The sequence below is a fragment of the Nicotiana attenuata genome, unplaced genomic scaffold (genome assembly GCF_001879085.1).
Source record: "Nicotiana attenuata strain UT unplaced genomic scaffold, NIATTr2, whole genome shotgun sequence".
In the NCBI taxonomy this organism is placed as follows: Eukaryota; Viridiplantae; Streptophyta; class Magnoliopsida; order Solanales; family Solanaceae; genus Nicotiana; species Nicotiana attenuata.
Window position 1 is genome coordinate 235,285 of NW_017670955.1, and position 72,089 is coordinate 307,373.

Below are 72,089 nucleotides of genomic sequence, written 5' to 3' on the forward strand. Positions count from 1 at the left end.
ACCCTCGGATCAAAAACTCACTATCGAAGCGGAAACTTCAAAAATTCAAACTTCGGCATTTCAAGTCTAAATGAGCTACGGACTTCCAAAATACATTCCGAACATGCTCCCAACCCCGAAATCACCTAACGGAGCTAACGGAACCATCGGATTTCCATTCCAAGGTTGTCTTCACACTGTTTCGACTTCGGACCATTTTTCAACACTTAAGCTCTCATTTAGGGACTTAGTATCCCAAAACACTCTGAATCCTAACACCGAACATCCCGGCAAACCAAAATAGCAGAAATGAACTTAGGGGAAGCAGTTAAGGGGGGATCGGGGCGTAAATTCCAAAAACGACCGGCCGGGTCGTTACATCCTCCTACACTTAAACATTTGTTCGTCCTCGAACGAGCATAGAGAACTTACCTGAAGTAGTGAAAAGATGAGGGTACTGGCTGCGCATATCCCGCTCGGTCTCCCAAGTCGCCTCCTTGGCCGGCTGACCCCGCCACTGAACCTTCACTGAAGCAATGTTCTTTGACCTCAGCTTCCTGATCTGTCTGTCCAATATAGCCACTGGCTCCTCAACATAGGATAGATCTTTGTCCAACTTGACTGAACTGAAACCCAACACATGCGACGGATTACCGTGATACCTCCGGAGCATCGAAACATGAAATACCGGATGAACTCCGGCCAAATTGGGAGGCAAGGCAAGCTCATAGGCAACCTCCCCAAATCGCCGCAAGATCTCAAAAGGGCCAATAAACCTCGGACTCAACTTTCCTTTCTTCCCAAACCTCATGACGCCTTTCATAGGCGAGACCCGAAGCAGAACCCGCTCACCAACCATATATGAAACATCACGAACGTTCCTGTCCGCGTAACTCTTCTGTCTGGACTGGGCTGTACGGGGTCTATCCTGAATCGTCTTAACCTTCTCCAATGCATCCTGTACTAACTCTGTGCCCAATAGCCTGGCCTCACCCGGCTCAAACCAACCCACCGGAGATCTACACCTCCTACCATATAAAGCCTCATACGGCGTCATCTGAATGCTGGACTGATAACTATCGTTGTAAGCAAACTCCGCCAGTGGCAAGAAATGATCCCAAGACCCTCCAGTCCCATGATTCAATGTTTAACTCCTCATGCACCTTACCGTGCTACCACAACTCAGTTGAGCACACCAGCTCGATCAATTCTGAAGATATTCCTTTTTATTCAAGCAAATAAGCCTTAGAGCCCAATTCCAACGTCCGAAATTTTATGCCCGACCTGTTTCCAGCATATGATCACCATAACAATCACTACACGCTATACCCAAACATGGCTGCATAACTTGCTGAAGTTCACACCTCGCATCACTTTATTCACCGGACCACAGTAACATTTCCTGATCGACTTAGTCAAAAATTCCACGAGTCTGATGCTCTCATTGCACCCCATGACATGCACAGGCCTCACTCTAACTCTTGCAAGGCCGTCACAACGGAGAGATGTGCGGAAATTCATAATCGACTGCCGAGTCAACCAATCACTGAGTCTATACTCCTGACAAGAAGCATTACCTCATTCTGAACCAATTAATGGTCTTTGCCTCTTAATAGATATTTCACGTAATCAGATTCCACTGATCCTAAATCCAACAATCTCGTCTCACCCAGTAAGAATGCTCAGACAATAAGCCACCCCAACATGACCAAAAGTCTCATATGATGTCACAATGCGCCAATAGGCTACCAATTAGAATGCGATACAAAAAAAGGAAAGTGAACTCTGAAAAGAAATTTCAATTACCCCGCTCGCGAATCATACATGCGACGCGGGCGCGCAGCTAATATGAGCCTCCTCTAGAAAATAGGAAACATAACACAATAAACAGATATGGGAAACTGTACTGAACATCACACTTGTTGCGGCGTGCAACCCGATCCGAGCAATCATAACCATGGCGGCATGCCACTCGATCCAAATAACATACCCGTGGCGGCGTGCCACCCGATCCACACATGGAGCTCACATAATGAGATGTACATCGAGCTAAATTGCTCATTACAACAAGATACTAAGCATCAGTCATAACCATGCTAAGTGTATAACACCATTCCCTGGGGAGACATATAACGCTTAATCCACAAACTCGGGCACAACTGAGGTGCGATACAAGATCTGAATCTCAAGAGCCATTCTGCTCATATAACATCATCGCCACGCGGAACTTCAACACATAAAAATTTACCAAGCCGTCTCATAACTCATACGACGCAATACATCATTACCTGGAATAGCTGATGACAAAATAACACCCCGACTGTTCCTCCATAAGGAACGCTCGCTGAAACAAACACAACTGGCCTGATATAAAGCCCTGCTCACATATAAATCAATCCACTGATCTCAAGCCGATTTCTGATTGCACCAACTTGGCTAATAACCTTTCAAAGGTCCATAGTAACCCCCTTTCCTCATAACACATAAGAACAACCATCATAATCGGAGCAACCTCCTCAGTTCGCAACCCAACAAACAAAGTGCCCTCCCGGCATAAATTCTCAAATTAATGANTATATATATATATATTTTCTTTTCCTTTGTGTCTTTTTAATGACACAATCATTAACCCATTAGAACATGTCATGATGATACTAATCTTGGAAATGGCAGTAACTTAATGCCTTTGCACTCAACCAGTAAACCCAATCTTCAAGACCATGGTAGAATTTCAAAAGTTTGCCTTGATAATTCATAGTCTAATGCAACATTCCGTTCTTTTTTCCTTCACTTCAATTTTAAAAATTTGAAGCAGATCCAATCTTATTGCAGACGCCATCCACATACTGAAACTATTGCCATATCTAAATGATTCGTAGACATGACATCATAGAAGCAAATTCCCGACTTCTTCATGTTGATGACACTATCGTTAAATTCTCCGGTACTTGACAAACAACACAATCTTTACCAAGTCGTTGGGTATATTTGTGGTCCTCACCGATGAAGCATTGGAATATTAAGAATGAAATGGGAACTGCATTCACAAAATTTATCCAACTTCATGCCCATGGCTACGATCGACAAGGAAGAATTGATCATTCAATCTTTCTTGTCTCCTATTGTTAAATTTTAACAATTGAAATATAACAATTTCAACTCCGTAACCAAACCGCAGAGCACGTCGCTTCGTCATTTTCCTCCATGACAGAAGACTGTCACTTCTATTTTGTTTTTTTTTTTCCCTGCTATCAATCATTAATTCCTTAAGCTTGTTGGTTGTTAGTATTACTATGTTCCAAATCAGAAAATCAGAGAAGCAGATAAACATTAGTTTAATAAACAAAACAGAAAAAAATTATAATTCCGAGCCCACAAGTTGCTTGTGTGTCCTTAAGGAATTTAATCCCCTCTCACTGTTGCCCAAGGTTTTGGATTAATTCCTCCCAGGATAGAACGGAATAACTATTCTGCAATACTAGCAATCGAAACTACAGAATTTCAGCGAACTCAACAAACGGAGCAGATCACACTTGACACTTATATTTATTTCAAAATAATGCTAATAGAAAAGAGGGGAGAAATTTTCAGATTTTTCCATATCTTAAAAATAAGGCCAAGCCTCTAAATTTATAGAGAAAGGAAGGGTGAGATGGAGAGGTGCAATCCAAAAGGTGCCTCTTCCATTTCCCATTCACACCCTTTAAAGAAAAAACACAACAATTTTTATCTTCCTTTTCTGGGTTGTGTATAATTTCTATTGTCTTCGATTTGATGTAAATAATATAGTAACTTTTTTTATAAAAGATCAAATCTAACCTTTTTTGTCATGAATTTATGTTATTAATTTGATGCATTGTTCTTAAATGAACGCATATACGGATTAACCCCTTATCATCCTTTCCACTCCAATATAGCCTTTTGTGTTTCTAATTCATCTATCTTCCATCTTATTAAAAAAATTATAAGTAAAATATTTTGATGAAGATTTTTGTGAGAAATACATTATCTTAAAAAAATCAAGGCAATGTTATAGTCACACCGTAGAAGGTGATGGTCACAAAGGTATATAATATTTAAATACTCACTGAAATCAAATTATTTGAATTTTATTCGCTCATGTATAATTATTTATCCAAAGAGTTTCTTAAATATTATTATATTTATTTTTACAAAATCGTACAACTTGATATTCACGTGCAACGCACGTGCCGAGTAACTAGTATATATATATATATATATATATATATGACCCCTCACCCAGAAAATTGGCCCAAATCTCACTTGACATGTTTTCTCACCAATCACCTTCCAGTCGAACAAGGACAAACAAAATACCAACTAACGACATTTATTTGGCAATATCGTACTGGAAAAAGATTGCAAAAGATCAAGTTTGCCGGAACTTGGAAATGGATTGATGGAGACACGTATCTCATGAATTACGGTGTACCCTCTACTTACAAAAGAAAACAACGTGCCCATAATCACAAAGTTTGACATATTTCATTCGAATAAATACATAATCAAGATGACTGACAATTTTTTTTATTTTTTTTATTTTTTTTATTTTTTTTTATGATGATGGTGTCTGTAACTTGCGCAAAAATTGACTATTTCACTAAGTACTGGTTGTCTTCCACCAACACAAGCATCGAGTAACTCCCACCAAAGCTTAGGCAGATGGACAGAAATCACCTACTTTCTGCGTCCCAATTTATGTGACAATTTTTCCTTTTTAGTCAATCCCGAAAAGAATGACATCTTTGTATGGGTCAAAATCCGATCTCACGGTAATTAACGGAGTTAATCTCGTCTTGAGCTAATCCATAATTAATAAGTGGTATGGCCACTTATTCATAACAGGATTCGACTCTTGTCTGATTTAATCTACGAGGGCACGGCCCATTCATTCCCCCATGGGGACGGAACCTCAGCGTGGCCACGGCCATTTATTGCCAGCTCACGAAGCTCACATCTATAAATACTAAGAGTGGAAGCCCTAGAAAGGGGGCTGCTTCTTCACCACTATTGACAAGAAAGAGAGAGAAGAGAAAAACATACCCATCTTATGGGAAGCGAAAACACCATTGTAAGGCTCTNAACCTGCTCACCAAGAATAACTCACCTGTAGAAATCACTCCCCGACATCTCCCAACGCTGCTGCACGGGGCACAATCACCACGACATCAATAACTCATCTTGAGTCCGAGCTCACTCTCCAGGTGCACAATTTCATTCACCCCTCGTGGACATCAATTAAATATGCGGCAATATTCTTCCAATTCAAAGGTATATTGTATCCTTCTTCATTCAAGAAGCTCCTTCCCGTTATATCAAATCTCCCGCCGCATAATAGCTCATACTTCTAATTAAATCCGTAGGCCCCAAATCACCAATCACCAATATTCTCAGGTCACTCCAAACTCTCCTTAAGGTACGTGGTCATCCCACTACAAAGCCCATATGCAACTCCGCCACTCTCCCACTTTGGCGGAACTCATCCCCTTAATCGACTACTCGGCCCTTGGCCGCTTATACTCGGACTCCTAGAAATTTTAACCACCGCCCGACACTTCCCACGTGTCTTTCCTCATCCTTTGCTGCTCAGCCGCTACCTTAAATAGAGTGTATCTTCGTGGCACTTGAACCAACAATTGCTGCTGACTTTAAACCTTTCCGAAGGTCATCTTCCTCGAATAGCACGCGTCCTTACCATCCGTGAGAGAATAGAAGGCAGAAGTTTAAGATTGTGATGTCAAAAATCTCGCACGACAGGGAATCAAATAAAGTGAAATTTTCCTAACGGTTACATAGCCTCTCGTAGATAAGTACAGACATCTCCGTACCGATCAGCGAGACTCTAATAAATCGGCCTGTGTTCCGTGACTCCAATGAACCTAGAGCTCTAATACCAACTTCTCACGACCCCAGTTCACCCTCCATGAACATGTCGTGATGGCACCTAGTTCCTACAACTAGGTAAGCCTAACAGTGCGGAATAACAAATTAACATTTGCGGAATAATTAATTAAAACTGAACATACGGAAATAACAATTGTATATAAGGCCACTAGGCCTAAACAACTCAAAAATTTGCGGAAGTCTACAACTAAATCCAAAATCCGGAAACTCACGGGAAACACAGGCTAATAGAATGTAGTGATATGCTCTACACCAGAATGTCTAACAACATGAAAAGAAAGAAAGGAAATATCTGCTAAAGCCGGAATAGAGTAGAGACTCCTGGTCTGCGGACGTAGAAGATATACCTCAAGTCTCAGCTAGAACTCTCCACCACGAGGATGATACACCTGGGAGGAAGTACCTGGATCTGCACATGAAAAACATGCGCAGGAAGGGCGTGAGTACACCACAGCGGTACTCACTAAGTGCCAAGCCTAACCTCGGTTGGGTAGTGACGAGGAAGGTCGCGACCCTACTGAGATAACATAATAAATAATGAGATAACAGAAACAGTTTAAATAAAGTCTACAACGAGAATTCTAAACCAGGTAAATAAGGAAGAAAAGTAATAGAAAGCAAGGTACAATACAAGGAAAACTGCCCTCAACAAGGAGTAATAGCCGGGGATCTCTTGGTATCCCGAGGATCTCTTGGTATCCTCATCATATACACTAGGAAACTCTTGGTATCCCGAGGATCTCTTGGTATCCTCATCATATACACTAGGGATCTCTTGGTATCCCGAGGATCTCTTGGTATCCTCATCATATACACTAGGGATCTCTTGGTATCCCGAGGATCTCTTGGAATCCTCATCATATACACTAGGGATCTCTTGGTATCCCGAAGATCTCTTGGTATCCTCATCGTATACACTAGGGATCTCTTGGTATCCTCATCATATACACTAGGGATCTCTTGGTATCCCGAGGATCTCTTGGTATCCTCATCATATACACTAGGGATCTCTCGGTATCCCGAGGATCTCTTGGTATCCTCAATAAGTAAGCCGGGGATCTCTTGGTATCGCAGTACATATATAGAAACACATGTGCCAGGGATATCTTGGTATCGCGCACCCTCAGTCCAGAATATCTCAAGTACAGGGGTACCTCCCGGGAAGCCGTCCCGTAGTCCCAAATTATACACACAACCACAAACAACTCATAATCTCAGAATAATGCTAAAAGATCAGGACAAAAAATAGTAAATTCTAGCCTAACATGCTCCACAGAGTACAAATAGCACAGCTAAACAATTAGCAAGTAAGCCAGATAAAAATGAGTCTCTATGCTAGCACAGGTATAAACTTACAGTTTAAAATGAACAAGTAAACATGAAATCTCAATTTAAATACTTCAAGTAGAAACGGGTTTACAACAATTAGCTCAAGTACGCGCTCGTCACCTCACGTACAAGGCATTCAAATATTCAAAGATCATGTCCTAAAGGGAAAAGTCCCTCACACGAGGTTAGACAAGCCACTTCCTCGAACCGGCTCAATATCAACTAGAAACCACGCTCTTGCCACGAGTATCTGACTCCAAATGGCTCAAATCTATTCAATTCAATTACACATCGTAAATAACATCGCAAACACCTGGTTTTGTTAATAAATTCAAAGCTACGGCATAAAATTAGGTGAAATGACCAAAATGCCCTTCAGGCCAACGTCTCGGAATCGAATAATTTTTACTTTTTAGAACCCTCGTACTCTCACGAGTCTAACCATATAAAAATCTCCCGAATCGGAGGTCAAATGCCCACTAAAAACTCAATAGTTTAGGCAATGAAGTTTTACCCCAAATTATCCATTTTTTTGATCCTAAATTCGAATTCCAATGATGTATTTAACTATAATATGATGAAATATAACAAAAAGGGACCAAAGAAACGTTACCTAGTGATCTTCTCTTCGAAACCCACTCAAAATCGCCTAAAACCGAGCTCTCAATTGATTTCTCCAACTTATGAAATTAAAACCCTCGAATTTCTATATCTGTACAGTGAATGCCGCTTCTGCGGTCTAGGGACCGCTTCTGCGGTCCCACCTATGCGAAACACTGGCCGCTTCTGCGGCTTCTTTTAAAAGGTCAGGCCTCCGCTTCTGCGGATAAACAACCGCTTCTGCGGTTCCTGAGGGGGGGACCAAACTTGCTTCTGCGATGAGCGAGCCGCTTCTGCGGTTCCCAAGCCGCAGAAGCAAAAATACCAGAAGGAACAAAATACCAGCTGCTGCAAACTTAGAAATTTTCCTCCGATAACCATCCGGAATCATCCCGAGGCCCCCGGGACCTCAACCAAAAGCACCAATACCACCTAATACCTTATTCAAACTTGTACCAATCTTGAAAACACCTAAAACAACGCCGGAAACCCGAATTAATCAAAGATTCAAGCCTAAGAACTTCAAATTCATTCCAAATACGATTTCGATCAAAAACCTATCCAAAACACATCCAAATAACCTGAAATTTTGCACACATATCCCAAATGACATGACGGAGCTGCTGCAACTTCCGGAATTCCAATCCAACCCTCGGATCAAAAACTCACTATCGAACCGGAAACTTCAAAAATTCAAACTTCGGCATTTTAAGTCTAAATGAGCTATGGACTTCCAAAATACATTCCGAACACGCTCCCAACCCCGAAATCACCTAACGGAACCATCGGATTTCCATTCTGAGGTCGTCTTCACACTGTTCCGACTTCGGACCATTTTTCAACACTTAAGCTCTCATTTAGGGACTTAGTATCCCAAAACACTCCGAATCCTAACACCGAACATCCCGGGAAACCAAAATAGCAGAAATGAACTTAGGGGAAGCAGTTAAGGGGGGATCAGGGCGTAAATTCCAAAAACGAACGGCCGGGTTGTTACATCAAACCAAGATTTTGTTTTGTTGTTGTTATAAAACTTAGCTCAAAGTAATAATATAAAACAAAAAGATAGACAACAATGTAGAGAGAAAGAGAGAAGAGAATCTATTTCTTCCATGTGTTCAAGTGCGTACAATGTGATGTTCAAACCCTTTATTTATAGGATGACATTGAGGTATACAAAGGGATATCATAAATATGGTATTAACTATTGAGATCATGGGGAAAGATCATGGGGAGGTTATGGAGGTGTAGGAGTTACAACTATAATGGTGAGAAGTAGTGGGAGTTATCTGCTTAATGGAGAAGAGTAGTGGGAGTAATTTCTTTAGGAGTTATAGACATCCACTACAAAATAATATTTCATAACACTCCCCCTTGGATGTCTATAGATAATGTGCCTCGTTAAAACCCTACAAAGAAAAAAACCCTGTGGAAAAAAATCTTAGTGAAGGAAAAAGAGTACACATATCTTGTAATACGCATTATTTGCTGCCTCATTAAAACCCTTGCCAGAAAAAACTCAGTGGGATAAAATCGTAGCTAAGGGAAAATAGTACAACGCGTATTTGCCTCCCCCTGATGAAAACATCACTTTATTCTTCGGAGACGATGAATTCCAAGCTTGTATAACAACTTCTCTAATATTGAGATCCGCAATGTCTTGTGAAGAAGTTTGTCAAATTATCACTTGAACAAATTTGTTGAAGAAGTTTGGTGAATGTGCTTTATTTTTTCTCCTTCGATAGTCCTTCTTTCAACTGATATAAGCAAACAACATTATCTTCAGTATTATTGAAATCTTCTCTTCAAAGTCAAGTCACACGTCTATTGTGTGTTGAGCTCCTTGCTTTATCAGTTGCTTATCTTGGCATGACTTGAATAAGTATCAACAATTAACTGCCTTGTGAAATGACAATATGGCAGTACTCTCACATGCAAATAGAATGTTTAAAGAACGAACTTCAGGAAAATGCCTGTATTTGCATAACCAATAAAATCTTGGCAATATTTGTTAGAATAAACAAATCTACATCAAGTATTCCTTTTGAAATATAATATTAATTATATTCCAATATCTCCGCATTGGAATAAAACTATATCTTGCTAGCATATTGTTATACTCATGGTTCTATCCAGATATATTAGTGTACCAATTGCACTAGACACAAAAATAAGTCATGTATGCCATGATCGCTCTAATCTACATAAGGATCTGCCGAAGATTTATTTAATAAATTTCTTGGGAACCTTAATATGCTTCAGAACAATTTAAATCATTCAAGGATTTTCAGTTATATGCATATCAAATGTATTGTCAGACCAAAATCTGAAATGACTCCATTCCCCACAGGAGAACATGTCTCCTAATACCAGGATATTTACGAAAATTTTGTGCCACAAGTCGTCTTTATGTCTATCGACTTGATTTTTCATTTCACTTTCAGGTGTGGGGACTATCCGTCCAACTTCACATTTTTCAGGTGAAGTCAATTTCATTGCATATTTTTCATTTGGCCAATCATTTATCTGTCCAAATTCCATGACAGATTTGAGCTCAAGATCCTCGTCAACATTAATAATATTGAGCGTTAAATTATATTAACAACATCGTCGACGATCATTTTACATCGGTTCCATCATCGCACAATAAATACATAACTTATCGAGATCTCATTATTTTCAGGTACCTGAGCCTCTCCCATGAGGTCTTATAAAATGTTATGTCATGGTGCTCTTATAAAGCACTTGCCTCCTTATTATGACCATCTTGAACATTTGCTCCCTCCTTCTTCAAGGAGTTTTATCTTTGGAACCGATTTGCCTATTACGCTTCATGCGTGCCATAAACTCTATCCATCATAGACGTTATTCTATTTGGAGTATTAGCAGCTGGAATATGACATTTAGCTTTGGGTCAGCAATGTGCTTGGAAATATTTTATAAATGAATTATCACTTGAACTTCAAGTTCACATTTTCTTGTACGAGGATCTAGATGTATTCATAATAGTTCATTTCACGTATCACTTTTTCAGTTGCCCATTTTCTCCCCCTAATGTCGGGATCACCAACACATTTTCCAACCTTCTTTGGGAACCCATCTTTGTGCATTCTGGCAGCACAATTAAATCATATAGCACATCCATATTTCTAGATGGGAATATTTGGTTCCTGACTGTGAACCAATTGTGATGGGGAGAATTTATCATAACTTGTTGTCTAGATGCGTACAAGTGCTGTTGTATATTAAATAATACACCTCATACCAAATTTCTATTTGGGAGTTTTGTTCTCATAACCAATGGTTTAGCTATAATTGGAGGCATACAATTTCTGCTAAACCAACTTGGATTTAAACCAACATTATCAAGATAAATTATCATAATATATATTCTGGAACTGTGCTATAATAATTTGAGCAAACAACCTTGTAAAAACCCAAGTGCAAGTTGATAACAAACGCAGTGACCATACAATAGATGCATCTTTTAATATCATATAATAGTAAACAGTCCACATGGCAGGTGATTGGGCCCATATATATATATATATATATATATCACCTTTTATTCGTTCCAGATCTTAAGGGATTCTATCCCAACCTTAACTGGTATATCATGAGAATAAGAAGCACAAGAGAATTCTTGAAGAATCTTCTATTTCTTCAATATATGCCAATGTGAATTCTCAATTAATTTTCGCATCATAATTGAACCGGGATGGCCAACCCGTTCATGCCAACTAATATTTATTTCAGTAAACCTCTAGTTTACTTGTGGCATGTGATTCCATCATCATGCTTATACTTGTGTAGTACAAATAGAAGAAAAATCGGGTAACCTTTTATATTTACCTGGTATGATTATAGTAATATAAAGATATCCAATCTTCCTTTCAGTTATAGTCTCAATATGCCAACCACTTTGGCTAATATATTTGAAACTCAAAAATTCCTTTTGAGACTTACTATAATATAAATTTCATGAACAATTTCATTCATCTGGTAGTAACAAATTAGCTCTTCCGGAACTCTTAATTGATTTTGTACTACAAAATCTTTTGTCACACCATCCATATGGTGAATGTCTCCTTCACGGAGAAAATCATATCATAATAATTGTCATGGTCAAAATCATCATAAGCAAAATCATTTCTTGCTTTACTTTTGCCTTTAATAAATTTTTACAAGGCATGTCAAATTAATTTTGGCGTACCACATGTACGCCATCAGTGACATATTCATGTAATCACACAGTAATATTCATTATCTCTCTTTCTCTCAAACCTCCTTAGAGGTGAGTTGTGGTGTGTATCCAATCATGCATTGCACGTCTTTATTCATTACTTTTATCACATATTGGTACATTCACCTTCAGGAATGAATCTGCATTCTCAATGCACAAGTCATATGTTGCGGCCAAACGCACTTGTATGGGTCAAAATCCGATCTCACGGTAATTAACGGAGTTAATCTCGTCTTGAGCTAATCCATAATTAATAAGTGGTATGGCCACTTATTTATAATAGGATTCGACTCTTGTCTGATTTAATCTACGAGGGCACGGCCCATTCATTCCCCCATGGGGACGGAACCTCAGCGTGGCCACGTCCATTTATTGCCAGCTCACGAAGCTCACATCTATAAATACTAAGAGTGGAAACCCTAGAAAGGAGGCTGCTTCTTCACCACTATTGACAAGAAAGAGAGAGAAGAGAAAAACATACCCATCTTATGGGAAGCGAAAACACCATTGTAAGGCTCTGAACCTCTTCATGGAGAGGCAGACCAAACCAGTATTATCAATAAAGGCTTTTAATGTTTCTCCCCCTAACCTTGAGTACTTGTTTCCATGTTTTTCGCTTGGTCCAATGGATTATTACGATTTGCTATGATTTTCCCGTGATTTATTTATATTGTTTTATTCTCATAAGATATGTGATAACTTTTGAGCAAACAATTTGGTGCCGTCTGTGGGGATTTCCTAGCAAAATCGCGTAGTTCTTCCCTGGACCAAAAGGAAAGAAACGCCAAGCTCGAGGAGGAACTCGAAGATCTCAAATCAAGATCTAAGTCCTCTCTCTCTCGCCGATCTCAGATAGTGCAAACAAGAAGAAGAAGCCCCCCCCCCTTTTTCTAAGGGAAGGTCTCTGTAAGGCATACGAGCTCCGGTCAGAAACCGGCACGGAGATATCACAAGCCGAGAGTCGCCTCAAGACAGCCTATATACCCTGGTTGAGAAGGCAACGGATAAGCCGCTCAAGGTCTCGAAGCCAAAATGAGTTTCAGCACTCAATACCCAGAATATGGGACTCAGGCTATGTGCCTTCGTCATCAAGATCGACAAAGTTCAACAACAGTTGAACTGGGACTCAGGCCACGCGCCTTCGCCATCAACATCGATGAAGTTCAACAACAGTTGAACTGGGACTCAGGCCACGCGCCTTCGCCATCAACGTCGATGAAGTTCAACAACAGTTGAACTGGGACTCAGGCCACGAGCCTTCGCCATCAACATCGAAAAATTTCAACAACGGGTGAACTGGGACTCAGGCCACGCGCCTTCGCCATCAACATCGAACAAGTTCAACTATGGTTGAACCAAGACAGGCTATGCACCTTCACCAAAAAGTTCAACTACGGTTAAACCAAGACAGGCTATGCGCCTTCACCAGCAAGTTAGCGCATTCGTCATTAAATCAAGGCTAAGCGCCTTCACCAAAAAAGTTCAACTACAGTTGAACCAAGACAGGCTATGCGCCTTCACCAGCAAGTTCAACTACGGTTGAACCAAGACAGGCTATGCGCCTTCACCAATAAGTTCAACTACGGTTGAACCAAGACAGGCTATGCGCCTTCACCAAAAAGTTCAACTATGGTTGAACCAAGACAGGCTATGCGCCTTCACCAGCAAGTTCAACTACGGTTGAACCAAGACAGGCTATGCGCCTTCACCAAAAAGTTCAACTACGGTTGAACCAAGACAGGCTATGCGCCTTCGCCAAAAAGTTCAACTACGGTTGAACCGGGACTCAGGCTATGCGCCTTCACCAAAAAGTTCAACTACGGTTGAACCAAGACAGGCTATGCGCCTTCGCCAAAAAGTTCAACTACGGTTGAACCAAGATTCAGGCTATGCGCCTTCACCAAAAAAGTTCAAGTACGGTTGAACCAAGACAGGCTATGCGCCTTCGCCAAAAAGTTCAACTACGGTTGAACCGAGACTCAGGCTATGCGCCTTCACCAAANAAGGAGAAGATGAATTAGCAGAACGAAAAAGTTTCCTCAGAATCCCTCACAGATGAACAATGAAGATATGAGAAATGAATGCCTCAACCCACCTTTATAGGCAACATAAATGGCTTTCGCGAAACCCAATAGCCGTCATTAACTGCACGACCAACCGTAAAACGGTTCGGTCCTGCCGAAGCATGCGTCATTATGACAAGCTCCGCGAAGCGGCTTCTCAGCCGTCCGCCAACGTCCCGCCGTCAGAATAATCGCAACGGCCTGAGAAAGCTGAAAGAATGCGCCGTACGCCTTCAAAATTCTGGACGTGACCAAATACGTACCCGGCGCATACTCATTCTCCACGGCCATCGCCATTATATAAAAGGCTACGGCCATCTCCAATATATGAAAGGCTACGGCCATCGCCATTGTATGAAAGGCTACGGCCATCCCCAATATATGAAAGGCTACGGCCATCTCTAATGTATGAAAGGCTCTCCAATATATGAAAGGCTACGGCCATCTCCAACGTGTAAACAGCTAAGGCCACCGCTGTCAATAAGTTGACCCCCTTATTCGAGTTTTTTCGAATCACAATCGATGAAGTCCGCTCATCGAGCTCGGCCGAAACACGACCTCAATAAGCGGAGGGACTAACTGTATGGGTCAAAATCCGATCTCACTGTAATTAACGGAGTTAATCTCGTCTTGAGCTAATCCATAATTAGTAAGTGGTATGGCCACTTATTCATAACAGGATTCGACTCTTGTCTGATTTAATCTACGAGGGCACGGCCCATTCATTCCCCCATGGGGACGGAACCTCAGCGTGGCCACGGCCATTTATTGCCAGCTCACGAAGCTCACATCTATAAATACTAAGAGTGGAAGCCCTAGAAAGGGGGCTGCTTTTTCACCACTATTGACAAGAAAGAGAGAGAAGAGAAAAACATACCCATCTTATGGGAAGCGAAAACACCATTGTAAGGCTCTGAACCTCTTCATGGAGAGGCAGACCAAACCAATATTATCAATAAAGGCTTTTAATGTTTCTCCCCCTAACCTTGAGTACTTGTTTCCATGTTCTTCGCTTGGTCCAATGGATTATTACGATTTGCTATGATTTTCCCGTGATTTATTTATATTGTTTTATACTCATAAGATATGTGATAACTTTTGAGCAAAACAATATATTTAGTAGGGATGACAATTGGGGCGGGGCAGGGCAAACTCTTAATGGGGCGGGGCAAGGGAAGATCTAAATAGGGCGGGGCAGGGCAAAATATTATTTTTGAAAAAAAATTGATGGGTTAGGACAGGGCAAGACAAGGTATTAAGCTGCTGAAATTGCTAACAATGTGCAGCTTGATTTAGATTGATGTTGTATTTTAAAATAACAGACCGGTGTCACACATTTTAATAATATTGTCAAATTAAAGCAAAATCTTCGATTTCGCTGTTCAAATTTCCCGGCACACAAGAAAATTATAATGCTTTTTAACTTTTAAGCTGGACAAGAGTTGCTATACGTATATTAGTCAGAACTCAGAAGGCTTAATAAGGAATAATGAGCTACACACAAAACTTTGTATGGAGAGCTAACCAAGCAAACAACTTTGCTAGTAAGAAAGATTGATAAGTATTTTATTCCCTCAATCAATATGATGCAGGATGCTAGTAAGAAAGATTGATAAAATATTTTTACTGACGTGTTAGTTTTAAATAAATAAAAAATAAAGAGTAAAAAATCAAAGAGATTTTAAACGGAACAGGGCGGGACAGGGCTAACTAGGGTGGGGCAGGGTAGGACAAAAATTTGGAAAAAGGCTAAATGGGCAGCGCGGGTCAAAATCTTAGGGGGTCAAGGCTTGCCTTGCCCTGCCTGGCTGCCTCAATTGCCATCTCTAACATTTAGTAACAATTTAATTTTAACAGATTCATTTTATCCTTAATGAGATAATTTGTAACCTCACAAACATTTATAGCTCATTTTAGAGTAAAAATTGCACGGGGCGCCCTATTTGGGCGCCCCCTTTTAACCTGTAGCCGCTTTGTCTTTCTGTTTGCACCCGTACCCACTTTTTAAAAAACTTCAGCTTCCCTTTCTCCTCCCCTTCTCCTCTTCTTCTTCTTCTTCTTCTTCTTCTTCAATACCATAGTTCTTGCTCTTCACTGTAGTTAGTGTTTGAGATAAGCCTTTACAAATAGAATATGAGATTGGAACTTGCTAGTTTCATGCTTTGCGGTAACTGAAGAAGATAGATTTTCTGGATTTAGCTTTGCACGATATGTAATCGTCAGATTTTCATTGACCATTCTAACAAATTTTAACGGGAAATAATATGTAGCTACTTAAACATGATATTTCAAGACTATCCGCCAAAAATTGCTAGATATTTCCATGTAATTCCTTTGATGAATGTACAAGAAACAGTACAAGAAACAAAGACAAAAACTTCAGCTCTAGAAAAGAAAAACTTCAGCTCTAGAGCTTAAGTTTTTATTTTATAACTGGAAAACTTAAGCTCTAGAGCTTAAGTTTTTATTTTATAACTGGAAAACTTAAGCTGGAAAACTGCTTAAGTTTTTATTTTATAACTGGAAAACTTAAGCTCTAGAGCTTAAGTTTTTATTTTATAACTGGCAAAATTCAGCTGTAGAGCTGAAGTTTTCCGGTTACAAAGACAAAAACTTCAGCTCTAGAGCTGAAGTTTTCCAGTACAAAAGAAAAACTTCAGCTCTAGAGCTTAAGTTTTTATTTTATTACTGGAAAACTTAAGCTCTAGAGCTTAAGTTTTTATTTTATAACTGGAAAACTTAAGCTCTAGAGCTTAAGTTTTTATTTTATAACTGGAAACTTAAGTTGGAAAATTGCTTAAGTTTTTATTTTATAACTGGAAAACTTAAGCTCTAGAGCTTAATTTTTATTTTATAACTGGAAAACTTAAGCTCCGGTTACAAAGACAAAAACTTCAGCTGAAGTTTTCCAGTACAAAAGAAAAACTTCAGCCCCGTGGGCTGAAGTTATGTGAAAAAGCGGGTACGCTTGCAATTTTTTTTGCAAAGCGGGCACAAGTTAAAATGTGGCACAAAAAACGGGTATAGATGCAAATGCCCCCATTTTAGACCACAAGTTTCAAAAGTCTATTCCTTTCTTAAACACTGTACCCAATCATATACCATTACATAATTGGGACGGAGAGAGTAGTATTTCTGGTCTCCGCTAGAATTTGAACATGAGAAACCTCATAATTCTCCTTCCACTTTATTGACCACTAGGTCACACTGACAAATTCATTCATAATCTTGCCAACTATATTTACTATCTAGTGTTGTCCTCTCGTTCTACCTCTCCAGGTAGGGGTAAGGTCTGCGTACTCACTACCTCCCCAGACCCCACTCGTGGGATGGGTATGTTGTTGTTGTTGTCCTCTCGTAGACAACACCTACTGGACGAGATGCACGTTGATTCCTTACACTTCAAAGCGAGGCGAAATGCTCAACCTGAATTTCTACCAAAGCTTAGATGTGCCTCAAACACGCCTTTAACAATAGTGTGAGAAAAGGAAGATGTACAGAACCTTCTTTTGTAACATAAATAAATTAAAGGAAGATGTACAGAGATTTAGTCTCCTATATGGAGTATCAAGATAAATTCATATATACATCACTGGTTATAAGATTCCACGATGTCGAAAATTTTAGCTTCCCACATGCTGTTTCCTTATAATCACAGAGCTGAGCTTCTCAACCTCACTCAACAATGAGGAATTTCCTTCACAAACTTCTTTCAAAATGTGTAATCTATTTTCCACATTGCAACTGTGCTGGGGCATCTCAGATCTGGTGTCTCGCCTTTGGTACTCCAGTAAGTTAACAAAAAGGCTCTGTAATTGGGGATAAAACAAAAGTATGAACGAAACATCTCCGAATAGAATCATAAAACCAGAAAATGCACTTCAAGACCAGCTTTAGTAGAGCTATCAGGTTACCTAGTTGAGTCAGGGAAAGAAAGAAAGCATGGATGTAGAATTGTAAAATTTCATAAACACTTATACTTTAATGTGCATGAAAATAAACTTACAAGGCAAATCAAATCAGCGAACAGGAGCATTGTTAAAGGCAAAAAAGCACGGGAAAGCATCAAGTTCTATCTAGGCTTATGCACAAAGCTCAATTGAAGTACGATTGTTAGTGAATAATGCCACAAAATGAAGAAAATATGAAAATGCATAGTGCAAGAAGAATAACTATAAAGTAAACTACAATTATATGTACCAAGGAATTAGAAAAACTGAATTTAAGTTTATACAGAGGAAAAACCATGTAAATCGAGCTCAGAAACCATTTTAAAATCTGAATCAGATACAGAGATGCATTTAAGTTTTCAAATGAAGGTGAGTAAGTTTGCTTAATTTAAATTTCTAATTTCCTGTTAATAATTATAATGCATCCATAATTCTTCCCTTAACGATTAGCGGTACATCTTTTTACCGGCTTTATCTATCTGTTAGCAACGTCCTCTTCAAGATAGGGGCCATAAGCCTTATAAATTAACCTTATTTATAAATATGAATATAAAAACAAATTGTTGGTTGGTGGGAATTTGCTAAGGCGATGCTTTAGAGCCTTGACATATTCACAAATGAGCCAAGTAAGCAGCTGAAAGCACACATCCTGCTAATCACGCCTCAAAACGAGCCTTTGACAAAACAGTAAGGGTTTAATTAAGCAGTTAGCAAGTCACCAATTTGCACTAATTTGCATACCTCATGTTGCTTCTTACGGGAGTAGTCTCGTAGCAGAGATTTGGCAAGCTTGTTTCGCAAAGGAAGCATATTCCCAGAGCAAGTTTGGAAAATAAATGATGACAGATGGTGCAAGGCCAAAGTGAACGAGGCAGATCCTCGACTTGCTGCTTTGTCTAGAGCTCCCGAAACCCATGATTTACAGTAAGCTTCCAACATCCTCTCGTCATCCTGCATCAGAGTATTAATTATCCAAAAGTTAGCAAAGTATTAACTAATTCTTTGTCTAGAGCAGAAATTTTGTAAGAGCTTTCCTCAACTCAACTTGCCTTATCCTACAAATATTGAACTACACGAATCAACCTCTCTCTCAATTCACTCTTTTCCAAACAATGTTTAGTAATGCCATAGTTACAATGTATATTTCTAATAACCTTCCCTTCTACCTTGTAACATTTCGTTGCCATCCTGCCTTGTTCTTTTTTTATTTTTTTGATAAGGATCCTGCCTTGTTCTTAGGCATCAGTATCTTGTGACTGGACACTATCTGGATTTATATATGACATCCTGAACAACTAACACAAGTACAAAAAAAATTGTGTCCATAACATACAAGTTAATTTTATGACTGTCACATGGCCAGAAAGAGCCCCTCCCCCAAACAGCATTTTTCCTTTCCCTTTCCTTTTCCCTGTCTCTCTTTCTCCCATTTCCTTTTTGTTTCAGAATATAAAGTTCAGGAGGGAGGCAGAACACAAAGAGGGCAGCCTGGTGCATGAAGCATCCCGCATTCACGCAAGGTCCGGGGTAGCACCGCAACCCCAAGGGGTGTGATGTAGGCAGCCTACCCTGATGCAAGTATCAGCGGCTGATTCCACGGCTCGAACCCCTGACGTATGGGTGATAGGTCACACGGAGACAACTTATCATTGCACCAAGGTTCCCCTTCATGGCAGAGCACGAATAACTCTGGACAATTTCTTCTTCCTCCTAACTTCCAACCAACATGGAGGGGATAAATAACATGAAGCGATAAATGGACCTTGGGCTTAACTCAACCTCAAAAGCTAGCTCAAGAGGTGAGGATTGTTTACTCAACATGAAGTAATCTCATTTCAGTAAGTACTTATAGCTAAACTGGCCCTGTAAGCACATATAGACAATGACACATCTAGATCAGTGTCAAAGCAAACATTCACAAGTGAGCCTACGAAATCATCAGCAAGTTACTCAGAGCATCCATCTAAGAGAAACACATATCAAACTTGCATTAGGATGGTGAGAGGAGATGTATTTTACATCTAATTTTGGATATCTTGTTGTTTCTGGATCAAAACAAAATTATATTAATATCCTTAAACAGAAAACAAACTTTCCTATATGGGTATGGGCGCCTTTCCAGAATCCCTGTTTTACTCAATAGTTAACATAAAACTCTAGATTACTTGGAATTTGTTGTGTAATTAACAAACATCCATAGAACAGAAAAGGAATTTATATAGCTTTCACTACACTGAAGGACAACTTGATGTTATGTGATTGGCAAGTGTTCAATGAAATTGCTGATAGTATTTAAGCAAGCAATACCTCAACAGGTTCAAGATATCCACAAGTTGCGGCAATGCACTTCTCCAAAGGAGGCAAAAGCTCGAGAGCACAAGCATTAGACAGTGCATTCCATGCAGCAAGCCTTACAGGAGCTTCAACAAAGTGATGCAGATAGATTCCAACCTGACGACCAAATATCATGTCACCATAAGAAACTGCAGCAAATTGCTCCACTAGATTGTCAATGAAGGTGGAGTAGTTCTCATGTATGTCCGTCTTAAATTTCAGTTTCTTTGCATCAACTTTTTCTTCCCTATCAAGGAGCTGTCCATATACATCTTGCAGAGCTTTGTAGAGATCCCTGCTATTTTCCTCCTCAAAAATGTCCATTCCAGAAAGTAAAGTCGCAGACAACGCGTGCAATTTCCATACAATAGGCACATTTCGAACTGGTGTACGCAACTCAGCAGGAACGGAGGTGGACATTAGTTCAATCCCTAAGAGAAAGAAGAGTCCACCTTTTGCAACTTTAAGAAAATCGAGAGTCTCATGGCTGGTAGAACAAAGCACTGAGAGTGGACTGAGAAACCAATGCAAGGGAAGATGCAATCGTTGGTGAGCCCATTCAGCCACCAAACATTTCGGCTCTTGGCTGGCGGGGTTTGATGCAGAAATTTCCTCGGGAATGGTGTCCAATAAATTACTTCCTTTTTTTGGATTCTTTCGGCATACGTGCTCATCTCCAGCAGCAGATTTACGCTTCTGTTTTGCAGACAACCATCTCTTCTTGAAGTGAGAAGCTAAGACATCACTCAACAGTAAATAGTCCTCTTCTTCATACACCCTCTCGAGAGACTGATAACCTTGCTTAAGAGTAAGAAATTGGCGTATACTGAAATCGATGTACTTTAGAGTGGGAACTTGAAATAAGAAATCAAGCAGCTTATCTACTGCAGAACTATCCATTGGCCCCAGCAATAAACATGCTCCCATGACAGAATTTATTTTTTGCATTATAGAGCTCATGCCTTCAGTTGTAAACTGGTCTTTAACAGATACAATAGGGAAAACATCAAGCAAGTAAATGAACAATCGTGCATCTACTTGAGCTGATAAAATGTGTTTGGACCAAAACCCCCCACCAGGGGCACCCCAGCCTACACCAATTCCTGGTGCTGGACCACCTCTACCAAATGTCTCAATTGATTTCATATGACGCCATTTGGAACCATTTGATTCCACTAAACTTGTCATCAAAGTTCTTAATTCAGGCAGAGAGGAGTGGAGAATCCCATCAGCAAGAGTTTTTTCCTCTCTTGTGAAACTCTGATATTTGGCGAATAGATCCCGAGGCTCATTGTTAGCTAGTGAGATCAGCTTATCAACACACCAAGCAACTCGCAACAATCCCTGAAGGCAACTACTGGACGCTATTGACGTTTCTCGTCCGTTTATTTTTCTCAAATAACACAAACACTCAAGAAATGAACCGCTGCCAGCAGAACTATCATGGCTTGCACTAACTAAGCCTGAAAAACTCATAAGTCCATTTTTTAAAATTTCTAGTCCAATCTTAGGGACAAAATCTGGCAGCCATGGAAGACTCCCATGGCGCAACTCTGCATTATCTTCAGGGACTACAGCTTCAAGCACTGCAGAAAGCATGTCCATAATTGAAGATATCAACCACAGCAAGGGAGAAACTGCTGAATCCTGTATATCGCCATTCAATTTCTCCTCATTTTGCCACTCAAATAGACGAGATAGGAGAGGTATCTTCTTTAACCTGATCCACTCTAGGGCAGAATCAATCATAGGACCAACATGGGCCCAACACCAGTTTTCTGCTTCTTTTGTAGTACCCCTGTCCAATTGTTGCATGTGGGAGTAAAAAATCGGCAGTCTTCTAGTTAAAGCACCCAGGACAAGGTATGCTTCCTTGGCAATGGCAGCATATTCGCTGAGGACACTGTTCTCAATCAGCTTTCCAAACGCAGGAACATTCAACCAAATGCACAAGGCAGGAAATAAATCGGCAAAGTATGATACACAATACCCATGTTGCACACAAACCTTCCACAACCGTAACTGTTCAACCAGAAGAGCTGATGAAAGTTTACAAGCCTCTTTTCCAGACTTTACCCATTGGTCAAAAGAGGTATATCGATACAATTGCCATATCATCTTTTGAAATATTCCAGTCTTGATAAATTCTAGGCAGTTCTCCTTGTCAGATCGAGCCAAAATCTGTCACATATTAAAGAATAATACTTAAACGTTGGAATCAACTTAAAATTTGGATAGATTTATTTCAGACAAAAACGCTTCAAGCATGGATTCTTGATGCTTACTCTCAGGAGTGCAACTGACTTGATCTTTGAGATACTAATCTCCATTTGTTCTTTACTAGTGAATCTGTTGATGATCGTTTGAACCAGCCGTTGACACTTCATAATTGCATCTGCACATGTTGGCGAATGCCTAGCTATCGCAATTAATATGGAAATTAGGCATTCTTCCAAAGCTGCAGAAGGCTCAGTCTGGCATTAAAAAAAGATAATATGTCATCCTACAGTACACAATGCGTAGTCAGCATTTATGAGGCAGATTTATATATTGGACAAGTTGCTCCCACAATCACAAGCTAGAATTAAAAAGAAGCATGGCTCCTTACAACAGACAGACATACCTCCAAGAGATATTGAACCCTTTGAAGGATCCCCATCCTAATCAGTCCTGCAGCTATATCTTGGCCAGCAACAACAACATCATCCTGAATAGTGCGTTCGCTTTCATCATTTTCCAGAGAATCCCGGGCAAAAGGAAGTATATTGGAAGGTTTAGCATTGTATTTCCAGAAACCACCATGGAGAAAACCATCTTCGATCTCTGGTCGACTTCTAAAGACAGGAGCAGTAGGTGCATCCCTCTGAAGAGTTGGTATCCTCTGATAAAAGCACAGAGGTTAAGTATAAACCATCTCCCAATGGATAGTTCAGAAGAGAGAGAGAGAGAGAGAGAGAGAGAGAGAGAGAGAGAGAGAGAGAGAGAGAGGCAATAAAATTCATAGTCTTACCTCCACGATTTCAAAAAAATCCTCATTGATCTCAAAGGAAAGAGCACACTGAATAGCTCTAGCACAAGCCAGAACTACGGACCTGTGGTTGTCATCCAGAGACATCCTAAAAATAAAAAATGCATTTTCATTGAACACTTCCTTTGAGTAAGAAAGAATACAACATTTGTTGTCTGAAAGAAAATTGATCTTGTTCCACGCATAGCAAAGTTCACTATTTCAGATTGAAGGGCTGTCATCCAGCTATTCCTAGTTCATACCCTTCAACTATAATGTGAAAAAAAAAAAGTCAAATGCAATCAACTTTACTTGAACACAAACCAAAATAATTCTGGTATAGATGTATCTTTGTCTATGAACCCTAGGTTTTGAGCCAACAGATTGCATAGCAGTAAGGAGACCAGAGAAAATCTCTACTCTTTTTATTTATTTCAGGGTGGATACGCAAGAAATTCACTATGTAAAGTAGAGTAAATCTCAGATTCTTGTGTAGTAATAAGTCAATGAGTCTGCACATTGAATCTCAACATGAACCATGGACTTCTCAGAATGCTAGGCAGACCATTTACCATCAGTTGACCTGCCGACCACCCAATCATTTTTAGACGGGCCTATGTATAACAATGCCCATCCAGAAAAAGGATTTTTAAAGGGCTAATTTGGTTCTGAGATTCTACAAGGAGGCACACCAAAAACAGAAACTGTGGGATATAATTCTGTTACCTGCAAGTTCAATCAACTTTACACTGTTAATAGATTTTACCAACTTTCCCCCTTTTCTCGACAGTTTTTCACAATTCCACCTATTTTCCCACTATATTCATTTTTAGCCTTTTTTCAGAAAATTTTGAGAAGGTAACAAAATCGAATAACCCAAAGGTTTTTGCCTTTGACCTAGGAAAAAGATTAACACTTCGCATGATGTGTTTTCCTTCAAAAACAGGTTGTTCTTGCCCTTCCACCACAACAGCCTTCCTACTCCCCATTCCAAGTGGAAGCTCAAAAGAAACAAGTGAAAGCAATGCTAAAAACAAAGAAGATTACCAACAAATGGAGAAAAAAAAATGAATAATTGGGTATGCATGGACAACAACAACAACAATATCAATGATGTCTCCAAATCAAAAACAAAGGCATTACATCTTGAGAACTATTTTGGGGAAAAAAGCACAATATCTAATTCAGGAAATGAACAAGCATGGCACTATCTCATACAGAGGCCATTATTTAGCATATCACAAACAAGAGGCGGCCAAGTAAAACAAAGAGGAAGCACTTAAATCTACCTCAATGATAGAGCAAGCTCAGGTTCTGGCCCTAGTATGAAAGCCCAAATGGCCTCCCAGTCATTAAATCCATCTCTGTCCTGAGATCTTAAGATACACCCCAGCTGATTCTGGTGAATTCTGCACATTGCTCTATCAAGCACAGATGCAATAAGATGTAAAGCAATTGTTCGTTGTCCAGCTACCTGTAGCCAAGGAGCTCAAAAACTTAAAACACGCAAATTAGACTAACATGGACATGCAGACACAAAAAAATGATATTAAACATCCAAAAGATTCAAATTTAAATATACTAACTGCACTTCTTGTGAGAGCGACTGCTTCTTTGATGGTGTAACCAGCCGCGCCAGGATCACCTTCAGTTCGTAGATAGTCACGCTCAGAGAGATCTTGCGCAACGGAGACACCTGCGAGGCAAACACTATGTACATAAATCTATAGGTCCAATATTTGCGAACAAGGCATGGCCAGTTCTTAGCTACCAGGCTGGAAATAGGCACCAGTTCTTTTAATTTTTTTCCTTGATGCATGTGTGTAGTTGGGGTATGAATACACAAGGTCAGTTCTTAACTTTGACAGTTGACATGAGAAACACTGTCCTCCCTCGAACAAAAACATCAGTCGATACCTGGCAAGTCTCAATATATGCAGATACCATCAAATTCTACAGTAACAACAACAACTACCCAGTAAAAATCCCACCAAGTGGGGTCTGGGGACCATCAAATTCTACAGTACCTAAAGAAATTAAAGTGTGTCCAATCCAAAACGTAGAATAGACAGTCACCACATAAAATCAACCCCGATGAGACATGTTAAACTGGAAAAGATTTCCTGCAAAAGAAATATTTGACACCTTGACGAGCACTGAAAGCAGACAGAATTGATCTGGAAAAGGAAGTTGGATATTCCCCAGTAGTACGAAGAAATGACTTTTACTAAAAGAATACTACGATAGCACTACAACAAAGTGGTATCCACCATGAAGATAGTCCGGGCATACCTGCACTTAATGAAGACTTGAAGAACTACTACCCCTCTTGGGAATGACCTATCTTGGTTTCTATTGGTTATATGACAAAGTGATCCATGTGCACACAAAGTGTTTCCTCAAATGTACCACAGTACCAGAGAGGTCATCCACCCTAATCCTTGCTGCAAACTAGGATTAGAAAAGGAATACACATGAACATATGAACCGAAACTTCTTCAATAGGATTAGCTGATGCAACTGCGCCAACCACATAAATGTAACTCATATTAGACATAAGATTGATCTACCTGTTCATCTTTGACTGTTTTGACCGACTTAAGTACAGGAGCCTCCCACTAAACTCGTGATTTCCAGTGCTCACTTATGATGCTAGGTAAATTTACCTCTTCCTTAGATGAATCATACAGACATACACTAGAAGGAAATAACAACAAATGAACATGCAGTACCAAATAGTATTAGCTTCGAAGGTATAAACAAACTTAGGCTTACCACTCTTTGGGACCTCAAGTTCACTCTTCACAATATTGCCATCAAAAGAAAATCTTAATTCTCGGACACTCTCAACTCGTTTACTCCATTCATCCCATACACTGGTACTGGCGTTCAACTTTGGAGTATCATCTTCCACTTTTTTTTTCTGTGTGCCTTGTGAGGTTTCATTCTTCATCTGATCCAGCAAACTACCCTTTTCTCCACTGAGATGAGAACCGGATCTATAAGATTTTTCTCTTTTCAACTTCTCTTGGCCTTTCCTTTTCAGTGCCTCCAAAACTGCTGGACTTAGTTTTGCCAATAATTCAGCCTGTGCTTCAGCAATTTCATCAGCTGACATTCTCGCTAATTGAGCTCGATTCTCAGCATCAATTTGACTCTCAAGATTACTAGCATTGTGCCTTCCTTCCACTTCCTCGGAGTCAAAGCTAGCATGGCCTTTGTTTGCAGAAATGTTACATTTCTGAGCGTTAACCTGTAAGGTAGGATGCATATTCTCAATTATTTCTTCCTCCTGTTCAGTGATACCATTTCCACATTTCTGCTGTGGTAAGACAGAATGGTTACTTTGTTCCACACCTCCCTGTTCGATATCCCTGGCCATGTCTTGCTCTTTCTCTTGAACCAGATGCTCATCCTCCATGATGACATCCTGAGATTTTGTACCATCTTCTACAGATAAACTAGCACCATTTCCATTTTCATCTGGTGGACGTTCATTTGAGTTGTTTTTGTTTCGAGATGCTTCTGCAACAGCCTTTCGCTCTTTTGATGTCGAATTTACCTTGCACCCCCTTTCTTCCCTCTTGTATGGCACAGAACTATTATCACTAGCCACTATCTCCCGCCAGTTACAAAAATCCATCCCTTTCTTCTCTTTTCTTTGCACGGGCTTAGCAAAATTTCCAATCTGGTTGATTCCAGTGAAATCTTCTTCTTCCTCTTCATTCTCTTCATCAGCGTGATCATTGTTACCAGAAACATCTCCAACCTTTGGTGCCCAATGCTATACAAATATGGGGATAGATGCACACATTAGTTCAAGTAACAATTCAGGTTCCTAAATACACTGAGATAACCAAAAAGCTCATTCTTCCTCCTATACATGACTTTGAAAAATAAGCATTTACTTTATATTATGACGTGCCAGACTTAAGCATATACTTCCTCATAGCCAAGAAAAAGCACATACTTCCATTAATGCAGCTGAGTATGTAACACACTCAATGTCTAATACTATTCCTTGGCTAGTCCATATTTGTATCTCTATATTGACGATTCTAGTTAGTTGATAATACGTTTTACTCTTGTTAGTACATTTACTTCAGGTCTAGAGCTTACTAGGTGTCTTTTAGCCCTATAAGAGATTTTTATGCCAATAGAAAATGTAGAGATTCTAGTACTTTTTCTTTTTATTTTGGTTACAGCTTGTTTGGATGGTTGTTACCCATTGTATCATATTGTATTGTTTTTTCAGAACAATGTTTGTTTTGATTGTTTAATTAAAATTGGTTGTATTGTATTGTTAAATCCATTGTTCCGGAACAATGAAAAGTCCCACTTTTTGAAACAACCGATTTGGTGTGGTGGGATTGTTTCCTATTTTTTCTCTAATTATGCCCTAATTTATTACTTTATAATTCTATTTTACCCTTTACCTTTTTTTATTTTAAATAATAGCAAAGTATCTTTCTCATATAATTCTATAATAGAATTTTACGTGAAGTCAGCATCCCAAATATAACATATATAGGTGAAGTCTAATAACCTAGATACGTGAAAAACTTGTTTATTCCTTCTGCCGCTTCCATACTCTTCAGACTTCAGGTATAGGTTTTGTTTTACTTTTGTCTCATTATTTCTTCTACTTTGATTTGTAATTCCAATTCTAATTATTTTATCTCCAATTAGCTTTATGATATTGGTTGTTTTCAAGTGTGCAAAGTGTTATTATTTTATGGTATAACCGTTAAGGATTTTATTGGATATGAGTATTTCATTATGGATTATATGTCACGTTGTTAGAAAACTTTTATGCTATATAATTAAGTTATGGATTATATGTCATGTTGTTAGGAAATATTACTTATAGTCTAAATTCTGAATGGGTCATGTTGTTAGGAAATATTACTTATGGTCTAAATTCTGAATGGAGTCTACTTAACATTTTTTTTTATTATTATCATCTAATTATGAATATAGTGTACTTATTATTATTTTTAATATTATTAACTTGTTCAACTAATTTCGATAGAACTTGCATGAATTTAATTGCTTAATTTATATATAAGACATAATTGGTGATAAATTAGCAGAAAGGGGTTTTCTTGAATAATTTTTATGCGTAATTCTTGATAAATTAAATATTTAAAACAATTGAGGGTATTTTAGTAAACTTATCAGTTACAGTACAGTACGATACAGTCAAACCAAACAGCAAAATGTTATTTAACAACAGCAAACAATACAATCTATCCAAACATTGTATTCATAAAACGATACGATACAATACAATACGGTACAATACGATACATTATAAAACGATGGGGAACAGTGATCCAAACATAGTGTTAGTGTTGGCCAGAGATGAAATTAAAAGGAGAAACATGGTCAATGAGGGTTCATAAAGCTGACCCTAACTTGTTTGTGACTGAGGCTTAGTTGTTGTAATGAAAAAAAAGATTTGCCAAAGTGGGAGCTGAAATTAAACTTGTTAATCAAAATAGATACAGAATAGCTACAGATTAACAAAGAGGAGGGGCTTACTGGACCATGAGAGCGGTGACGGGGCACAGGAAAAGGAAGAACAGTGGGGCGAGGGGCAAAAGTCCAACTAGTAGACCCGTTTAATGGTTGTTCTGAAAAACCCTTTTCAACTATGCCGCCGATTAAGTGGGAGGCATCATCTTCATTTATAACTGTTCCAAAAATTTTCTGAGTGGTGGGATTCTTAGGGTCTGAATTCTTCATTGATATACACTTTTATAATATTGGAATAACAGTAATAATAGTATTGAAAGTTTCTTGGAGGAGGTAAGCAAATGGGTTTTGCAGGTTTATGGGGTTTAAGCAACAAAGGAGACGATCCTGCAATTGTACCCGAAGGTAATAATAGTGTGAATCTTGCTCGCAATATGCTTTTAAAAGAATATTTTATAGTAGTAACTTTTTTTTCTTTTTTATCTTATTATATGTCTTTTTTTCTTTTCTTTCATGAAGAAAATACAAAGAAAAAGAATGTGAATAAAATTTAAGTAACTTAGGATTTCTTAAACACCCAACCGTTGACCAAATGTCCATATAACCAATATTTGTTAAATAATTAAAAACTAGTCATTCTTTATGTGAATTAAAATTTGGACAATGATATTTCAATTTAAAAGGAATTTTTTTCGTATATATACGAAAATTTAAATTTATTTATCCGGTTTATCTAAGTTTTCCTATTTACAAAAAGTAACTAAAGTTTTTTACAAAAATTATATAAATTCGGTCAAAATCTACAATTTATATACGATTTAAATATAACTTGTTCGTACAGAATTTGGTCAAAAAGCTAGAAATTACATACTATAATTTATATACAATGTGTATACAATTATGTTAGTTGTATATATTTTGTATACCCAACATACAAAATAAATACAATTTGTTTATGTATTCTTATTCGAGTTTCAATATGAAATTTCAACCAAAACCATCTCGATTCTTAAAATTGAGATAGAAACTCCAAAAAATATTCTCAATCATTTGCAACAACACACAATCTGAGCAAATAAAAAATTTGCAAAATTTGATTTTTGAATTCAAAACTTTTTAATGATGTTTTTAATCGCTTAACAGGGGCTCCAATTCAATCTTCTCACTTTTGATTAATAATGTTTAGTTTATTGAGGGTCGTTTGAAAATCGGATTTGTTACTTCCTACCACGAGAATCGTCTCTCCGTAAAAATTCTTGAACTGGCGATTTTTTGTTGTTCCACATGGCCTTGTACATTTCCTGAGAAATGTTGAAGAGGCTAACGATGTTACAATTATGGCTCTAAGTACCTAAGAACCTAGAATTATTCGTGTTTTGAACACCACGTTCAGATCGAATCCCCCAATTCCTGGTTATCTTCTTGCCAAGGCATTTCATATTGACCGATGAAAGATTTTTTTGTATATAAATAGTAAATTGTATATGCTAATATTATTAAGTTACAATCTCTCTGGGAGGGGTAAATAAGTTTATAATCTAGAATAAATAAGTAAAAGTTCTAGTTTTAAAAAGCGGCCTGCTTCATTTATTCCCCTATTTTTTTCCCTGGAGTTTCACAAGTTTGAAGCCATGACACTATACTAGAATTTAATTTGTAGAAGCTTGAATTTTAACACACTGTTTTTGGAATTTGAAATAGTGAAAAGGATGAAAAATTGAGATGTTTTTATCCAAATATTATTTTCTTATAAAAATGGACTAATTTTCATTAGTTTTGTACTTATGACTTATTTGCAAACAACAGACATAAAAGTGGCTATTGGTGAATTTTGTTGTGGCTGGCCCAAAAGGGTTTACATACTAGGCCCGAAACAACCTTGTACATCTCGTCCATGTGTCAATGGCAGAAGCTATTTCCAGGAAGTATCTTCTCAGATTTGCATCCCCTTCAAATTACTATAAATAGTACGTACAAATCTCTCTCAATTCGCCCATTCAATCAATCTTCTACTATTCTAATGGCTGAATGGTCTCAACTCCCCCGAGAACTCGTAGACCTCATCTCCAAACACCTCTCTTCCGAAATTGATTTCCTCCGTTTCCGTTCCGTTTGCTCTTCCTGGCGTTCCTCCGTTCCTCCTAAACCCTACCCGAATTCCCCTTCTCGTTTCCCCATTCTCCCTAATAACGGCATCGCTGAAAACAGCTGGGGCTTTAAACTTACCAAAACACCCCTCTACCTTATCACTCCCCCAACTCAAACGGCGTCGTCTGATAATAACCACGGTGGATGGATCATTAAACTGGATAGAGAAAATCCGCAACGTATGCGTTTGCTTAATCCTCTTTCCAGATCCCAATTCAAACCTCTTCCTTCCAATTTTCCAAAAAATTTGGATTCCTCGCAATACCCGATTCTTGAATTGGGCCAGGAGTATACTCTTCAGTTTATAAAGTACCGACCTAGGGCTAATTCAATTGCGGATGCGGGAAATCTTTACATGGAAAAAGTTGCTGTTCGTTTGGAAGAAGATGGGTTTTTGTTACTGACAATTCATGTTTCTGGGAAATTGGTAATGTATAGATCTGGTGATACGAAGTGGTCTATTGTTGATGACTCATCATTGCCGTACGATGATGTTATTCTTAAAGATGGCAACTTTTATGCTGTTGATAATACTGGGAAGGGAGTGCTTGTTAAGTTGAGTGATGGGTCAGCGCCGGAATTGACCATTGTTGGTCAGTCTGTGTTTGGTGGGGATAAGAAGTTTCTTGTGGAGTCGTGCGGGGAATTGTTGATGGTTGATAAGTATTTGAGTATTGGGCCAGAAGATGATCTTGGATATAATGAGAATGTTGAGTTTTATGAGGAATTTGATTGTTACATGAGTGAAAGGACAGTTAAGTTTAAAGTTTATAAGCTGGATGGAGATATGCAGAGGTGGGTTGAGGTTACTGATTTGGAAGATAGGATACTGTTTGTGGGGGATAATTGTACGTTTTCTGCATTAGTTTCTGAGGTTGATTGTGGGTGTAAAGGGAACTGTATACTGTTCACCGATCAGTATTTTTGTAGCACGGAAGATGATGGAGGATTGTGGAAGAATCACGGGATAGGTGTGTTTAATTTGGATAATGGCAGCATTGGTCCAATTAGTAGTTACAATGGCTATGCTGAGCTGTTTTGGCCTCCTCCTTCTTGGATTTGTTCTCCTCAGCCTATTGATGTAAGTGGTGTTGCTGTTGTTGTTTCAGGTCTGATTGCCTTTACATTGCTTATCCTATAGATTGTGCATTTGATTTGGCAATGTGATGCTTTTATGTTTATTTCTTGCCTGCTGGTTCTTGTGAGGGTAGATAGAGGTTCTTCTTTTTGCTCTTTTCTGCATTGGTCTGTAAATATGTCTCACTGATTTTTCTGTTCATCACCATGTTATCTATATTTAGAATAGCGTTAGACCTATTATTTTTGGATGGTACTCTGGGAATTAGACTATTGAAATAGTTAAAGATGGATGAAACTAACTATAAGCCTTCCTACAACAACAACAACAACCACCCAGTAGAATCCCACTAGTGGGGTCTGGGAGGGTAGAATGTACGCAGATATTACCCCTATCCCGAAGGGATAGAGAGGCTGTTTCCGGGAGACCCTCGGCTCAGCGACAATAGATCTGTAACCACAACAGAAACCAGAAAACTATAAGCCTTCCTGTGAAAGAACATAGTAGTATTTCAACTTGAACAATGTATACACTGCTGCCCCAGTTCCTTGGTGAAAAATATTCTGTAATTTTACCGGAAATACTCTATGTATTTACTGGCTAAGAACCGTTCCGTCTTGAAAATTATTTCATTTTTTCAACTTCAATTCAAATCAATTACTTATTGTTTTGCATTTTGGTCCTTTATATCAATGTCAACTTAGAAACGGAGAATTTGAAGCTGAGACACTAGTTTACCCCTTTTCAACGTTCAACTTCATATACTCTACAGTATATTTTTTCTAACTTCAACCAAATATGCTCCAAACGCCTAATGTTATGGCAACTCCCCGAAAAACGGGAAGGTTGGGGTTACATTCTGCTGCCGCAGCAACTATTCTGCCTTTTCTTTTTCACTGTTTAATGGCTTAAGATTTTATCTTCTTTTAATTACATTTGCTATTTCATGTAGGCTGAGCTGAATGAGCTGAAAATCTAAATCTCTTGGAGCTTAATGGAGAAACAACGAGCTAGCCAAAGCTGATGATATGCTGGAAACTGTACATATAGTTTTCTTTAGAAATTGACATTTAGCTCAAGGTTTAACCTGCAAAGCAACGTGCTTTTATGAAGCACCGGGTTGCACAAACCAATGAATAAGTCGTTTAATTATTTTCATCGTTGGTATATGGTAAAGAAACAAGGATCTTCATGTGTTTTTAACTCAATGTGGTTAGCATCAGTTCCACCTTTCTTATTTTAACCATGGTTTCAACTACTGTCAGCATAAGCTTATTTACCAGTAAATTTTAAGAAGCATGAAATTCAATTGCATTGAGTTCTGAGACTTGGCAGGTTAAAAATATTTTACAAACAAACTAAGGGGTCGTTTGGTTTGAATACGGTTTATGCCGGGATAAGTTATGCTGGGATTAGTTATCCTGGTATTGTTTGTTTTTTATCCACTATTTGGTATGTTTGTATTGAAAATGACAATTGCATAATTTTCTAAGAACGTATAAGTTATCCGGTACGAGCATTGCCTCTCGCGAGGAGCAAGGCATCTTAATTGCTGTTTAGGGATGGGCTTTTGTAGGTTCTAATTACTTTCGGCTTCTAATCAAGAACAACTGTGTTAATTCAATATCAATGAGGCCTGATAACTTACTGATAGGGATTTTTTCATTCCTATACCATATATGAAACTATATTATCAAAAATATCCATGATTAGCATATTACCCGACTGACATATTTATTCTACAAAATTTGAACAACTCGTTTAAAACAGAATCCTTTTAGATGTATAATTCCTTTTATAGGCGCGCGAATTTGGTATATTAAGGATTCTTCCAGATTTTCTTCAACGCAAATCTCGCTATTAATTAAGCCCGTTTCTCTCACTATTTTCGATCTCCGTTTTTCGAAAATACTCTGTTTTCTCATTTGCTTACGCATTGTCCTGCATAATACTACTATCAATTATCATGTGGTGTTGACCTGTTCGTTCCCCTACTGGAACTATTCATTCTATGTAAATGGTCAATATAGTTGCTTTTCTACTTAAAGAAATATTTACCAAAATAATTTGCATTTGGTATACATTTGTTTTATCTAGATTCTATATTGAGTTGTTCAGTTTTCTTCTCAATGGCAACATCAGCAACACTAATAGGGATAAAATATCGAATTATATTATAATACCAATCACCAAATATGCAACGCCTCAATTTCACACTTAAAATTAGTCTGTTCACATCTTTATATTTTCTCTCTAAATAAACAAGTTAAAAATCAGTACCAATACACCCTTTTAAATGTTTACAAAAGAAGTTTCAATTTTATAAGAAAATAGATGAAAATGGCTTCAGATTCAACTACTTCTCTGTTCTTGACACTATTCCTTATTACACAAATACAATTTTTATACAATTTTATAAAATATATCTTTTGTATCTGATTTATAGATAGTAAAAATAAATTTCATACAACTAATTATATATTATACAACTTTCATACATTATTTCTACGCAGTTATATACAACTACAATATAATACCACTTAAATACAATCTTTATACAAAGTTTATGCAATATATCTTTTGTATATTATACAATTTATCTACAACTTTCACACATTATTTCTACCCAGTTAAATACAACTACAATAACATACAACTTAAATACAAATTTTATACAATATGTCTTTTATTTATTTTGTATCTGATTTATACATAGTATAAAACAAATTTCATACAACTAATTATTATACAACTTATCTACAATTTTCATACATTATTTCTACTCAGTTATGTACAACTATAATATCATACAACTTAAATATAATTTTTATACAATGTTGTTCAACTTTCATACAATGGTTAAATGAATAAAAGAAAAATAAATAAACAACATAATACAATTTTTCTACATAAGGAAGAGGGAGAGAATTCAGGTTTTCTTTAGAAGAGGAGTTGCTTATTGCATTTGGTTTGTTGAAACTGCAGGTGGCCAGGACGATGTTGATATGGAAGTTGATATTTTGGATAATCGGTCATACTACTTTTCCTAAAGGTTTCTTCCAAAAGTTGACAAGTAGTAATCTGTTAGATTGGAATGGCCAAATCTCGTTTGCTGAAATTGTAGAGGATGAGCTACATGTGTTGGTTTTAGAAGATCACAAAAAACTGAAATGGGCGGAAAGCAAAACGTATCATCAGGCAGCTGCCATTCGATACAGTCGTTTGTGCTGACAAGTCTAGTTTGTTCTTTCTTCGGAAAAACGAGAATGACGAGGAAAATGACCTGGAAAATGATCTCTATGACTGCGAAAACGAGACATCTCATCTCTGCAACTATGACATTGATACTAGCAAGTTAACAACTCTGCTGCCCGGCTACTTTAAGTACTTAATTCAAATCTCGTTTTATTTGCCTTAACTACTGCGTTGAGTATAAACTCGTTATTGTTATCAATAATCTCACAATAGAGTGATTACTTATTTAAATGCATATATTCAAACCCACAGCAAGAATAAATTAAAGTCGTCGATATATTTTAACTACTCAATTTAAATCTCGTTTTATACGTAATTCAAAGCTCGTTATATAAGTATAAACTCGTTAATGTTTATCGTAACCTCGCAGTTTAGTGATTAGTTATGTAATACTTAAATATGTATGATAGATGTCTTAGCTGGTAAAAATGATCATCGTAATGAAGTAATTGCTGGGATATTCCAGGCTAATATACTCAAATATGCACTTAAAAGGCTTCTGACTTCGAGTCTCTTTTAAACGTTTCTCATGCACAACAAATTTTCATACTAGAAATGCCTTTCCCATATTCCAACAGGGCATAGTGTGGGACACTAAACAGAATGGAGATGATAAAAGTAGGACGATCATTATTGGAAAATTTAGAAGTACACCCTACGGCCCATCAGAGATGATGAACTGAGGGTGATAATAATTGAGATATTTGGTTAAGTACTAAAAACACCTACTTCGCTTCCGGCTAGTATGTCAGAGTGCAAATATTGTAGACTGAAATATAAAACGTTATGCCATGGAGCAATCACCATTAAGATGCATCACTTTGCTACATCTAATGGTAGATAGTCAAGCAGCAATTTCTTCTTTCTATACCACAAGAAAGCTGCTATCTTTCACTTGCCAGGCGAAAACTGTGCAACTACATTAATGCTATCCTTTTCAATGTAACAACCGATGAAGATCAGGTTGAAAACTTTAAACAACGCACTACCCTAAAAGAACTATACATGATAAAGAGCAAAATCGAGATCACGGCAGCCTCGACTAGTCATCTGTTAGTTCTCAGTCTCGTTCAGGAGCATCCTTAGAAGGTCTTCTTGCACTAAGTTTCCCTGCATATGACCACAGTTTATCCAAATCAGTTGGCATCGCTTTATCCAGTTTATCCGTTGGTGGTACCTTGGAACCAGCCTTAGAAGGAGAAACTGCCTTCCCCGGGCTACCAATCAGGGGAGATAAGCAAAAGGTTGGTGTAGCAAATGGAGAGGCATAAGGAGAGTGCTGAATAGAAAAAGGGCTTGGTGACATCCGCTTTTGGACTGGAAGACCACCCAAACCTCCCCTATTAAAAAGGGATATGGACTCTGCGGCAGCACAGCGTTTTGTTGCATCATCTACGTATAACACATCATCAATCCTCGCCATAATGTTAAATGCCAAGCTCTCCATGACCCTTGAGTAGCTCTCAAGAATTGACTGCCCAACATCCTGCAGTAGAACACATCACGTTTTCAGAAAGCAGAATAGATTAGGACAGTTGTGTCCCCTATCTAGCCAATTGTTATTGCATTATACGCTGCTTCTGATGCCATAGAAACATTTCACGAAATCACTATTCAGAGATATAGAAATAGTACCAAAAATAAAGTTTCATAACATTAGATTAAAGGTACTCTTCACATCTTGAGGCCATGTATAACTAGAATTTCCACTGCCTAAACACCCCATTGCATAGTCAGTTATCATTATTAAGCAAGAAATGACTCATAATATTTCTTTTTGATGAAGAAATGACTAACAAGATTTCTTATCTCTTCTCAAAATAAATATGGCACTGTGTCTCCTATCTGTTCTACTTTTCATTTGCTCTACATAAGAGTTTGCATCACCTACCTTGTTATACTGTATCTTGTTCATGTCAAGTGCAGTTTGAGGAAGACCAGGGAAGCGAAGCCTGAGACTATGCAAGAGTGTTTCTGCTCGTTCTGCCAGATACTGATTCTTATCACCATCTCCAACAAGGCCCTTGACCTTCCCTCCCCATGATTTGCGTTTAGATTTCCTTTTATGTGGATGTTTCTTCTGGTCCTTGAGTGTCCAAACATGCACAGCAGCCTCAATTCTATTTGCAACTTCCAGCGTATGGTGCTCCGATGACAAGTCCAGGCAATCAAGAAGACATTCAGGTGAGAACTTGTCAGCAGTGATGTAGCGATAGATGATATCACCTAGACAAGCTTTTCCACTCTGCAATAAGAATTTAAGAAACAATTAAAGAAATGAGCAGTTGCAACTGACAAGTAAAAGAACATTTCTTTTCATCAAACATGTACTCAAAATTGTCCTCGGGAGGATAACTGAATACCCAAATGCAGACAGCTAGCATTAACTTGCATTATATGTGCTCCTAAACTTTGAGAAGAATGTTCATTTCAATGTTCGAGTGCGTGCACTTAAACAGCTAATCTTGACGAAGAATAAAGCTACATATAAATGGTACTAAATGCTCGAGAAGCACCTTGTCAAAGGGATGGGCCAAAAAGCTGTTGGAACTACACGAGGATAACAACTGTGAATGCAGGGGAAAAAGAAAGAAATTATCTGAAAATTAATTTTCGAGATAGTTTATATAACAAGGAAACTTTATTTTGTTTCCTTTAACCGGTATTAAATGCTCAAGAACCTCCTTCCCAGAGGATGGTCCAAAAAGTTGTTGGAACTATATGAGGGGAAGAACTGCGAATTCAGGGAAAAAGGAAACAGATTTTCTGAAAATTAATATTAGAGATTGTTTGATATAATAAGGAAACTTCATTCTGCTTCCTTTAACAGGTTTTTCTTTTCTATACCATCAATGTTAGACCACAATTTAAATTAGACACCAGGGAACCTACTTCAACTCATTTTCTGGAAATGATTTAAATAACGGATACAGCAACAATAACCAGCGGTGCGCAATGAAGAAGGCAAAAGAATCACAGCAAGTCAAGATATAGTATTTAAAGTAACTGACATAGGCTGTGTATACCAGCCCTTTTTCAGATTAAAGGCATGCCAGTAAATTTAACTTCAAGTAAGCCATTCAACTGGATTCCAACCTTAGGCAAAGTTTCGACATAGGCACTTGGAGTCTCCATCTCAGCAAGCACATTACTGTTGATCGCCAATGCTGCCTTCAATATCTGGTTTGTGCAATCCCTACACTGTTGCAATCTCTTCCTAGCTTCTTCTGACAACCCTTTTGGGGGAACTTTAGGGCAAGGCAGCCACCACTTCTCTTCCTGCCGAACTGAAGGCCTACCAAACCCAATGCCCGAAGTATAGGAGTCACAGTCTTCTCCATCACCTAAAACTATGCCTCGATCCACATACCAAAACTCTGTGTCATGAAATCCATCAAGTATGCTAATCAACATGGCATCAAGTTTCTTCAAAGCAGGCAAGTTCAGATACAAATCAGAACGCGGTTGCGTTGCCATTACTTCATACGTGCCTCCTCCAGGAAACTGTTGAATAGAAGGCACAAGCTCCACAATAGAGTCACTCACACACAACAACCACTCCATTTCCCTACACCACATTGCCTTCTTTTGAGCAGCCAATGGTTCCAACCTCCATAATTCCCCAAATATAGTAGCTACAATCATCGCACAGAAAAAACCCAATTTCAATACAAAACCAGATGTAAAATTTTAATCTCTTTTTTTTTTTTTTTTACACTAACCAGATAGATTTGTAATAGCGTTTGAGATTGCAAGTGCCGTACAAACCCCTTTACCCCCTCCAGACATGTCCTCACCAAGTAGCAGCTTAGCAAATCTCTCCTTCATCAGATCAATTTCTAAATCAAACAAAACCCAAAAAAATCAAAACAATAACCTACATTCTATAAAAATAAGAGTAAAGGTACAACAGCAGTAAATGTAACACACATCAACATATGCAGTAACAAATCTAGTCAATAAAGGCAATAATGAAGTCCATTACAATATCTAAAAGTCAAATTTCATAAAATGCACAAACCGGATAAATCTGCTTGGCGTTTCTCGGACTTGTCATTACAGAGCACTACATCTTTCCCGCCAATGACCGGGAACATGAATGGTGGTATCATTGGGGCTGGGAACTCCGATTTTGCGGCGAATCTCCGACAAGCGAGTGGAGACGACGCCATAGAGCTGGACGCGCCCTCAGCGTCATAGCGCCGACAAGAGAAACTACTAGAAGAACTTTCGGACTCACTCACATCAGCACTCAAACTGTAGCTCCCACATCGCTCACTTTGCTGATCTGAACCTTCTTCAGATGATACACTCCCCATAGTAAAAACCCAACACCCACAATTTTGGCTAAAATGCAGTAGTAAAAAGTAAGATCCTAGATGCAAATGATTGTAATAACAATGAAGTAAATGGGCTAAAATGGACAGACAGATTGTAAAGATATGGCAGTGGAGTTGGAGGAAGAAATGGTGGAGAGTGAAAAAGCGAAAGAGAAGATAAAGCAAAGAGAGCAGGTTCACATACAGTAGTAGTACTATTTCAGTCGCATTTTCTCTCTCTAAGAAACAATGTGAAAAGAGTGGTGCGTACTGTACGATGAGACTATGAGAGTGAAAATGAGACGGCGTTAATAGTGACGACGTCCGTTTAGGTAAAAAAAGAACGGCGTTAGTTGACGACAAAAAGGTACCCTACTATATTAGCTAGCACCCGACACGGTCCTTTTCTTCGTTACGGAGCACTTGCCTTTGCCAGTAGCCAGTTGCCACATCATCCCCTGGAATTTTGATGACTTGGGTAAATTTAGCGGATGTGTCTTAAATATGAATTTGAGGAAAATATTAGTACTCAGCATAAATATGGTGAAAATTTTATCTACCTTGATATTTACACGAAATAAATAAATGTAAATATGTGTTTGTACATGAATTTTTTATATTTAATTATGATTAATTGAATTATATTTTAATTATAATTTTGCTTAATTATGATAAGTTTTTAACGAAAAAATTATCCTACATTGTGACAGTATAATCTACCCATGAATTTTGATGTTTGCTAAAATATATCCATGTAAACTACAAAAGTTACTGGTTTTAGTGGTAGTGACTTTTTGAATTACTTCTCAAATAAAATAGGATCAGGAGAAAAACGACAAAAATTTATCTAGATGCACCAGCGCAGTGACCGTAATTACATATGTTATTCGTTTATGGTTTACATTATTATTAAATCCTGGTTGAAAAATTATTATGCGCATCTCAAATTGTCACATAGGTTTGCACTGAAGAAAAGCACGACTGTGTATTTACTTATTTAGGTTATTGAGATTATTGAATATCATCTAATGTAGTGGTATAATTGGTGTTATTTATGTTACATTGTTGTTAGTTCGTTACTAGACTTAGGAAGTTAGTAGTTGAGTTAGTTACATAGTTAGTTTAGTAATTAGTAGTATACCTTTTTTTATTTTCTCATTGTAGACATCTAAATTTTAATGGATCAAGCTAAATTCTAAATTCAAGATACTAAAGGACCTTTTAAAATTCTAGGAGTCTGTCAGTGTTGTTTAGAGGCTACTCTACCAAAATCCAGCATTTGAGGCTACTCTATCCTAACCCTAGGTCATTCCTATAAAAAGGGTTACATATTTTCAAGAATGGAAATCATCTCGAAAATCCCATAAACTCACGGGATATTCACAAAGAGATAGAAGTGGGCCGGATAATTCTTGATAATCAAATACTTCAAGAAGATCCACAACATACTTCATGGATATCAAATAAATCCATTAAAGCCGCACCATCCTACGTTCGAGAAACACGTTGTTCTAGCCCCCGAATCACGGAGATAATCAGGAGAGAAGAATAAAGCGATAAACAGAATTGTACTCACAATTGATTATTAAAAATATTTTTCTCTTATTTTGTGACTGCAGTTTATTTTTCATATGTTGAAAATTAGTTGCAAACAAATTGGCACGCCTAGTGGGACCAGTTCTGCCCTTTATCTCTTCCTCCTGCCAGCCAAAAACTTCAAGTTTCGAGATTATCTATTGTGATGGTCGGGTACTTCAAGTCTCGTCTTCAGATTTCAGCAAGCCTACACCTATGGCTGTCCAACGGGACGGGCCGTCCCGTCCCATCCCGGTCCCGTCCTGCGTCCCGTCCCGTCCCACTTCATTTTCAACGGGATGGGCCAATGTTAAACGGGACACGGGATGGGACGGGACGACCACTTCGTCCCGTTTGTCCCGTCCCATTTCGTCCCGTTTTGTCCCGTTTTGTCCCGTCCCGCCTGTCCCGGCTATCCCGTCCCATCCCGTCCCGTCCCACCTGTCCTGTTTGTCCCGCGAGTTTTTATGGTATATTTGTGGAATTTCAGTTGTATTTGGTAAGTATAAAACAAATCCAACTTCTGCACCGGCCATTAATGAAATAATTTAAAAATTTAAAAAGTTTTTTTTTCCTATTCCAGAAGTTTATTTAATTTCTACTCTACTTAACCCATCTTTGAAACTAAGAGGTGCAAAGGAACTTGTTCGTAAAATTTATGAGAATGTAGCAATTCAAGAAAATGAACAACCATCTCTTAAAGACTCCCAAGCTAGCATATATTCTTATGCTAGATCAATGTTTGATAATTATAAATCTATGGAAACAACAGGTTGTGAAACTGCTCCTTCTACTTCTACGTCTAGGGCAGAAATTTTATGAGAAGATATGGATGATATAACAGGTTTTGAGATTTGAAAGTTCTATTAATAAAATAAAAGGCTCTAAGCGTTGATTTTTTTTTTATGAATTGTCTTAGTTACTTAATACTTTAAAATTTATTAAATAAATTATAACTCTATTATAAATTTATAATTACTAAAATATTTCATTACAAGTCTTTTGTTTTAATATTTTATAATTCTTTACTTAGTTTTCTAATTTCCGTTTTAACATTTAAGTTTGTTAAATAAGTCAAAAAACTAGCCGTTGCAAACTTTAAAAACTTAGTCATTTTCAAAAAACTAGACGTTTTAAAAAAAAAAATTCACTTAAGGCCCACGAACCCGTCCGGTCCCATCCCGTCCCGTCCCGTTTGTTAGCGGGACGGGATGGGATGACCGTTTCGTCCCGTTTGTCCCGTCCCGTCCCGTCCCGTCACCGTCCCGCTTAAATGTCGTCCCGTCCCGTCCCGTTAATTTTGTCCCGTCCCGTTCGACAGCCATACCTACACCTCGACAAACCTTGAAGTAGGGGCATTTGTGGACACTGAAATTTTAGCAGATCAAGATAAATCCTAAATTCAAGACAACTCTTGAAATATTAGGAGTCTATTAGGGTTACTTGGTGGCTACTCCACCCAAACTCTAATTCATACCTATAAATAAGGCTATATATGTCCTTCAAAGAGGATCTCAGCAATTCCATAAACCCTCGGAGTATGCACAGAGATCAAATATGAGATCTCTGAAATTCCATGAAACTCTTGGAATATTCATTAAGAGCTCAAAGACATGTCAAATATGTCTTGATAAAAGTCATACGTTCGAGAAATACGCCACCAAGGCCATCGAATTGCGTGAATAAATCGGAGGAAAGAATCAAGAGATAAACAGAGTTGTAACCTACAATGTTTATCAATAAAATTCTTTTTTTTTATAGTTGTTTGTGATTGCAGCTTTATTTTTCTGCACAAATTTATTGCAAACACTCATCTTTGTCCAGAAGCTTCTTCTCTCGCGATTAGAGCTCAAGCTCAACCTGTTTCAAAGGAGGTTGATTTATTCTGTTAGCTACAAACTCGGCATGGTGTCAGAGCACAACTCGATTTTCTCATCGACGCCTCTTCTTTTTCGTCAAACTTCATCATTCAATTTCGGCTTCTCAGCTTTGAAAATTCAAAATCTGCATTTCACAATTTGTCGCTAGGGTTTGAAATTTTTCGATTTTTCTCCTCAAATTCAGAAGTTAATTCTCCTAGTTTTCTAGAGTTTGTCTTCTATCGATGGTCGGAGATAAGGAAACTCAGAATACGACCAATAATTTGGACTCGACCAACCTGGTGTACACGCACTCGTCAGAGAGTGCCGGAACGACATTGGCACCCGTTGCCTTTGATGGAACTGGGTACAGATCTTGGAGAAGGGGAGTTCTCAGAGCGTTATCGGTGAAGAACAAGGTTGGATTCATTACCGAAAAATGTAAAAAAACTAATGCTGATGATACGACTTATGATCAGTGGGCTCGATTCGATGACACGGTCACGTCGTAGATCCTAAATTCAGTTTCAGAAGTCTTAGCTGATAGTCAACAATATGTCAGTGATGCTAAGGAATTATGGCAAGAACTGGAAGATATATATGACCAAATTAATGGAGCAAAATTGTATCAATTGCAGAAGGAAATTAACGACCTTAGCCAAGGGCTTTGGATATCACAAGTTATTACACAAAAATGAAAAGGCTTTTGGAAGGAATTAAATAATCTGAATGCACATGCACATTGTAATTGTCAGTGTACTTATGGTGCAAAGGCCAATATGCACAAGGCTGAGCATGATCAAAGATTAGTTCAGTTTCTGATGGGCTTAAACAAAGTCTACACGGTAGTGAGAGAGAGCACACTCACGATGAATCCATTGCCCAATACAGCACATGTTTTCTCCATTTTCATTCAGGAAGAGAAGCACAGAGAAGTCATGCCAAGCAACAAACTGGTTATGGAGTGCACTTCATTGAATGTAAAGGACCTGGGATTAATAAGTTTAGGACAAATTACAATCAAATAGGAAATGGTGCTGCCCACAACTCATACAATTCAAACAAGCAAAGCTATCCACCTGCCAAGTTTAGGCTGTTTTGTGACTACCGCAAAAAGCCAGGGCACACCATGGATAATTGTTACAGATACATGGCTTTCCACAGGATTTCAAGTTCACTAAGGGGAGGAATGCAACGTCTGAAAATGTTCACGCAGAATGTGAAGAAGCTGAAGGTGGAACTCGTGATCGGGGATTTCAGCACTTAACAAAGGAGCAATACAACCAGTTGCTAAGCCTATTGGAGAAATTTCCAGGAAGGAACAAAGGGGAAATCTCAAACAACATAGCCTGTGGAGTTGCAAACTTTGCAGGTATTCTAGCTTGTTCTACTTATAAAGAGATTGCTGAAACTACTGTATGTAAATGCTCTAAATCAGTTGTTGACTTGTGGATATTAGATAGTGGGGCTTCAAATCACATGACCTATAGAAAATCTTTTTTGAATAACATTAGAACCTTATCTTATCCCTTTATAGTTACACTACCTAAAGGATATCGGGTGAAAGTGACAGAAATTGGGGATGCATTTCTTGGTCCAATGTTAACTTTAGTCAGAGTGTTGTATATGCTAGTTTCAAATACAACCTCATCTCTATTCATTCTTTAACAGGCTATCTCAATTGCATAGTTAATTTCAGCAAATATCTTTGCGTGATGTAGGCCCCTTCAATGAAGAGGCCTCTGAAGATTGGTAAAGCAAGGAGTGGTTTGTACTTCTTATGCTCAAAGTGTCACAGCTGTCCAAAGTCTAGTATATCTTCTATTTCTTGTTCTCATTCATGCTTTATTGCATCACTTGATATTACAAATAGAGGAGAGAGTCACATTCTGCCATTATATTCAATGTCAACTGTAAATAGATCACCACAATAGCCTTCTTTCAAGAAATAAAATTAACTCCTCATTTGGTATACTTTCTTTTTTTGTCATCTATTGCATCTCATGGTGACAATGTTGAATATTTGTTGCATAACAGACTAGGTCATGTACCCTTTATGAAAATGAGAAGGATATCTATCATACCAGTTAATTTTTCTTTGAAACAACCCTTTATATGTTCTGTCTGCACCATGACAAGGTAGACAAGACTACCATTTTTCCATAAAACATCATCCACTACCAAAATTTTTGAACTTTTACACATAGATTTATGGGGTCCATATCACATAGCCACACATGACAACTACAAATACTTTCTTACCATGGTTGATGACTTTAGCAGTTCAACTTGGACACATCTTCTGAGTAGCAAAAGCAACACCCTTTAGCTATTAAAGCCCTCATTTCTATGATTGAAAACCACTTCAATTCTTTAGTCAAAGTTGTTAGAACTAACAATGGGTTAGGATTTGTAAATTGTGAAGCCATTTTATTCTTTCAATACAAAGGCATAATTCACCGGAAAATCTGTCCATACACACACAGCAAAATGGTGTGGTGGAAACAAAATACAAGTATATGTTAGAAATTGCAAGGGTCCTACTTTATCAATCCAAATTACCAATGTGATATTAGGGGGAGCGTATCCTAACTGCCACTTACCTGATAAACATATTACCCTCCACAGTCCTTAATGATAAATGCCCTTCTGAGCTTCGTTACAACAGAAAACCCCTTAAAAGCTTTGGCTGTTTATGTTACACCACCACACTCAAGACACACAAAGATAAATTTGATCTTGTCAGGTACCTCGAATCTCGAACTCGGTACCTTGTCCTCGTGCCTCGGTCTGATATATCACGGGACAGATCTCCGATCCTTCACACAGGTCTCGATAAATTAGTAAAATCGGGTGGGACTGATTTTAACCGTATACAACTAATTAAATCTCAATTTATCATTACAAATACTTTTGCTTTTGATATGTTAGTCTCTCCCAACATTGATTGGAGTTAGGGTAAACATGAAAATAATTAATCATTTTCTTTATATTTAAAATGACAGTATTTTGGAACAATTAGTTTTAGTAAACATGACCCCTACTCTCTACAACTTTTCTGGACAGTGTCAAACAACATATCTCTAAGGTTAAGATTCGTACCAATGGCCCAAAATGGGATATTCCCATCTGGTAAAAAACAAACAAAGACAACTTTTCCACCAAGTCTTGCTATGACTTGATTGAGCCTTGTAAAGCAAGTAACATTGACTTCGATTGGATATGGGAGCACAAATGCCCAAACAAAATAAAATTTTTCCTGTGGCATTGCCTCCATAACTTGCAGAGCTTATCTAGCCCACATCTCTATAAACATTGACCCTTTGTGCCCTATATGTAAAACATAAGAAGAGTCTTTAATGCATATTTTTTTTTCAATTGTAAGACTTTCAAAATTTTTTGGGATAGTGTGGGATGGCAGTTGAAATATAAACCAAATGACAAACATTGGCTTCTTCAAGTAAGAGACCTAAACCAAAATCTTAGAAATAAGTTGTTAGACTGGAGCCTCCTCTTTCCCTCTGTAATGTGGAATACTTGGATTAATAGAAATAACAATAATTAAAACAACAACACCAACAAAATCAATATGAATTTCATCATGCAAAGATCAATAAAATACAAACTCCTAGTAGAAAATATTCATAGCCCTATAAAGAAAAGGACTATAAATGTGAGATAGCACAAACCTCCAAAAGGATGGTACAAACTAAACATAGATGCAAGAGTGGCCTAGGAGGCGTCTTCAGAAACACAACTGGAAGTTGGATTGTAGGCTTCAGAAAAGCCACTTATACAAATGGGCACTGGAATTAGAACTACTAGCACTCTTCGAAGGTCTCCAAACTGCGCAGGAATGGAATTTGTTTCCTCTCGAGATAGAAACTGACTGCACTGAGGTAATCCAATGCATTAATCAAGGAAATTGTATTTTTAATGATATTATAATTGCATTTAGATCGTTAATGCACCGACAGAAGGACGTGATCCTCAGGTACATCTTCAGGCAAGGGAATGAAGTGGCTCACCTACTGGCGAAAAATTGTGAGACCGAAACAAGAAAGAAGAAGCATTACGTTCAACCTCCTGCTTTTGTGGAATCAAGTGTGAGGAGGGATCAGACTGAACAAGTAATTTTTGTGAAGCACTTAAATATTGATACTTGTAATAGTCTAGTAAACTTTGATAACGAATGTGTCCTAAGTGACACGAACAATGGTTGTAATATTTCGAACTCTATCTAGCTTTAATATAAGTATCTTTCCCTTGCTAAAAAAGAAAAACATGACCCCTACAATGGACGCAGGGAATATTAAATACACTTTATATAATTTTCTGTTAAGTATGCCTAAAGTCTACATGACTTAAAATCGTACGTTCACATCCCGCTAGAAGTCCAAAAGAGAAATTAGACTAGTTTGTTTGCTCTGACTTTCTTGTTGAATTAATGGAAATTATAGAATGTTAACTAAGTCTAACAAAGAATGCTAAAATCACTGCAGTCAGTCATAAATGGCGGGGAATCGAAAGGGAAAAAAAGCAAAGAAGGATCCGGAGGGAATTGCGTGTGATTAGACGAGATAAAAAAAACTGGTGTCCTTGTGATAAAGATATAAATAAGCTCTCCTTCCTAGGCATCGGATCTCTAAATCTATCGGGGAATACAACTTTTCCCCTTCCTTTTTGTGGGAATAGTTTCTCTACTTGGTTTTCCTGAGATACTTCCATTCACGAGAAAGGTATTTCTTTTTCGGTCTTTTAGGCAAAAGAGATTGGGGATTTTATTCGTTTGGAATTTGGAAATGGATATCATGTTTGCCTAAAGAAGATGGAAATGAAGAGAAATACCAGCAGGAAATTGCTTTTTACATTCCAGTTTAAGCTTTAGATGATGATGACAATGAAATAATTGACACAGACGTAGACGGATTCAGCAAATAAAAAACAGTGGAATAATATATATCTCGGGCTCTGAGTTTAAAGATTTTCCCGACGTCATAATGCTATGATGATTCAATTTGACTGGAGGAAAATAAGATGAATACTAGTTATATCGTGAAAATAATGGTTTTCTTTCCAGAATTAATGGAATTCAGCCATTAATGGGACCTCATATGATTAGAACAGTGCATAATTGTTACTCAAATGCGAAGAGTTGAGCCATTTTTCGGGCTGGGGAGCTTTGAGAAGCTGCCTTTGCACGTGACGGAGCTTTTTTGTGGCAGAGACCATAGGTCGGCTGGTCTGAGGAGTATAGGATTGCAGTTTGCGTGATGGACCTTTCTTTGTCCAGCGTGCTTATGGGAAAGCGATTTCCCAAATTTCCAGCACAGATAATTTTAAATCAATTTAAAGGACCATAATATGTACTCCTTCTGAACTAACTTTCGTTTCAAAAAAAAGTTCCTAAAATTAAAAAATAATTTATAGTCACATAAATATTTACATATTTTTTAAAACTCCATGCCCAATTTAATAGTGTCACATTAATTAGGACAGTTGAATAAGTATTATTATTCATAACACTATTAGAATAAATATCACGACCGGCTCTACTCTACTGTTATCATAAGCAAGGGTTGTGCCTTAGGTCCGATCCCATTTTTAAAAAATAATAAATTTATAGTTATTTAAAAAAAATATTTAATACTCTAAATACAAAATGTAGGATTTTTCCTAATCTGTCCATATTTGAGAAACCCTACATTTTCTTTGTCTTTCTTTTTTATATTTTTATTCACCTTCTTTCTTTGATCCGAGATTTTATTACACACCTTCTTTTTCCTAGATTTCATTAGTTCACGTGTTCAACAGTACTTTTAAAATTTTAGGCCTCACGTTAAACTTTGACTTTAGGTCACACATGTACTTGAGCTTGTTTGCTCAAAAAATGTTACACATCTTACGAGTACTAAACAATATAAATTAATCCCGGGATAATCATAGCAAATCGTAATAATCCGTTGGACCAAATGAAAGAAACTAAATTAAGAACTCAGAATTAGGGGGAGAAGCATTAGAAACCTTTATTGATAATATTTGTTTGGTCTGCCTCTCCATGAAGAGGTTCAGAGCCTTCCAATGGTGTTTTTCTCTTCCCATAAGAGGGGTATATTTTCTCGTTTCTCTCTCCTCTCACTAGTGGTCAAGAAGCCCCCCTTTTCTAGGGCTACTGCTCTTCGTATTTATAGATGTGAGCTTTGTGAGCTGGCAATAAATGGTCGTGGCCATGCTGAAGTTCCGTCCCCATGGGGGAATGACTGGGCCGTACCCTCGTAGATTAAATCGGACCAGAGTCGAGTCCTGTTACGAATAAAGTGGCCATACCACTTTATTAATTATGTATTAGCTCAGGACGAGATTAACTCTGTTAATTATCGTGGGGTCGGATTTTGACCTATACAGAGCTGCCCCGTAAAGATACAAACTTAAAATTAAGAACTTTCAATTATACATAAGGTTCGAACTTCGAAGTAATGACGATTAAAATGCAAGTATTCACGATCAAGAAGCTATTGTATTTATCTGGATCAAAATTGATGAGTTTTTATTCCTTTGCTTGGTTTGTGCTACTTCTCCGGTCCAAAAAAAGGTTGTCTATGGATTTGGGCGCACTAATTATGCAAATTATTTAATTGTATTAATCATAATAACAGTTAGACTAAATTATTTGTACCTCCTCAAATTCTGTATTATCTCTTCTTAGACTTTTTAGCTCATTTATTAGTTTAAAAAGTAGATTTGGATAGAAATAATATATGTCTCCTTGATTTCCAAATTAACATTTAATTTGGATCAAATAGTTTGACCAAAATAATACTCCTAGTTAACTTTTTTGTAGAAATAATAGTATTGCATATGTGAACGGAAAAAAAACAACCATTGCATTATTAGAGTAGTAGATCCTATTAGAACAGTAAAGTTGAAGTAAGGATCTAATGATGACGCTTTAATCTCATATTGTAAATGTATTTAATGTCGTTGGTTACCAATCAAAGGTCATTTGTAGGCTTGTAGTTGTTGATTTTGAGGGGCCTCGTGCTATTTTCGGTGTGCAATCAATAATTTGGTGCACTTAATTACTTCAGAAATTAAACATGAGTCAACTGGATGACTGAACTTAATGATGCTGATTCCCATGTGCATTAAACCATCTTCATCTACTTTTTCTGATCCAACAGCCACCAATTTTCCACTTTAACTATCTGCCGTTTGGATGGGCTTATTTTAAGTTTTTTTAAGCCAAAATAACCTTTTAAGTCATTTTGTAGTGTTTGAATAGAGTAAAAAAGTGTTTTTAAGCACTTGTTTTTAAGCTAAAATGACTAAACAAATCAAAAGCCAAAAGCTAGAATTCTGAACCTATGGCTCATTATTTTGGTTTAAAAGTCACTTAAAATAAGCCCATCCAAACGGGCTCTATGTCTGTTCCAAATTTACCGTCTTACTTAGTGGGCGTTTGGACATAAGAATTATAAAATTCTATAAAAAAAAGTGGAAAAAAATTTGAAAATGGTATTTGAAAATTAGAATTGTGTTTGGATATAAATATAATTTTGGGTTATTTTTGAAGTTTTGTGAGTGATAGGAGTGAAAATTTTGAAAAATAATTTTGGAGTTTTTCAAATTTTCGGAAAATCCCATAATGCATCTTCAAGTGAAAATTAAAAATTTTATGACCAAATGCTGATTTCGAAAAAAGTAAAAAAAATTCGAAAAAAAAGGAAAAATTTCTTATGTCCAAACAGGCACTTAAACTTGACGCAACTCTTAGTAAAATGTTTAATTAGAATATGGTAGTTATGCTATGAAATATATATAATGGAAGTCTAGAAGAAGTTGAATCGGAAATAATGGTAAATTATAAATATCTTCCTTTAAATTTACCTAAATAGGTGTAACCTAACTAAATTTTATCGTCACAATCCAAACTAAGACTAAAAGTTACCCTATTATTTAAATTTTAACAAAATTAGAATGGTCACTAAGTACACGAGTTTACTCTCTAGTGATCTTTTTTATAGGTAGAAAACTATTCTGAGTAGCAATCTAAACTTATTGGACTTGTCCAAATCAGTAAGAATTAAATCACCTTATTTATTATTCCCTCCGGTCCAAAATAAGTGATTTTTTAGCTGTTTTCACACAGATTAAGAAATTCACCTTTTAACATTAATTAGCAATAAAATTGACCATATTAACTTTTACTATCTCTTCACATAAATACTCCTAACACATACTCCAACACTATTTACTCCAAAAGTAATGTAGGAAAAAAGCAATTAATTCATTTTGAAATCTGGAAAAATCACTTATTTTGGACCACGAGTGATTTTATTTTGTGTCTCACACAACTTACACTTGTTGTGTAAGCTCTCTTTTTATCTCACATATTTGTGGACCCATATCTTACACATCTGGGTCCACAAAATTCTGGGACCCACACAGTTGTGAGACAAAAAAGAGGTATCAGTTGTGTGAGACACAAAATAAAATTTTTTCTTATGAATAATCTATCGTATTTTTTAACTTTGTATACACTACTCACTTGAGCATCAGAATGAATTATTTTAAGTTTTTAATCACTTTGCGAGAGATACTGGAAATTATTGTTGATTCGTAGTTATAATAGTGCTAATGAGAAGATTTAGTTGGTTTTTTCATCGTTTTGTTCGAACTTTCTTACTCTTGTAAGTTCGATTTGTCATGTCTATGTTCAGTTCCTCCATCGTTGTTGGACAAGCAATTTCCGATCATCCTGACCACACATGTCGTTGTAGATTCGAACTATTCGAGGCATTTCCAATACCATCTCAGGCACCAATATATTGCCACATAGGTAACATTCTGTTCATAAGATATGTTAAAAAGTTAGTACTTCCGTTTTCTAGATTCATCTTCTTCTTGGCACATATTATTGAGGTTAGGTAAGCTACAAACATATTTGATTTATTAAAGTGAATTTATTATGTTTTATAGTGAAATTACTCACATATAGATATTTCAGTAGAAAATTAATAGGTTAATTTATCTGCTTGATTCTTGCTAAGCATACAACGACATATGAGAAAATTTATCTTTTATTTCTAAAAGATTGAAGGAAACTAACTTGTATTTCATGTAAAAAAAAGAAAAGTCAAAATAATAAAACAAAAAACTAACTATATTTGGTTTCATTTGGATTTTATCAATTCAAACTTCAAGAAAAATTCATGAAGTTTGAATTGTGGAATTTCAAACTCCAAAAACGATGATAATAGCAACAACAACAACAACATACCCACTGTTATCCTATCTTGAGGGGAGGGTAGTGTGTACGCAGACTTTACCCCTACCTTGTGAGGATAGAGAGGTTGTTTCCAATAGACCCTCGGCTCAGGAAAGCATAAGCATCACACTAATAAAAATATAGACAAGAAGGGACAACACCAAAAAGCCATATAAAAGCAAAATGAAAATAACAATATCGTAAGATGACCAACAATGAAAGATAACAACGGTTAGTCATAAAAACATACTACAAACATACTGTAAGAATGCGTGCCAATACTACCAATATGAACAATCTAGACCACCTACCCTATTACCCTAATCCTCGACCTCCACACCTTCCTAACAAGGGGCAAGCCCTCGGTCAGCTGAAGCTGCGCCATGTCATGCCTAATCACCTCTCCCCACTGCTTCTTCGGCCTACCTCTACCTCTCCGTAGGCCCTCCAATGTCAACCTCTCACACCTCCTCACCGGGGTGTCTATGCTCCCCATCTCCTCATGTCCAAATCACCTGAGCCTTGTTTTCCGCATCTTGTCCTCAATAGGGGCCACACCCACTCAGCCTCATACAACATGGTCGGTCTAACCACCACTCTGTAGAACTTACCATTAAGTTTTGGTGTCACCTTCTTATCACACAAAACACCCGAAGCGAGTCTCCTATTCATCCATCCCGCCCCAATACGATGTGTGACATTTTCATCAATCTTCCTATCCCGATGTATAATTGTCATGACCCAAGTTCTCTCTCCATGAACTGTCGTGACGGCACCTAGTTTCTACGATTGAGTAAGCCTAACACTTAACGGAAAAAGAATAAAAAGGTACGAAACTAGCAAATTACGAGTAATATAATAAAGAAGGTTATAATGCCGCTCGGCATATACAATAATACTCTCTCAAACTGGACAAAAACACTCCCAAAATCCGAAATCTCATGAATCACAAGCCGAAAAAATTACATAAGGTTTCTAACTCCAGAAATCTAATAGCAAACGAAATACAGGGAAAAGTCTATAATAGTAGGAAGAATAGAAAGGAACTTCTAAGTCTGCGGATGCGGCAGATATACCTCGAAGTCTCTAAAATCGCCCCGCCTCACTGATGATACGGCTGAGCAGAAGAACCTGGATCTGCACACGAAAAATATGTGCAGGAAAAGACATGAGTACACCACAGCGGTACCCAGTAAGTGCCAAGGCTAACCTCGGTCGAGTAGTGACGAGGGAGGTCAGGGCCCTACTGGTTATATAAACATATAATAAGGTAAAACAGTAAAGAACGTGACAGTATAATTAAAGATGCTAACAGTCAAATAAAGATGTAATCTCATGAAGGAATAACTCAGTAAGCAGTGATAACAACAGGGGGGTCTCCCAGGATAACGTCACGTAGTCCCAAACATAAATGTGCAGAGGATCTCCTGGGAAAGCGTCCCGCAGTCCAAAAGTTAATAGCTAGTACAAGGGGATCTCCTGGGATACCATCCCGTAGTTCCAAATATAAAGGTGCAGGGGGATCTCCCTGAATACCGATCCGTTGTCCCAAAGTAAACGAGCAAGAGGGATCTCCCGGGATACCGTCCCGTAGTCCCAAGTAAATACACAACAGTTTCGAGAAAGAAATCTACAGTTCTATTCAAGTTCGTATCAAGAAAGAAAACAGGAATTTCTACTCTAAACATGCTACACAGAATCCAAGTAAAGCAGTTAAAGCAGGTAAGACAGTTAAGTCACATAATCATGCTTTCCTAAGCTAAACAGAAAACTTCAAGTACAAGTATTGCTCAATTAAAAGGAAACACAGATATTTACTTAATGAAAACAGGGGTTTTCAACAATCAGCACGTGTACGCACTCGTCACCTCACGCACACGGCATTCATATAAAAACAGTACCAAAATCCTAAGGGGAGTTCCCCCACACAAGGTTAGGCAAGCCACTTACCTCGAACTAAGCTCAATCAATCCGAAATCATGCTCTTGCCACGAGTATCCAAATTCGAGTGGCCCAAATCTATCCAAATCAATTTCATAATATAAATATAACTAAAAACAACAAGTTTAGCTAAAGGAATCGAAGCTAAGGCAAGAAAATAGAAAAGCGCCCAAAAACCCTCCATGGGCCCACGTCTCGGAATCGGGTAAAATACGGATTATGAACACCCATTCGCTCACGAGTCTAACCATACCAAAATCACTCAAATCCGATACCAAAATCTCGATCAAAATCCCAAAATTCGCCCGAAGAACTTTTCTCAAATTTTCCCAAATTTTCACCCCATATCCGAAATTAAATGATGAAATTAAGCTTAGATTAATGGAATATAATCAAAAAGGAGTTAGGAATCATTACCCACTGATTTTCTCTTCAAAATCCTCACAAAATCGCCTTGCCCCTAGCTCAAAATCGAATTTGATGTTATGAGCTTCAAACCCTCGAAATTTCATATTTCTTCCTAGCGATTTCTGCTTCTGCGGTCATGGGGCCGCATCTGCAGAAAAAGCATCGCAGGTGCGAAATCCATTTATCCGGGCTGGGGCCACATCTTCGGTTGCTGGGTCGCATTTGCGGTCCCGCATCTGCGGTTTCCCAGCCTCATCTGCGGTCCCAGGAGCACAAGGCCAAACTTGCTTCTGTGGTTACCAAGACGCTTTTGCGGCGCCGCAGGTGCGGTTATAGCAGGTTCAGCTAGGGGTGTGCATTCGAATTGGTTTATCGATAAATCGAATCGATTATTTGTTGTCGGTTTATCGATATCGCTTTATTGATTTATCGATTTCGATTCCCAAATTTTCCTTATCGAGTTATCGATTTCAATTTTGTCCTCTTAGGTTATCGTTTTATCGATAAACTGATAAGATATACTAAAAAGATAAATATACCCTTATTCATTTCCTAGTAGTTCTTTCAGCTCTTCTTTAAACCCCGAATGCATCGATACATCTCTCTCGTCGATTTTCACACCTAGTCCCTTTAATATCACACGAATGTGACAATAATCCTCGTATGTTTTCCTCATGCCTCTTAGACTCGTGAAATAAACAACTAATTTATCCTTACAAACCTTGTACTCTGTTACTTCCTCATTTGCTTTCTTCACATCCGTTATCTCTAATTAATCTTCCTTGTCGGCTCCTGGCGGCCGGTTTTCACTAATTAATGGTTTAAGGTGAAATGGATTTGCAGGTTGGAGATCTTCTAATGCTTTTCTTAAAGTAGAAATTACTTCAGGATCAAACTCAGACACGATAGACGTATCGTTTGAATTCAAGTTCGTTTCATCTTCAGCCATCTCCTCCCATAATGGCTTTGGGGATCCCTCAATATGATCTTTTACTCTGGGTGTAGGTAGATCGTATAGAGAAGGAACTGGATTAGGAGAAACATTAAAAGAAAAGCTACGGACATGGTGAGAACGTTTTAGCGGACTACTATCTTCAATACCTTCCATTAATTCCCAAGTATTGATAGTTTCTGGCTCGCCAGGTGGAGTTCTAATGGGAGTTTTGGGAATGACTTTCGGGATTTTCGCGAACTGCAAACCCATCAGAGAAAGTGAACTCCGGCGAACTCCGGCGTACTCTGGCGTACTCCAGCGACTTCAATAGTACGTTTCTCCCTCTCTCTCTCTTCGTGCCTTAGTTTCGTTGCATGTGCTTGTTAACACAATTTTTATGTTATAAACGGTGTTCGTCTTATTTTAGCTTCTTTTTGTCCATATTAGTTAGGCGTGTTTATAGCGATATACTTTCCGTGGAATCCCGTAAATTTTCTTATTGGTGTAATCGATAACCGAATCGATAAGCCCCAAAAATCGATAAATCGAAATCGAAAAAATCGAAACCTTATTGAAACGATTACGATAAGCATATGTACAAATCGATAATCGATAAGTAATTATCGATAAAGGTCAAAATCAAATCGATAAATCGAATGCACACCCCTAGGTTCGGCAATATAAGCAAATGCCTAAGTCCAAATCAACTCCCGTTAAGCATCCGAAACTCATCCGAGGCCCCCGGGACCTCAACCAAACATGCCAACCAATCCTAAAACATCATACGGACTTAGTCCAACCCTCAAATCACATCAAACAACACTAAAACCACGAATCAACCTCTAATCCAAGCCTAATGAACTTGAAATCTCAAGAATCCTACAACCGATGCCGAAACCAACCAAACCATGTCCGATTGACCCCAAATTTTGCACACAAGTCACATTCAACACTACTGAACTATTCCAACTTTCGGAATTGGATTACGATCCCGATATCAAAATTTCACCATCGATCCGGAAACTTTAAAAATTCAACTTTCGGCATTTCAAGCCTAAATAAGCTACGGACCTCCAAAACACATTCCGAACACGCTCCTAAGCCCGAAATCACCCAACGGAGCTAACGGAATCGACGGAATTCCATTCCGAGTCCGTCTTCATACTGTTCCGACTACGGTACAAATTCTATAACTAAGCTCTCATTTAGGGACTAAGTGTCCCAAAACACTAAGAAACTCAAAACGAATCTTCCCGGCAAATCACTTAGCAGAAATAAACACGGGGAAAGCAGTTAATAGGGGATCGGGGCATTAATTCTCAAAACGACCGACCGGGTCGTTACATCCTCCCCCTCTTAAAATATTCGTTCGTCCTCGAACGAGCATAGAGACATATTTGAAGTGGTGAAAAGATGAGGTTAACAGCTGCGCATATCCTACTCGGTCTCCTAAGTCGCCTGCTCGACCGGCTGACCCCGCCACTGAACCATTACTGATGCAATACTCTTTGACCTCGGCTTTCGAAACTGCCTGTCCATATAGCCACTGGCTCCTCAACGTAAGATAGATTCTTGTCCAGCTGGACTAAACTGAAATCCAATACGTGCGATGGATCACCGTGATACCTCCGGAGCATCGAAACATGAAATACCGGATGAACTCCTGTCAAGCTGGGAGGTAAGGCAAGCTCATAAGCAACCTCCCCAACACGTCGCAATACCTCAAAGGGACCAATAAACCTCGAACTCAATTTCCCCTTCTTCCCAAATCTCATAACGCCCTTCATAGGCGAAACTCAAAGCAAGACCCGTTCTCCAACCATGAGTGAAACATCGCGAACCATCCGGTCTGCATAACTCTTCTGTCTGGACTGGGCTGTGCGAAGTCTATCCTGAATCACCTTAACCCTCTCCAAAGCGTCCTGAACCAAGTCTGGGCCCAATAATCTAGCCTCGCCCGGCTCTAACCAACCCACCGGGGATCTATACCATCTACCATACAGAGCCTCATATGGTGCCATCTGGATGCTGGACTGATAGTTGTTGTTGTAGGCAAACTCCGCCCGTGGCAAGAACTGATCCCAAGAACCTCCAAACTCCATCACACACGCACGAAGCATATCCTCAAGAATCTGAATAGCGTGCTCGGACTGTCCGTCCGACTGGGGTGAAATGATGTGCTCAACTCCACCCGAGTACCCAACTCATGCTGTACAGCCATCCAGAACCGTGATGTGAACTAAGTACCTCTATCTAAAATGATAGAAACTGGAATGCCATTCAGACGAACAATCTCCCGGATATAAATCTCAGCCAACCGCTCTGAAGAATAAGTAGAACACATAGAGATGAAGTGTGCTGACTTGGTGAGTCGATCCACAATCATCCATATGGCATCGAATTTCTTCAAGGTCCGTGGGAGTCCAAATACGAAGTCCACGGTGATCCGCTCCCACTTCCACTCCGGAATCTCTATCTACTGAAGCAAGCCACCCGGTCTCTGGTGCTCATACTTTACCTGCTGACAATTGAGGCACCGAGCTACAAACCCAACTATATCATTCTTCATCTTCCTCCACCAATAGTGTTGCCTCAAATCCTGGTACATCTTCGCGGCACCTGGATGGATGGAATACCGCGAACTGTGGGCCTCCTCTAGAATTAACTCCCGAAGCCCATCAACATTGGGCACACATATCCAACCCTGCATCCTCAATACCCTTTCATCACCAATGGTCACATCTCTGGCGTCCCGACAAGCAAATGAGGGTCATCATACTGATGCTCCCAAATACGATCAAACAAGGCAGACCGAGAAACCACACAAGCAAGGACTCGATTGGGCTCCGAAAGATCCAATCTCACAAACTGGCTGGCTAAGGCCTGAACATCCATCGCCATGGCCCTCTCTGCTGCTGGTAGATAGACAAACTTCCCAAACTCTCCGCCCGGCGACTCAAAGCATCGGCCACCACATTGGCCTTGCCCGGGTGATACAAGATAGTGATATCATAGTCCTTCAGCAGCTCTAACCACCTCATCTGGCGCAAATTAAGGTCCTTCTACTTGAACAGATGCTACAAACTCCGGTGATCAGTGTAGATCTCACAAGGAACACCTTCAGCTGCTAGACACGTATGCAATCACCCTACGGTCCTGCATCAATACCGCTCCAAGGCCAATCCTCGAGGCATCACAATAGACAGTATAAGACCTCGAACCTATAGGCAATATCAATACTGGAGCGGTAGTCAAAGCTGTCTTGAGCTTCTGAAAGCTCTCCTCACACTCCTCCGTCCACCTAAACATTGCACCCTTCTGGGTCAGCCTGGTCGTAGGAGCTGCAATAGACGAAATCCCTCAACAAACCAACGGTAATAACCCGCCAAGCCAAGAAAACTACGGATCTCTGTAGCTGAGGATGGTCTGGGCCAACTCTGCACTACTTCCACTTTCTTTGGATCCACCTAGATCCTCTCACTCGATACTACGTGACCCAAGAACTACACGGAATCCAACCAGAACTCACTTTTCGAGAACTTTGCATATAATTTCTTTTCTCTCAAGGTCTGAAGCACTGTCCTCAGGTGCTGCTCATGATCTTCCCGACTTCGGGAGTATACCAAAATGTCATCAATAAAGACAATGGCGAACGAGTCAAGATATGGCCGGAATACACTGTGCATCAAATGCATAAATGCCGCTGGGGCATTAGTCAGCCCAAATGACATAACAAGGAACTCGTAATGACCATACCGAGTCCTGAAGGCAGTCTTCAGGATATCTGGCTCCCGAATCTTCAACTGATGATAACCTGAACGCAAGTCAATCTTAGAAAACACACGAGCACCCTGTAACTGATTAAACAGGTCATCATTACGAGGTAAAGGATACCGGTTCTTCACTGTAAATTTGTTCAACTGGCGGTAATCAATGAACATATGCAGAGAACCAATCTTCTTCTTCACAAACAAGATAGGATCACCCCACGGTGACACACTGGGCCGAATAAAACCCTTATCAAGCAATTCCTACGGTAAGGAGGAATTGCTTAATCAATGAACATATGCATAGAAATGGGCTGAGTGTTCGGCAACAGTTCAATGCCAAAATCAATATCTCTGTCGGTGGGCATGCCCGGAAGATCGGCTGGAAACACATCAGAGAAATCCCGTACTACTGGGACTGAATCAATTGTAGGGGAATCAATATTGACATCTCTCACATAGGCTAGATACGCGTCACACCCCTTCTCAACCATTCGCTGATCTTTAAGTAATGAAATAACTCTACTGGAAGTGTGATCTAAGGTACCCCTTTTGATATAGCTGATACACTTTCTCTTGACGTTGTCAATTCAGGCGAACCAATTGGGGTGTTCGAACTGGACAAGGATTTGATTATTTCAAAAACTAATCAAAGAGAGGTTATGGCTGGACAAGTATATAAGGATAAGGCTACATTGAAAGAGGTGATGGAGCACTATGCAATATCTGAAAGGTTTCAATTCCGAGTTGATAGGTCTAATGCTATCATGTTTGAGTGTTCTTAATTATAATTTGTTGAACATCATGTTATGTATTTATAATTTTTTGTATAGTGTATTCATGGTAGAAATTTTAAATTGTATTAAGATGTATTTAGATATATTGGATATTTTTATATGACTTTCGCTGTTGTACTTATGAATGTGTTATGTATTTCAAATACATGTATTCATATGTATTTTACTAATAAATATTTATTACAGTGACTTTCACTATTTGTTTTTAGATGTATTAGACGTATATATATATATACATATATATAGATAGTCATATTCAAATGTATATGTGTGTATTTTATAATAATGTGTATATATATGTAACAATATATTCAATTGCATATGAGTGTATTTTTATATGCATTTATACTGATCATATATATAATGATAAATTATTTGTAGCTATACATTATTATGTATGTCAGAGGATTGTGAATGGAGATTTAAGGCTTCTAGCATTAACAAATCACAAATGTTCAAAGTGAGAGAGTTCAATGATAAGCATACATGTCCGTTGAACGATAAGGTGTATGAGCAACGTCAAACAAGTAGTAGTCTTATCGGTGGTATGATTAGGTCCAAGCTTACTAATCATAAGAGGAAATACACCCCAAAGGATATAATTGATGATGTAAAATCAGATTTTGGTGTTGATGTTAGTTACATGTTGGCGTGGCGGGCTAAAGAAAAGGCGATGAATTTCTTGAGAGGTGAACCGATTGATTCATACAATAAATTACCAGGTTACCTATACACAATGGATATGACATATCCTGATTCGCACATTAGAATGGTAAAATCGCCAAAAAATGAGTTCATGTATGTGTATATATCTTTGCATGCCTTTATAAAAGGGTTCGATCATTGTAGACCCATTGTGGTTGTGGATGGCAACCACCTAAAATCGACATACACCGGGACATTCGTCTCGGCCGGCACGTTGGATGGTGCAGATGATTGTGAGGATTATAATAAACTTTGTTAATTCTACTGCCTATTCAATTTTGAAATACATATTTTTAATATGTATGCAATTGTATTTTCTGGTCATATACTGTCACTAGCATATGATGTTATTGATTCAGAGAATGATGCTGCTTGGTCGTGGTTCTTTGAGCAATTTAAGGAAGCATATGGTGAGAGGGAAAACATGTGTATAGTTTCAGATAGGAATGAGAGCATCATCAAATCTGTATCGAGAGTGTATCCAACGGTACCACATTTCCTTGTATATGGCATCTATGGAACAACGTATATAAGAAATTCAAACAGAGTCATTCAAAGTTGAGCAAGATATACTTCTCGATGGCAAAAACATACACACAGGCTGAATTTGATAGTCTAATGGATAAGGTGGAGAAGGTAGATATTAGGGTGAAAGAATACTTGGAATTAGATGGATACGAAAAGTGGGCTAGGTTGTATGCACTTGTTAACAGGGGATGGACCATGACGTCAAATATAGTTGAGTCAATTAATGCCGCACTTGTGTCAGCAAGAGAATTGCCAATATACGACTTCCTCAAAGAAGTTAGGAAGATGTTTGGACGTTGGAATTGCAGCAATCGGAAAGAAGCTTCACACACGTACACAAAGTTAGAGAAAAATACCAGGAAATGCTTTCTTTGAATGAGGCAATGTCTACACGTATGATTGTATATTTTATTTGTTTTTTTATTGTATATATCTATACTTTATTTAATACGTCTATTCTTTGAGACATATATGACTTTTTAAAAATGTTCAAAACTTATAGGTCTATGTTTAAATGTAGGTTGTACCATCGACTGAATACTTGCATACAGTGAACGATGAAGGAAGGCATTACATTGTTTGCCTCTTAGAGAGAAAGTGCAGTTGCGGGCGATTCCAAGTTGACGAATTACTATGCCTACACGTTTGGGCTGTCCTTTAGAGCAAGTTTCTAATGCCAAAAGATTATTGCTCGGACTATTACAAACCAAAGTCTGTTGTAATGACATACGAGATGCCCGTGCATCCGCTGCCTGATCGAAATGAATGGAATATACCAGCACATATATCAGAGGAAGCTGTCTTACCACCTAAATAGATAAGACCTCTTGGAAGGCTAAAGAAGAAACGCGATAAGTCGTTCATTGAATTGTTGCAGAAGAAAAATCAGCATTCGTGTAGCATATGTGGGCATGGAGGACATAATAAGCGTACTTGTAGAAATGCTCCACGTAGGACTTAGTTCATGTTCTGACTTGTAGTACTAAAATAACGATGTGTCATAGATTCCGGTGACATTTTGGAATAATACATATTGATTTGTTGGTGTATTTGATTATTGCGTGATGATTTCTTTTTGAACAGCTACAAAAAATATAATTTAATAAACTGCTTAATACATATTGCATTTATATGTTGAATAAATATGTATACACACAGGTTTGGTTATACAATCTACTGAATACATGTGAATATAAAAATGCAATACACATGTAATACAATCTGAATACATTAGAATACTTATGAATACAAAATGGAGTATGCATACAATACAATCTCATGAATATATTAATCTACAAAATATATTTGAACACATGTGAATATAAAAGGCAGTACACATACAGTACAATCTCTTGAATTTATCTCAAAACATGATGAATATACAATCTGCTGAATAATCTGAATACATATATACATATGAATACAATCTGCTAAATTTATTTGAATACTGTATGTGTATACAAATGCAGATCAATCTCCTGAATATATTAATCTCCTGAATATATTTGAATACATGTGAATATAAAATACAATACACATACAGCACAATCTCTTAAATATATACCATTACATGATGAATATAAAACCTGCTACATATATCTATATACATATGAATACAATCTGCTAAAGGATTAATTTTAGAGTACTGATGAATGCATATTGTATATATGCATCTGCTGAATACATATGAATACAACCTGCTGAATAGTAACTGTTGCACGAAACATTGAAACAACATGAATATTTCAAATTATAAACTGCTGAATAAACACCGTGGATACATTACATAAAGTGAAAATATGAGTTTTTTCTTAACAGAACACCATCTTTACCAAAAAAAATTCAAAAACTGTGTTCACACAAAACTATCTTCCAATACTATATTCACCGAAAACTATTCTAAAACTATCTTCACGAAAACAATTCTAAAACTATCTTCACAGAAGTGTCCGAATCCGTGAATTGCCTAACAATCTTTGAGGGTGCTTCATTCTCTCTTATGGCATCAGAGTCTATCTTCCGTACAGCATAGTCCCAAATGAGGGCACAATATCTTTGACGGAGTAAATTGGCATCAAATGTTGTTTGTGGAACCAAACCAAAAGTGCTCAGATACTCTACGTCTACCGCGACATGCAACCTACAATCCCTGGAAATGTAGATTGACGCAATTAAAAATAATTCATATTATTAGTTATATAAATGATACAAGCAAGAGGATTGATTACATACATGCTCCCAGAATTTTGTTGAGGCAGATTCGAAATGAAAACAACATCAAAGGGATCAGTTTCTGCCTTGTCATTGTATGCTCAGTCATGAGACCAATCTATGTCTTGCTTTTCTCTGTAAAATCACTGATCGATAGATACAGAGGTACAAGCTTAGCAAGCTTATCTATCTTAGAACCCACATAGGCATCATGACTTGCTGATCTGTATGAGTCATATACTTTGATACATCTCTCCTTGAATGAGACAACTGCCAATAACCAATGAAGTTTGTCCTTCAAGCTGACTGGTATCAAGATATTGTCAACAGTATGTCATGGTACATTAGCTAGCAATCTGTAGCCCCTTATGTACTCACATACCACATCCTCTTCTTTGGCTACACTTGCATTACTATTTGTATCAGCATACATGTCGAAGATTTCAGCAATTCTTTTCTTGAATATACAATCAACAGTTGTATACTTGAAGGTGGTGGTTTGGTTGTACTTACACTTCTTTCTCATGTAGTCAAATATGACATCAATATGCTATATATAAAACTGAATACATAGCGTCAGTTTATTGAATGAAATCAATGAAAACAAACTTCATTGAAGAAACTTTATATATACAGGTATTGTATGTTGAAGAAAATGATTATAGAAGGCAGTACTGCCTGAAACCAATTGAATATAATGTATACAATTAGATACATACTGTTGAATATATTTGAGTATTTAATATTGCATACAGTTAAATACATACTAGTAACTATAAATCTGCTCTGTATCAGTCATTCATTAAAAAACTAATGAAGAATACATACAACTTTTAACAAATTTCAAGATAAAACAGTGAAACAAATAGAAATCTAAATACATTTAGATACATTGAATATAGAGAACTCATTCAACAAAAACAACAACAGCAAATAATACTGCCCCAGGAACAGTGAATACAGTATTTAACTATATTTATGTTAATATAGAATACATCTCTCTACATCCCAGGAACAGTGAATACAATATTTAACTGTATTTCCGTTAATATAGAATACATCTTTCTACATACCAGATGTACAATATAAATACGATGAATTCATGATTTGCATGTCACTAACAAAATTGTGAAATATACAATTAGACAAACCAAACAGAGAAATATGAATTAAACTGAATTTAGAAGGGTTATATCTTACATTGTCATTCCATAGTTTACCGTCAAATAAGAGAAGTTAAAACCAATTTTTTTAAGTGGCTTGATCAACTTCAAAATCCAACGGTATATGCAGTGTTGACTTGTTTTATTTGTAATGCTCTTCCATATCATTTCTACAAGGAATTGAAAAAAATATTATATCCACTTTCTAATTGATAAAACCATATTATACATATCGGAAAAAAAGAAATTACTTTTTATCATGTTTAGCAAGAAGACCATCACGAACCCATTTCTCGTATTCTTGAATGACTAGTGTAGGATGTGACCCCGATATGAAATCATCTTCAAAGGGGTGTTTTTTGTCAAATGTGTGTATCAACTTTACTGAGGTGCCTATAGTTCGTTAAAATCATTAATATAGACATTTAATTATGGATATCATGGGGAAATAGATCATAACTATATAATATATATTTTTTTATATAATAATTTACTAACTGGCGGAGCCGAAGTTTGTGTCGTAAGGCGAAGCATACCATCGACTTGGACACCGATTTCTATGAGAGGTTAAAGGAGTTGAATCAACATTTTTTGGTGCATGATGTATCACAATTCTAGTTTCTGGAATTTGACTTGGAAGAAACTCATCCGCCAACTCAAATTATGATACATGTACTTATCTGGATACACCCTCATCAGATATAGGTAGTATGATACACGGCACCTCAGATGTAGTATTCCCCTCCATTGTTACTTCACCATAAACAGGATAAACCTTTGTAGATGCATTTAACGTGTCTCCGATTGAAATAGCATGTGGGTGTTGATCGGCATGAATGCCGATGTTCATCTTTCTTTGCATGGTCTAATAACATAACCAATAGAATATATTAATATAACATATTTTTTTCCAGGCGTGTATACTGTTAATGTATGCATATGTATATGAGTGTACTATGAACCATGTATGTTAATGCATACACGGTTCAATTAAAGAATAGCGAAGGCTGTGATAGAAAATGTATTTAGAAAGCCTAAAATTATATGTAAAACTGAATTCACATGTATATAATTGTATTCTGTAATATGTATGCTACAGTATACATGAGTAAACCGAAGGATAATAAATGATGTTTTAAAATCTGTAGTTAGATAATCCTGAATACATACGTATAACTGAATTAACATGTATAGACTTGCATTCTGTATTATGTATGTTGTTGTATATATGATTAAACTGAATAATAGCAAAAACCAAATCACAATATATATTCTAAATATAGTTATATAAACATATACCAAAAAGGTTAAAAAATGTTAACTTCTGAATTCTCCTCAACGGCTATACCACTCTGTGTTTGGCATTTGGGATTATCTTGCAAGTTGGCATCAAATAACATTTCAATACCATCATCATGTCTTCCGGTATATTTCTTTCTCTAGTATATACCCTTTCTGAATTCTAATTGGCTTTAACCTGATCAGAAAGCTTTTTGAAATTTTTATTGATCAATGTTGGTAGAGAAGTGAACTCGTCCATCACCTAATCAATACCCAAATAATTAGAGAGGTGTTAGAAAACTATATGAAAGTTAATACATAAATGGTAAAGTTGAATATGTTTTACCAATACTCACATAATCCTTTATTGAATGCAGATCCTTCTTCAAAGAAGACAAATCATCTGCTTTCTCTTCTGCTGGCTTCTTAACATGCATTACAGTTTCTTTGATTTCAGATATGTCGACACGAGGAGTCTTGGATTGAGGTATTGCCGACACATGTGGAATTGGACTTTCTGCAATTGAGGGATCTATAAGCTGTTGTTTGCGCTTTTTGTGAGGCGGTGATGAAGATGAACCAACACTTGCATCATGTTTCTTCTTAAGTTGAAGAGGTGCTGTATGACTAAAGTCATCTGAGTCATCTTCATTGTTGTCTGAATGAATAGGACTGTTCATTACATCAACGCTTTCTCGAGGAATCTGAATAACAGCAAGCGATATATCGCTTGGTTGAATGTCACTGTAAACAATTTGAAAATAGAAATGCCCTCAAAATGAACAACCTTTGCTGAATGATTACAAAGTTATGTTCGTCGAATTACATATGTATCTGTAAAACTGTTTTCTGTATTCTTATGTATTCCAGTTAATTTGGAAAATAGAGAAGTAAGCTGTATGTTGTATGCAACTGTATTTAATATTTAGTTCTAACACTATATTATGTAATTCTACAGTATGTGACCTAATTTTGAAACAGAGACATTGATGTATGATGCATTGAACTATATTTCAATGAAAATTTCAACAATGATTTCACTAACAGAAATATATTGTTAAAAAAAAATTCAGCCACTTAACGAATAGTAAATTACCATGTTTCCCTGGTCATTGAACATGCCGTTCATCAAATAAGCATAAGTTGGCTGGTTGACAGTGAATTTCCAAAAATTGAGTATTCTAGGTATCCGATTATCAACTTGCCGTGCAATTTTGGGGCCAACCTTTGAACAACACTCGTAAAACCATACTTGCATATCGAGAGGTATTCCAGCTATCCTATAGTACTTCTTTTGAGAATCCATCTTCTTGCTAATAGATTTAACAAGGTATTGCAATGCATCCTTATCCCATGGATAATCAGAATTTCTCCCACTCTCGACCAAGTCAAAATATTTTCTTGGGATGGTAAAAACGTTCTTCTCGGTGAAAAATATGAAAGTGTGTATGAAATACAACACAGCTATTTTGATGGCATCCCCATTGTTGTCGTGAACCCAATTCTTGTCATCAAAGCATTTCAACAAATCTTTCTTCTTGACATTCTTTACACTGCCAAAGTATGTATTAACAATCATGTTAGGCACCTTTGTGTTAAACTGAAAATCTTCAGGGTCACCAACACAATTGAGACCAGTGATAAGCGCAAACTCCCCGATTGAAAAGGATAATGTTGTACCATTGACGTATATTGAAAGTGAATCATCATGACTTCCTTCCAGCTGCAAAACCATGAAGCACCTGAACAATTGATGTTGGATCTCACAACGCTTCATATCAAGGAAACTTTCAAAACAAGTAGTACCAAATATTTTGTACTGTTCTGGAGTAGGTTTTTCTTTGAGATCGGATACTATGTCCGTGTTAGTGCAGGAATTGATATGCGGTGATAGGCGGGTGTTTCACAAATAATTTTATTTCCTGCATACAACAAAAATTACAAAAAAAATTCATAAATCTTTTGCAATACATAACTCATTTATGTTTTGAGTGAACTTTTGAATACATCAAAATACATCTAAATACAATATGCAAAAGGCACTGTAATAAGCATAAATCAGTGAATGAGCTTTTGAATACGTCTAAACACATCTAAATACAATATGCAAAAAACACTAGAATATTTACAAATCAGTTAAGGTACTTTTGAATACATATAAATACATACAATATGCAAAAGTCACTAAAAAGGTACAATTCAGTGAAGCCACTTTTGAATACTTATGAATACATCAACATACATGTATATCATATGAACATAAAAGAAGAGAAAGCAATGTATCCACTATTGCACACATATAAATACAATAACATACAATAAGAGAAACCCATTGGAGAAGGTAATTGTTGATGTATCCATATGTGTTTGAGTCCTCATACATTGAGTATTACCTTCTCCAATGTGTTTCTCTTATTATAGTTCCTGCATCGACCTCATTTCCCTTAACACCAGAAGCATTATCCATAGGTTTTCTTCTCTTTTCCGCACTGGGAAGTGTTGATTCTTTCGAAGAATTCTCAACTTGGACTTCTTTCGATGTGTCATTGCATATTTTAGTTCTCCTCTCTGTAACTGTATTTGCTGTTGAACTTGCAAATTTCAATTTCGCTTGAGTGATTTGCAAAGAGAAAGAGGGCCCATCGAAATTGAGTCCTTTGGTGGGTATACCTATAGTAACCCTCTTCTGGGATGTTGTATCAGCCATTGGAGAGGAACTTTAGCATAACAATTGTTATTATTTATTAAAAATTAGTAGAATAGAATAAACACAGTAAAAGCGAAAATCTAACAACTTAAATACTTACCACAACTATTTAGAGTAAAAAATATAGAAAATTGAGAGAGACAATGCAGATGAAGAAGTAAAGAATCGTGGTTTCTGAGAAAGGGGAAGAGAATGGCGATGAGAGTGAGAGAAATTGGAAGTGAAGAATCGTGGGTTCTGAGAATGTATTCGAGAATGGCGATGTGAGTGAGAGAAATTGGAGAGAGAAGTTTACATCAAATACGATAATTTTGTGAGAGAAAAATCTGAAAGAATTACAACAACAATAACAACATACCCAGTAATTATCCCACACCGTGGGGTTTAGGGAGGGTAGTGTGTACGTAGACCTTACCCCTACCTTGTGAGGATAGAGAGAGTGTTTCCAATAGACCCTCGGCTCAAGATAGTATAAGTACCACATTAATAAAATTATAGGCAAGAAGAGGCAATATAAAAAAGGCATATAAAAGCAAAATACACAACAAGACAATAAAGTGATCAACAATGAAAGAAAACAATAGTTAGTCATCAAAACCTACTACCAACAGAAAACAAGACTGCGTGCCAATACAAAACGTATTTTATGGCTTAAGGGTAGGAGGTGACCATAAATAGATATTTGGTTATAAAAATTAAAAGGTATCTATGAAATATAATATTAAAGGGTATTTGGGTATTTATTTAAAATTAAAAATTCCTTATTATTTCACTTTTAGGCCCACCCATTTGGTGGCCCAATTGCATCTGCAACTTCGCCAGAGTCGGTCATGAGAAGCATCCACACGAACGATTCGGTTAGTTTTTGACAAAAGCATCCACACGAGCAGGAACAGGGCATAGCTAGATTCCGAATTCTCGCTGAGCTCAAAAAGGAAAAGAGGAGGTTGATCGTGAAATCGGCAAAGAAAGATGCCGCCGAAGAAAATGGGAGTAAATAGTAAAGCCGAAGCGGCTAGGGCTCGAAAGGGCGCCGCCGAATCCGAACGCAAAGTCCGTGAAACTCGGGAAAAAGAAGAGCAGTATTGGCGCGAAGCCGAGGGAGCGAAGTCACGTGCCGCCAAAAAACGCGAAGAAGAAGCCGAGAAGCGAGCCGAGGCCGCAGCAAAGAAAGCGGAGGCGCGTAGACTTGCCGAGCTGGAGGAAAAAGAGCTCGAGAAGTCGATGAAGAAGCCGGATAAGAAAGCCAATCGCGTCTCGATTCCAGTACCCAAGGTGACCGAGGCGGAGCTTCGGCGGAGAAAGGAGGAGGAGCAAGTGGCGTTAGCGAAGAAGGCGGAGGAGGAGAAGCGGAGGCAGAGCCGTATGGCGGCGGAGGAGGAGTATGAAAAAATGGTTCTTGTAACTAATAGGAATCGTGATGATTCAATTATTGAGGCTAGTACTGTGGATGATGCCATTGCTTCATTGGCTATTTCAGATAGTTTGCCACCTGATAGACATCCTGAGAAGAGACTCAGAGCTGCCTTTAAGGTATTTCTCAGTAGCTTTTTGCTTGCGGTTTTATTTATAATTTTAATGATAAAGAGTCTCCGCGTAATGCTGAATGCTGATTGCTGATTGCTGATTGCATTTCATAATGATATAGAGGATATATATACCGAATATCAGCTAATTTTTATGCTTACCCACCCGGTGTTTGTCACTTGCTTTGGGCGGACTAATCCAGAATAGTCCCACTTTGGGGGTGAAGCTCCCTGCCTTTCTATTCCGAGGGTTCGAACTGGAGACCTTTGCTTAAGGTTATAAGAATACTTATCGCCCACACAACTTTGTTCGTAATATCAAGTTATCAACTAGTTTGGTATTGCGGGTAGTTGATTGATTATGGATTTATGTTATAGTAATTTTGTAAGAATAGAAGTTGATCCCTCTTACTTGGAAGTTTTCTTTAGCATGTACAACTTAATCTTATGCTGGATTTTCTTGGCAATAGACAATTATTTTATTTATATGTATAATTGTATAAAATGTTCTCAGCATGTTACTTTCTGATTTTGCACTAGCATAATTAAGGTTATGCTGCGCATTTTTATTTCTGCTGTTAATTCTGGTACTTTTAGGCTTTTGAGGAGGCTGAGCTTCGTGTTCTAAAGGAGGAAAAACCAGGTTTGACACACACTCAGTATAAAGACTTGATTTGGAAGCTATGGAAGAAGTCTCCGGATAATCCTCTTAACCAGGTACTTTAGCTTCATGAAGTTTGGATTAAATTGATAATAGAGGGGTCATAATTTTGGACTGTTTTCTCAAATAGTCTTTATGTTTGTTTTCATTTTCTAAATGGTTTTTATGCATAGTTCCCTGGTATTTGTCTACAGTACATGAGTAGTGTAGGTCAGAATTGAATAATCCTTGATGAATCGTTGGATGATTACCATACCAAGGTTAGCGTATTTAATGAAATCTTCTCTATAAATTCTGTGACATTGGCCAATTTTGAATTTCCCAACACATTCCAGGAGCTTGTGAAGGTTGACACTGGATTTGATTGCTGAAAGTAGGAATAGCCAAAGCTAAATGTTTCGAACTGAGTTTTTTAGATGGAAATAATGTTCACCACCTTCTCAATTAATAATTTCAGGCTCATGCAACTGATTATTCAAATTGATCCAAGTTCATTTCCAAATTGTATGCCGGTGTTTTATCAATTTTATTTGGTTTATGTGGTGGTTGGATCTGTTATTCCAGCTTCTGGATGTTCTCACTCTATCACTAGCTTCAAGGCTACTTTAAAGTTTAATTGCTTTTCCGTTTGGATGCGCGGAGTTCATTTCTAGTGAAACAATCACACTTGCGGAAACATGAATACATTGGACAATATTGCTGGATCTTCGAGATAATTTTTTTTATTTTGCTGGGCATCTGGCTGCATGTGTACTTTACATATCGGCGGTATGATATGTAGGTTTAATTAAACGTGACTGAAGTTTCATTTAATAGATTAACTGAAATATGAATAATGTAAGACACTAAGAATACGAAAATGATTGATGAACAAATCAAATGCATAAAAAAAACCAAATAGGCTGAGGTATAAACAAACGTTTTTTATGCTTATAGATGTTATTTATGTGATGTAGCATACATATATTGGAACATCTTTGTAATAGATATCTCATTTATTTATCAACTTTTTATTCATTTTTATTGTATTTTTTATTTTATTTTATTGCA

General features: G+C 37.7%; 5 protein-coding genes across 6 annotated transcripts in view; 3 read left to right on the forward strand and 2 right to left on the reverse strand.

Annotated features, from left to right (window-relative positions):
• Window positions 1-17,590: 17,590 nt before the first annotated feature.
• Window positions 17,591-29,327, reverse strand: LOC109244781 (transcriptional elongation regulator MINIYO). The gene is made up of 10 exons (XM_019411924.1): window positions 28,975-29,327; window positions 26,206-27,214; window positions 25,017-25,126; window positions 24,720-24,904; window positions 23,434-23,539; window positions 23,047-23,304; window positions 22,709-22,897; window positions 20,397-22,604; window positions 18,831-19,040; window positions 17,591-17,948 (listed from the first exon to the last, which is right to left on the reverse strand). Exons 1-10 carry the CDS (start codon window positions 29,176-29,178, stop codon window positions 17,763-17,765), a joined length of 4,665 nt encoding a protein of 1,554 aa, XP_019267469.1. The 5' UTR covers window positions 29,179-29,327; the 3' UTR covers window positions 17,591-17,762.
• A 1,424-nt stretch (window positions 29,328-30,751) lies between these two features.
• LOC109244782 (F-box protein SKIP23) lies at window positions 30,752-33,392 on the forward strand. 2 transcript variants are annotated; one of them, XM_019411925.1, is made up of 2 exons: window positions 30,752-32,165; window positions 33,087-33,392. In XM_019411925.1, exons 1-2 carry the CDS (start codon window positions 30,803-30,805, stop codon window positions 33,089-33,091), a joined length of 1,368 nt encoding a protein of 455 aa, XP_019267470.1. In that variant the 5' UTR covers window positions 30,752-30,802; the 3' UTR covers window positions 33,092-33,392. The 2 variants fall into 2 exon arrangements, with proteins under 2 accessions (XP_019267470.1, XP_019267471.1); XM_019411926.1 differs by having other exon boundaries at window positions 30,752-32,137.
• A 2,745-nt stretch (window positions 33,393-36,137) lies between these two features.
• Window positions 36,138-39,975, reverse strand: LOC109244783 (rop guanine nucleotide exchange factor 1). The gene is made up of 5 exons (XM_019411927.1): window positions 39,411-39,975; window positions 39,112-39,228; window positions 38,486-39,024; window positions 37,281-37,634; window positions 36,138-36,875 (listed from the first exon to the last, which is right to left on the reverse strand). Exons 1-5 carry the CDS (start codon window positions 39,706-39,708, stop codon window positions 36,450-36,452), a joined length of 1,734 nt encoding a protein of 577 aa, XP_019267472.1. The 5' UTR covers window positions 39,709-39,975; the 3' UTR covers window positions 36,138-36,449.
• A 20,679-nt stretch (window positions 39,976-60,654) lies between these two features.
• LOC109244772 lies at window positions 60,655-61,865 on the forward strand. Its single transcript, XM_019411910.1, has 3 exons — window positions 60,655-61,195; window positions 61,301-61,449; window positions 61,563-61,865. Exons 1-3 carry the CDS (start codon window positions 60,655-60,657, stop codon window positions 61,863-61,865), a joined length of 993 nt encoding a protein of 330 aa, XP_019267455.1.
• A 7,782-nt stretch (window positions 61,866-69,647) lies between these two features.
• The window catches only part of LOC109244784 (coiled-coil domain-containing protein 124-like), a 4,441-nt gene continuing 1,999 nt past the window's right edge, over window positions 69,648-72,089 (forward strand). Inside the window, exons 1-2 of the mRNA XM_019411928.1 lie at window positions 69,648-70,385; window positions 70,976-71,095. Coding sequence (XP_019267473.1) covers window positions 69,825-70,385; window positions 70,976-71,095 — 681 coding nt within the window. The 5' untranslated portion in view covers window positions 69,648-69,824. The remainder of the gene's footprint in view (window positions 70,386-70,975; window positions 71,096-72,089) is intronic.

Excerpts from the sequence above, each read along its gene's own strand:
- LOC109244781 (XM_019411924.1), bottom strand. The coding sequence starts at position 29,178 with ATGAAGAATTCAGACCCTAAGAATCCCACCACTCAGAAAATTTTTGGA. Across the intron at positions 27,215-28,974 it reads GTCACCGCTCTCATGGTCCA|CATTGGGCACCAAAGGTTGG; the intron begins GTAAGCCCCTCC and ends ATATTTGTATAG. Across the intron at positions 23,540-24,719 it reads GAGCTTGCTCTATCATTGAG|GATGTCTCTGGATGACAACC; the intron begins GTAGATTTAAGT and ends TTTTATTTTTAG.
- LOC109244782 (XM_019411925.1), top strand. The coding sequence starts at position 30,803 with ATGTGTCAATGGCAGAAGCTATTTCCAGGAAGTATCTTCTCAGATTTG.
- LOC109244783 (XM_019411927.1), bottom strand. The coding sequence starts at position 39,708 with ATGGGGAGTGTATCATCTGAAGAAGGTTCAGATCAGCAAAGTGAGCGA. Across the intron at positions 39,025-39,111 it reads CGCTATTACAAATCTATCTG|CTACTATATTTGGGGAATTA; the intron begins GTTAGTGTAAAA and ends CGATGATTGTAG. Across the intron at positions 36,876-37,280 it reads ACAAGATACAGTATAACAAG|GATGTTGGGCAGTCAATTCT; the intron begins GTAGGTGATGCA and ends GTTCTACTGCAG.
- LOC109244772 (XM_019411910.1), top strand. The coding sequence starts at position 60,655 with ATGTCAGAGGATTGTGAATGGAGATTTAAGGCTTCTAGCATTAACAAA. Across the intron at positions 61,196-61,300 it reads GTTGGATGGTGCAGATGATT|CATATGATGTTATTGATTCA; the intron begins GTGAGGATTATA and ends TACTGTCACTAG. Across the intron at positions 61,450-61,562 it reads TATCGAGAGTGTATCCAACG|GCTGAATTTGATAGTCTAAT; the intron begins GTACCACATTTC and ends ACATACACACAG.